This window comes from Magnolia sinica, chromosome 7 (assembly GCF_029962835.1).
Source record: "Magnolia sinica isolate HGM2019 chromosome 7, MsV1, whole genome shotgun sequence".
Taxonomy (NCBI): domain Eukaryota; kingdom Viridiplantae; phylum Streptophyta; class Magnoliopsida; order Magnoliales; family Magnoliaceae; genus Magnolia; species Magnolia sinica.
In genome coordinates, this window is record NC_080579.1 from 44,449,202 (window position 1) to 44,510,326 (window position 61,125).

Here is a 61,125-nt window from a genome sequence, read left to right on the forward strand (position 1 = left end):
TGAGGTTCACAATTGACTATCCAAGGGCTCCTTTATACTCGGTGAGTAGAGATATGCATACTCTCCTGTTCTTGCTCAAGGTGTGACGAAATCACCACCTGGTATGTCTCATCTTGACCTAAATAGACATATTTAAGATCGGAGGGCAAAGGCTTTAGGTCGAGCTTCGGTGCTTTGAGGCTAGACGGTAAAGGCACTACATTAGTTTGGGGTAATTCTTCAAATTATGGCCTCCACCGGTTAACTTTAAGTACCAGCGTAGCATCAAGCATGACATCCATCTCCCTAATCGTGTCATCATCCAAATCAGGGGAGTGGGCCAAGCATGTCTCTAGAGTGTTAGAGTATAGAGTCAAAAGTGCTCTATCTTCCACGAAAGAATCGATCATGTTAATGTTGTGGGTATCATCATCATCCTTTGACTATTTGCTGATATTGAAAAAGATGTTGAGCTCCAATGTCATATTTTTGAAAGATAGATTCATAATCCCATTCCTATAATTAATGATATCGTTTAATGTAGCAAGGAATGGGCGACCAAGAATGACTGATATCTGAGTGTTCACATCCACAATGGGTTGAGTATCCAGAACTATAAAATCTACTAAGTAGTAGAATTTATCAACCTGGACCAACACATCCTTGATCATCCCTCTTGGTACATGAAATGATCGATTAGCAAGTTGTAACGTGATCCGAGTGGGTTTTAATTCACCAAGACCCAGTTGTTTGAGACCGAGTAAGGAATTAGATTTACACTCGCCCTCAAGTCAAGAAGTGCATGCTCAATCCGGTAATTCTCAATTACACAAGTGATGGTTGGGCTACCGGGATCTTTGTATTTTTGTGGCACATCTTGCTTGAGAACGACACTCACTTTTTCTGTCAAAAAGATTTTCTTTTGTATGTTTTTCCATCTTTTGGTAGTGCATAGATCTTTTAGAAATTTGGTATATGAAGGGATTTGTTTAACGACATCCAGTAGAGAGATGTTGACCTTCACTTGTTTAAGCACCTTTAGAATATCCTGAGAATTAGATAAAGGTTTTGGTGCAATCAATCGTTGAGGGAATGGTGCAATCGGCTTACTTCGAGATTTCGGTTCTGACTCATGTGGAGTAATTCTAGGTCTATCATTCTTATCTTCTTTGGGGTCCTTAGGCTTTTTAGCCCTTATCGGAATAGATTTGTCAATTGTCTCTCCACTCCTAAGAGTGGTGATAGACTTGGCTTGCTCCATTTAATTTGAAGAGCTTAGGTTACTAATTTCACATTGTGGCTTTGGATTGGGGAGAGGTTGGGTAGAAAGCATCCCTTTCTCCCCACCCGCTAAGTGTGACTCAATCCTTAGAATGGATGATGCAAATATTCTTATTGTTGTTTTGATATCCTGAAATGCTTGTACCATATTCTGTTTTGTATGAATTTTTGAACCTTATCCTCTTGAGGCCTCTTCTGATTTAAAAATTGAGTAAGGGCCTCTTGTGGGTTAGCCGTTTGTCCATTCCTCCAACTGAAATTTGGATGGTTTCTCTAGATGAAATTGTATGTATTTGAGGTGGGTACTCTGAAAGGTCTTTGGTAGTTGTTCATGGCATTCGATTGCTCAATCAATATCTCTTAAAAAATAGGAATTGTTGGGCAATTCTCAGTTCTATACATGTTACAAGCACAAATACCATAAACAACTTCCATAGCCTTATCAGATTTGATAGGTTCTGCCTTTTTAAGTTCAATGGCCTCGACTTTTCTTATAAGATTAGCTACTCTTGCACTCATATCATCTTCCTCTTTTAGAACATAAATTCCTCCCATTTCCTTTAAGTGAGTAAGCTTAGAAGTGGGGAGTCTTGGAGAGGTGTCCCATGATTGTGCATTTTCTACCAATTGATCAAGGTAATCCCACGCATCATCGGGCTCTTTGTTCATGAATTCACCATTACACATCATCTCTATGAACTGGCGCACTAGTGAAGTCAATCCGTTACAGAAAAAGCTTATTGTTCGCCATACTTCATAGCCATGATGTGGACAAGAATTCATGAGATCTTTGAACCTTTCCCAGCATTGGAAGAAGGTCTCTTCCTCTTTTTGGGTAAAGTTCATGATTGCCTTCCTTAAAGCGTTAGTTTTATGAAACAGAAATTTTTTTTTTGAGAAATTCCCAGGTCATCTCGGCCCATGTGTCGATATATCTTGGCTTTTAGGAGTGCATCCATGTCTTAGCCTTTTCTTTTAATGAAAAAGGAAACAATTTAAGTCATACTGTGTCCTTAGACACGTTTGAAAAGTGTAATGTAGCTATTATCTCATCAAACTCGTTGATGTGCAAATATGGACTTTAAGAATCTTAGGAAGGAGTTGTATCACTCTAGGTTTGATGTCCACATTTCCTGCATTAAGTGGAAAGACTATGCAGGAAGGTGTACTCACCCCCGCCGGTTGTAAATAATCGTGTAAAGTACGAGGTGGGGGTACATTATCCACCTCGTTTTCATCTTGAACTTCCTTAACTGGTGGTTGAAGTTGATTTGCATCCATCACTTCAATTAACTAAGAGTATCTCAAGTGGTGTCTAATCCTTTGATGGATAGGCAACCCTTCGACTAATCCTCCACTCAAGAGATGTTGAGTGTTCTCACGAACCCACTTGGGCATAACTAAACAATTAAACCTAAAAAGAAAACTAAAAAAACTAAAACAAATAAGAGATCTAAAAAAAAAAAAGAGGAAAGGTTGGAACAAAATTACCAAATAAGAGTTACTATGTTAGGAATCCTACAAAATAGAAAACAATGTTAGTTCCTAAAAATAATTGTAGAAAAAATCCTAACCTAAAAACATAGCAGAAAAATAAATCCTAATCTTAACCTAATTCTAATACCAATTAATTCTAAAAAAACATAGCTGTAGTCCCTGGCAATGGCGCCACAAACTCGTTCACAACCCTAAGTGTAGGGTTGAGATGTAGTAACAACTCGTGAGAACGAAGTCGAATCCACAAGGACTAAACTTGTACGTATTCTGAAAAGAACTAGAATTAGAACTAGAAGAAGATCTAAATTTGAATTCTGGAATAAAAGAGAGTAATTAGGAATAATGTTTAAGCTATTAATTGAAGGTGGGAACTAGGGTGCTAAGGATCCACTTGTAGCTATTAAGATGCTACCTTGCTTGATTCAATAAACATAATTGGAATTGGAGTCTTATGCTATCCAATTGGAAGATAAAGTAATTTAAATCAAATTTGAACTTTTGATCGACCTAATTCTCAATGGAGGAGAATTGTGAAGATTGGAAGGGATTCCATCACCCTACCATGCCTAGGAGACGATTGTGAACAATGAGATTTACCAATCTCACTATCTCAAAAAAGGAAAAGAAGATATCCAAAGCTATCACAACATCTATTATAATTTGAGTCACAATAAATCATAGAAAACTAAAAATATTCCTTTAATATCAAACTAGAAATCAATGAAGTTCAATAAGAATAAGAATCAAAGCAAAATAAATATCCTAACATGATACAAGCTTTACTTCTTAGCCCTAGCTAAGAGGTTTAGCCAACCATAGACATGATTGAAACCAAATCTCTTAAATAAAGCATGAAAAATAAACTAGGGAAGAAGAAAACTCTTTGGCGGCTACTCTACCCTTGTGCTATGCTCCTTGAGACCTTTCCAAACCCTAGAAGATGCTTTGGAGCATTTTAAGGAGTCCTATTTATAGTTGTGGAACTCCAACTTTCGCATCTAGTTGAAAACATCTAGAAATTGCCTCAAATTTATGCACTCTCCATAGTTTGCTAAATTAAACTTCACTCTGCATAGTTTCCTAAAATATACTTTACTCTGCATAGCTAAAATAGACTCCGAGTTTCAGAATATGCTTTTTCAGGAAGATTTCAGGGATATGTTTGTTTTGAGGACAATTTCAGGATTCCTTTTTCTTCACTTCAAATCTTTGATTCTCTTCGTTCCTCATTTGGTTTTCTTCGATCTTTGGCATGTGAATTCTTCATTAATGACTTCTAAATTCTAAATCTTCATTTAGTAATCTTTTGAGCATAAATCTTCTTTTTGACATCAATTTCACATTAAGCTCTTAAAATCACCTCGCACATGAAAACCTTCATACTTAAATCGATTTAAGCACTATCATGTTTATAAAACCAAGGTATAAATAGGGAGAAATATGTAATATTTCACACTTAAGAGGCCTCCTTGGTTGACCCGTAATTCCTTGAATTTTGGATAGTGGTGCACAAATCGATGTAAGTAATTCACAATGCGTGTTACATCACTTCTGGGATTGGATGTTGCAAATAGTCACTCCATGAACAAATCGTGTCACGTAATTCATCCAAGTCATGTGTTGTGCCGCCTTGGGATAACTGCATAAATCCACGTTAACATGGGACATGTTGACGAATCTTCATAGAATGGGACGCTGGGTGAGCCAGATAACTTTAAATCATTTTTCACATTGTGGCGATCGCTAAGTGTGATGAGCCACATGTACTTTGCTAAGCATGCATTTCATGTAAGTTGTTTGTGGATATTGATATCTCTCGTAGTAGTGGAGTACAGGACGTATCAGAACTATTATATTACTTTTATGAATATCTTAAATTATTGTTAATCTTAAAGGATAACCATCACTATAAGTAGGGCGTTGACCCTTTCCAATCGTACAAATGATGTAGGTGATGCACAAATTGAAGATCTAGAGGACCATCTCCCTATGGAAGATTATACTGAAAGAATAAGAAGATAGTTTTATAATTTAGTTCTATATTTTTGCTGCAAACTTAATAATATAATAAGCTCCTATTGAGAGCGCATTTAATAATTTGTCGAATTCTTTTACTCTAATGAAATAATAAATACAGTTAATTTTATTCTCGTGAATGGTTACCTTCATGAATATTATATGGATGTGATCTAAATGAAAAAAACGGTGCGATTTTTAAAGCATCCAATTTATTCAATTATTAACACCCAATTTCTTGGGCATGAGTATAAACTCTGGCCATGAAAATTCAGGATGTTACATATATTATGAACAATCGTCATCCACAACAGGCATACAAATGATGCGTATCGGCATATAATTGGGCATGATATCCATTACACTAAGCATTTCATTTAGACATATCATGATATAATTGGCCTTAATTGGCACATCATACATAGAGAGAGAGAGAGAGAGAGAGGGAACCGAACAACATGCCCCATTAGAAATATAGACGTTTATGTGGTGTGGCCTACGTTAGACTAACATCAGCTTCTCATGTAACTTGTACATAAAAATCTAGTAACTAGATATTAGGCATGGCCCACTGATGATATCCCAAAATGATCAGATTATCATCGGCATTAGTATAATTACTCTAATAGGATGATCTGCATCGTTTGAACATTGCCGATGTAATCACTGGTTATAAACCGTTGGTTAATCACTAGGATGTGATCCCGTGCTTGTGGCCCATCAAGTCTTAGGATCTCATCATTCCAGGCAAAATATATGCCTCAATGGATTTATTGCAACCATAGTGTCAACATTACATAAGTACACTAATTAGGGATTTTAAATTGATTTACTAATTAATTCCAAATCATGTAGATACACATTGTTGATGTAGAAATTGGGACGTCCTCCTTAGACCACTTGAGACCTGCAAACGAAGACAAAGATGGAGACCCTAGCTGCAGCAGGGGAACCTCCAATGCCAAAGTCAGAAAAGCAAGCTAGGTCTAGTAGAACGTAATGGTCTTGGGTGTGTTATCTGAGTTGAATTGTGCGTACCTTTCACCATTAGTGATGCTCTTTTTATAGCTGAGAAAGGGCAGTGGCATAAAGGATGATCTCCCTATTTAGCAGGAGCGTGTCATAGAGGGATTCAAATCTCGAACATGTCACAGATATATCTCGAGATCTTTGGCTGAGATCTCGGGTGGATCCGTGTTGCAATTGTGTCACGCCCTGAAATTCGAGGGTCGAGCATAACTCAGCTCCCGAGTTTCAAAACATCACTTATGCAATATATTTAATGATGGATGTATGTTGTCTGTATGAGTACATAAAACATGGAATAGATTAAGCCAAACTGCAAGCATAATTCAGGGATATGTGAAGGAACGCAAACGGAAGACTTAAAGAAACATGTGTACTTGTGCAATTCTTGAAATACGTATACATGCCAGGTCATACTTACAAGTGTTACTATCAAAAGTACAAGTATTAAATGACATCATCTATTACAATAACCCAGAATTCCCCACACATCAGGACATGGCTCACAAGAACCCACTTGAAAACTGCATAAAAGAAAATGCAGCCTCATCATCCTCAAACTCCTGCTCTGCCTCAGGGGTCACATCAACATCTGCATCTAAGACAGAGTCTGGTTAGTGTTTAAACACCGATCCAGAATGTGGGAGTGAGTGATCAACTCAGTGGAACAATATAGCAAAGGTTAACATGTTATCAATTCAATCAAGCAGTACTGATAAAACAGAACAATCAAACATGTCCTAATTACTCTTGTTAGTGCAAGGATGTATGTAGAATGATGCATGCCCTCGCCTTACTCCCTCTGCGTCTTCATCTCATGTTATGCATGACATCCTCCCGCAGTGCCAACGACTACCACGCACATGCAAATGCGGTGCATGAATATGATTACAAGTTGTTATTAGTCATTTTCATACAGCAGGATTGGGAAGCCAAGGTACCTTCCTCATATCAACTCCCAACGCTGATCCATTCTGGGGTCGTCAGTCCTAGGCATCTCATACGATCAAATGGTTTTAGGTCGCTGCAAAGGGCTCGTCATCAACCAATGCACGCCTATCATACCTTCGTTACTACTCTAAGGTTCGTTGCCCTAATGCAGTATCTAGGCATGCTCAAGGTCGCTACAAAGGGCTCGTCACCAGTCAATGTAGGCCGACAGCACGAATATAGCGTCCCATACCACCATAATCGGCTCACGAGTTTGGTTGCTCACTGGTCACTACGGGAAGGCTCATCACCCCAGCGTAGGCCGACACATGTGGTGAAGCAAGTGGAAGTCGTCCGTCATGTTGGTAGCTAGAAGGCTTCTATTAGGCTGCCATTCGACTAGAAGACCACACAAGAGCCTTGTGCGAGGATCCCTCTCACGCGCACTGCTCAAATTCTTCTCACTGGCATGCACCTCGCCAAGCGGTACATTCAAGAGTCAGGATATCAAAGTGACGTTGACTATGGCCTCCCAACCGCTTTCACAAGGAATCTTGAACTGCAGAGGCTCCAGCGAAGGATCACGAATGTTGGCATAAAAAGCTCGAACAGTGCTTGCATTGGCGCGATATTCGCCTTCAAACAAGGGACACCAACCGGCCTCTTCCAGGCGCTCCAACAACAGAAACTTGCCAAATAACCGCGGATCAACATGAGCCTCAAAAAGGACCCTATAGCCTTCATAGACTCCATGAGATAGTTCGCCAATAGGGTTCTTCCAATGGGAGCCTGAGGATCAAGGTCCCGCTTAGTCTGAAACTCATAGGTGGCGGTCGTGCTTGCGGCGACACCTCTCAGCTTCCGTGCACGGGTTGGGCAGCTAGGCCCGGCTTCATCCACGGGCGCTCTCTTCTTCCCCATCAAAGAGAGAAAGGTGGAGATGAAAAATATGGCTGTGATAAACTCAAAGAGGGCCATGGAAAATGAGAGAAAAAGGAGAAATTGGTAGAATGGTGAAGCTTTCACACACTTGAGATCCCAAAGAAGGATTTGAGAGCTCAAATGAGAAGAAAAGGGAGTGAAAATAGCAATGGGGATGGATTTTTGAGATGGGTTGAATGGGTGTGCACGAAAATGGAAGAAGAAGGAAATTGGGGAGAGATTTTGGGGGAGTTTTAAGAGAAACTTGAAGGAAAGGGGTTTTAGAAGATGTTTTAATCGACCAATCTTGGAGGAGTGGGCCACACTAGGCCCCAAAGGCGTCGACCCAAGCCGGCCCGCTGGGCGGCGAGGTCATCTCCAGTCTCTGGACTATCCGGCGATGACTCGCCATTTGGGCGAGGTCCTCCTGGCCCCCTAAGTGAAAAATGATGTGGGTCCCCCCCTGGGTCCCCCTGAAAATGCCCCGATCGGCTCCTTAGTCTGATTCGACGCTTATCGGGCCACTCGGGTTAAAATCTGAAACAAACACTAGTTTACTGACAATTTAAGGGCTGAGATGGGAAGATAAACCACCTAAATTTATTAATAGACGGTCTAAAAGAGATTTTAGGTCACTGTGTGTGGTCAGGAGTGCATACAGACGTGATCGTTTTCAGTAAACTTTCGCCGATAGAAACAACGGAAACACATACACAAATTTTACGATAAACTCGTACCCTCCTATACTAAGGTGGCGATAGCGTGCGGTGTGTGACCATAACCTAGGTCTGGTTTAATCCAATTCATGCTCTGATACCAACTTGTCACGCCCTAAAATTCGGGGGTCGAGCATAACTAAGCTCCCGAGTTTCAAAACATCACTTATGCAACATATTTAATGATGGATGTATATTGTCTGTAAGAGTACATAAAACATGAATAGATTAAGCCAAACTTTAAGCATAATTCAGGGATATGTGAAGGAACACAAGCGGAAGACTTAAAGAAACATGTGTACATGTGCAATTCCCTGAAATACGTATACATGTCAGGTCATACTTACAAGTGTTACTATCAAAAGTACAAGTATTAAATGACATCATCTATTACAATAACCCAGAATTCCCCCACATCAGGACATGGCTCACAAGAACCCGTTTGAAAACTGCATAAAAGAAAATGCGGCCTCATCATCCTCAAACTCCTGCTATGCCTCAGGGGTCGCATCAACATTTGCATCTAAGACAGAGTCTGGTTGGTGTTTAAACACCGACCTAGAACGTGGGAGTGAGTGATCAACTCAGTGGAACAATATAGCAAAGGTTAACATGTTATCAATTCAATCAAGCAGTAATGATAAAACAGAACAATCAAACATGTCCTAATTACTCTTGTTAGTGCAAGGATGTATGTAGAATAATGCATGCCCTCGCCTTACTCCCTCTGCATCTTCATCTCACGTTATGCATGACATCCTCCTACAATGCTAACGACTACCACGCACATGCAAATGCGGTGCATGAATATGATTACAAGTTATTATTAGTCCTTTTCATACAGCAGGATTGGGAAGCCAAGGTACCTTCCTCATATCAATTCCCAACGGTGATCTATTCTAGGGTCGTCAGTCCTAGGCATCTCATACGATCATATGGTTTTAGGTCATTGTAAAGGGCTCATCAACAATCAATGCACACCTATCATACCTTCGTTACTACTCTAAGGCTCGTCACCCTAATGCAGTATCTAGATATGCTCGAGGTCACTACAAAGGGCTCGTCACCAATCAATGTAGGCCGACAGCACAAATATAACGTCCCATACTACCATAATCGGCTCACGAGTTTAGTTGCTCACTGGTCACTCCGAGGAGGCTCGTTACCCCAGCGTAGGCCGACAGCTCGACCACGGTGTCTCATACCACCATGTCTGACTCATGAGTCTTAGCGGATCAAGGTATAATGGTTAATGGGATTTGCACTGGTAAGTTTGGTACGCTAGATTCAAACAATAACGTCCATATATGGTGAACATACATCGAACAATCGGGTTACTTGATGAACTCGATTAGCATGAGTGCACGTTGGGTTGAACGACATAGAGTGCGCAAACACTCCGTGTGGCCAAACCACTGCCGACAACTCTAATACGACTCGGGTTCGTCAAATCTCATCCTTCGTGGCGAAAGCAACCTCAGCCACGAACTCAAGGCTGATTACCGATTTCCTGGACTATTCCATAGTCCCAAACATATTCCACTACAACAGATATTCATATCAACAATTTAGGATCAATTTAGAATCGTAATGGAGCAATAATTCAAATCACACAGTATGTGAGCATTTGAAGAATATCACTTAACATGGATTTCAACAAAAGTAGTGCTTGAACTTAAAGAACAAGGAATGTAAATTGAATGTAAGAAATCATACACACCAAATAGGAGAGTTGAGAATCTCTTCTCAACGCCCGCAACTAGGATAATATATTGCACTTTAAACCATTCAGACATTTCTACAAACACTTAGAATACATAGTTCAACATACATGACGTATGTCGAAATACATGCATTTGGATAATTCCTTTTGCCAAGGAGTTGACACACATACAATTAGCACAAGTACACGATGAATAATCATGGCGAACACAAGTTCATATTTTATACGTATGCGGTACTTCCTACATACACATAGAATACACAAATCTCAATATAACACATGTATATCAGGAACGCAAAATAAACATAGCATTTGACATGTGAAATTTCTTCCATAACAAGAATAAACCATTATCTGACATTGAAAGCCTTGAAAACCATAACCTATACGAATATAGTCCGCACCTTAAACTAGAAAAAACACATCGAATTGATTCAGACGACATGTCTTTGTCAACGGCGACAAGATAACCTAAGGCAAGAATAGAAATGAGCTACAACAACACATAGACTATTCTAAGCTCTAAAACAGATTAGGGTTAGGTTAACTTACCCAAGAGGGAACTTAGAATCACCGGAATAACGATTCAGAAGTGATGGTTTAAGGATGTAGAGTAACAGGAAAGAAGCTTAAGATGATTCACCAACTTCTCACTTACTTTCTCTCTCTCTTTTCCTCTCTCTATCTTAGCTAGGGTTAGGAAATTCATATGGCACAGAGAGTGAGGGTTTTAAGGTCTATATATAGGCCTAACATTGATGAAAATAGCCCCAGGGCCAAGGTATAACCAAATCAGGCTTCTCTCGATCCAACGGAATACTTCCGGTGGTCCTTTTTCTACATGCGGTCAGACTTAAGCTCACTGACCAAGGATCTAGGTCAGGCTGAGTTTTCGTACCGATCGGATTTACAGATCAGCCTTGGCGGACCACACTCAATTCAATGGTCACCGAAACTCGATTAGGTCCACAAGCATCATGACATGCCTGGGCCACCTTCACTGATCCGAGGGTGAAATTGGGTCAGAATCCAATGGTCAGATTGCTTAAAATTGTCACGCAAGTGACACGACTCAGATTTCATAAAATCATATTTAATTTCTCACCGTTCTCACACTCTTCACTCCGGACTCAATCAAATCGACCCAGGACATCGTCTGGACTTGATTTTTGAGGTGATGGTCAAGTCCAACATGGTGACCATAATTGTCTAAGATCATCGCTATCGGACTTTCGACGCGCGGTCCAGGTCTGATCCAGAGTTTTTAAAAATTCCCAAGAGCAACTGGATTTAGCGTTAAATCCCAGATTTCAGAGTAACATAGCACTAACATGCTAATTTCACAAGCAATCGAGTTTAACGCTAATTAACCCACAAATAATTTCTAAAGAAAATAGAGGTAGTACACGGGTCTTCGCACAAAATTTTCCAAGTCATTACAAATTGTCTCTTGAGATCCTCGGCTAGAATCTCGAGTAAGGTCGATTGGAGCCAGCAGAAGTGCGTGGTCAGAGGTATAGCTTGCGAGTTCAGCGTAGCCTATAAGGTTGATCCGAACGGTTTCTTGCTAATCTGGATCTTCTAATGAGTCGTGGTCGAGTTTTCCTTTAGCATCGAGCAGATTACCAACCTATTGACCTGCCCTTGGGAGTCGCATTAGAGGGTCAAATCGAGCTCCTTTCCTTAGTAGAATATGGAGAATGACCATCCTCTTCATTTTTTTGTGTGGCGTGGGGTCATACTTTGGAGTCCTTTTCTAGGAGATGTTCCGAGCATCAACTCAAAAATGTATGTGTCCATGGAAGGGCTAGGCGTCTGACAGAAATGAAGAGACTCCATCTCCTGATGGCGGAACTTGAGGTCGTTCAACGAAGTACAACAGAGTGTTCTTCCTTGGCCATTAAGGAGCTCCTTGGTCATGACTAGTGTTGGCCGACCTCCTCGCATTGTGCATATATGTTCGAGCTGGGTTTTCCTTAGTGGCTAGTCCATTTTTATGCATAAAAGTAAGCCCTCTACTTTTGAGCTCACGCAACAGGCTCGGAAAGTAAGTTGAATTTGATGAGGTTGGATATTCTTACACATGGGACGTTGGGCTTACTAGTCATTAATGCGAAGTAAGGCAGTGGGCATAGGAATCAGGATATGACATGCTCGAGTTAGTGTGTCTCGGCTCGAGATAATATGCGTTATCAGAGCGCCTGTTATGTCCCCAGCATATGGGGTGCTGACACATGGCATATTCTGGAGAGTTGAGTCGACCAGCGAGTGGGAGAGCTCCACGTGTCCGAGCACGGGCATTAAGGAGCCATTTTGGTTGCTGCGTTAAGTGCGAGCATTCAATGCTCATATAGTTAGATTCTCTATAAAAGGGGAGAACCCTAATCATGCTAAGGTTACTTGCCTTGCTACCTCTTTGCCTCTCTACTTCTCTCTCTGACTTAGGCGATTTGTAGGCGATTTCTGGTGATCCTAATGTTCTTCTCTGGTGAACTCCATCTTCCTCACCCCTTCCCTGTTTTTCATTTTTCTTTTGGGTCCCTACCTTTCGGCAGTCATTCCATCCAAAAAATGTCAAATTAGTCAAATCAGTGGGGGGAGCATCCCAGCGTGATGGAGGGCTAGAGGACTTAGATCTTCCAGAGAATCCACCATGTCCTTTGGTGATGATGAGTGACAAGGACTTCTAAGCATCCCACGAGTCAAGGATGACTGCTTAATCCTTGGCCGAGCAACCAATTGACACTGAGGGGTCTGTCCCAGCCATGGAGGAGGCCGACCAGTCTTCGATAGAATCAGAAGAAATCGGGCCGATTGGGTTGACACTGATGGAATCTGCCCTGGGGCGGATCAGGTTGGAGTGCCACATTCCAAACTCAGTGGTGCTCCGAGCTTCGTGAAATTCCAAGCGAGCCCCAGGATGATGAGGTGGGTATATTTATGGTCACCCTTCAATGCAGCTTGAGGCTCCCTCTCTATAGCATGGTCAGGGAAGTCCTCTTACACCTAGAGTTAACACCTGGGCAAATAATCCCAAATGTCTAAAGGGCCTTGGTGGGGTCAATCATTCTTTGGGCTGAGCTCGAATAACTTGAGCTAACCATGGATGAATTTCTCCACCTATACCAGGTGAAGTCCAACCCATACCATGAGGGTTGGTATTATTTTTCAGCCTGGTCACCATGGGTAAGGCCATTATCAAAGACGCGGCCTCGAACAAAAATTGGAAAAGTAAGCGGGTCTGGATGTCAGGAGATTAGGAGGCTCTAGCGGCTTCTGACCCATTTTTCTCAACCAGTTCGGTATATTCGAACTGACCTTTTCCTTAGTTTATTTTTTCTTTTCTTATTTCTAACTTGTAGTTTTCTTCGGTATCTTTGCCCAAGTATCATGCATGAGTGAGCAAGTCAGAGCATAACCAAATAGTTGAGGTGAGTTTGGTGGACGCCAAGCTAAGGTCTTAGAGGTAGTTGATCATGCCCGAGCTGCTCTATAAATCAGGTCTTGCCTCATCCATATCATGTATACCCTGATAGATAGACGCAAATTATTTCATCTCTGTCCGTTTATTGATCATTCCTTTATGTTGTGTAGGGATGCCTAAGTAGACTCGTTCCAAGCGTCGTGCTCCTTTTGAGGCCGAAGTGGACCAAAAAGAATAGAAGATATCTTTGAAGATGAAGAGGAGGGGAACCCTCCCTCGTCCCCGACAAGTCGGTCAAGCGTGGCTGCCGACCCTGCCACCACTTCTGCCACCACTTCTTCAGACCTGCTAGTGGTCTTGGAGGTGGTCGAGGTCACCTCACTAAGGGAGGCGGCCCCCGTTGTCGAAGCTCAACCTTCCGAGGTCTGGGCAGTTCCTGTTTATGTGGCTCAGCCCAGGCTCAGGTGAGCAGTTAGGCTGACTGCCAATGAGGTGAGGCCCGGGGGGCCCTCAAGTCTGCTTCTGCCATGACTAGGGGCTTCTTGCCATGGATAGCTTGGCACGTTCCTGATGCTAAGTTCCCCAAGGTGATGGAAACATCCCGTCAGCCACCATAGGTCAGGTGGCTGTGCTTTTTTATAAGGTAGGACTATTCCCTCATAGTAGTCATCTCTTTGCACTTAGAGATTTTTTTTTGGTTTTTAACAAGGGTCCATTTTTCAGTTTAGCCCTGCTATTTTATTTTCTCATCACGAGATGTTGCGCATTGAGGAGGAGTGCAAGGAAGCATAGGCACGTCTTATGAGGAAGATTGACGGGTCTGAGCAGCTTTGATCTAAGGTTGACTCCCTAAAGATCTAAATGGGGGCTCAGGTGGAAGAGGCTCGGAAGGAGTCCCAGGTGTTGAGACATAAAAAATGAGTTAGTAAATAAAGTAAAGATGATAAACAAAAGAATCAAGTCAGAAGAAAAATGATGGAATAGTTGTGTTGCACATACCCGTGCAAAGGATGTTGGTTGTGTGGGACCACGCAACATCGATAATAGTTACGCAGGTTCGCGCAACATCGGTTAGGTCACGAATGCTCGAAAGGGTGAGATATTGTTTAAGGTCGGCCCCATGGCATGAAGATCGAGGGTTCACACATGTGGAGGCCTATAAATACCCCACTCTCCCTCTCATTTGGACACAACGAAGATGACGAAGAAGATCAGAGCTCCAAAGAAGATAAAAATTTTAAAGGTATTTTGAAGAGAAGGAAGAAGAAGAAGAAATAGGCATTCTGCCATTGAGCTGAACTGCGCAACAACATGTTGTTGCACGGACTTGCCCAACAACATGTTGTTGTGCATGGATCATTATCAAAGAGCCTAAATGCTGCCAGAATCATCAGAGCAGACGTACTTTTCTTCAATTCTAAGTCATGTTTTGATGAGCTATAGAAGAAGATGCGAGATGTTTATATCCACTCAATATTCCTCTCATTAAGATGAACAAATCATAAGCTGAAATGCTGCCAGATTTACTAGATTTGATATTCGAACTTATTTATATTTGTATTGTAAATACTTTATCTTAGAATCAAGGGAAACAAAAGGATGTAAATGAATTCAGAATAAATGAATTTGATGATCATTCTCTATATTCTTTCTTTGTTATAATTGAATAAGATAATTCTCGAATTAAATGCATTTCATTTCTTGTTGAAATAAAATGGCAACTTTGCTGGGGAATTCATTTATTTAAGATAATAAATGTCATTTGTCATGTCATCAATGCAGTGATGACATATAATCTCCTCTTAGGTAGGCCATGGATGCATCAATATGGCATTATTTTATCCATTAAATACTATAAAGATGGGATCCAATACAAGATAATGGCCGATACTAGACCATATACAGAAGCAGAGTCCTTCACCGATGCTAGTTATTATGATGAATTTATAGTAGAAAATAGGGAGAATGATGAAAATGAAACTTTAGGAAAGAGTCACATGGAAGCAGTGGAAAAATGAAATCATGAAGATAGAACTATCTGGGAAAGTGAACACAAAAAAGAAGTTTTATTTCATACCAAAATACTTAAGACAATCAGGGCAGCCTCCATTAACATTGTTATCACCTGAGCAGTTAGAAATTTCACGGTCAAATTATAAAGTACCTCTACCATATACTGAAAGGAACTAGCCATTCCCTGCTATCCCAAAAAGATTTCATGTCAAATCTAACCCAAGATATCCTGAGCCCATCGAATTCTATGTACCTTTAGAAGTAAAAATGGAAGAAAGAGCCGATAATAGAATGAGTTGTGAAAAAATGACATCTGAAGATCTGAAAAGATAAAGTCTATACTAGCAGAAAAATCATGAAGAACATGTGTTTTGACTATGAAGAACCTATTGGCTTGAATCATGGAAAGGGAATCCAAATTCCAATCGGAGTAAATGAAAAAAACTGAGAAAAATTCCAAAGACTGGGGGTAGAATCTTCGGTAAACATGATCACAGCGGACCTAGTAATCAGAGAAGAAATGGATTCTGAAATGATCAAGCATGCTGAGTCAGCTCTGAAACAGATAGAAGATGGGGGACAACCAACGATTGACAGTTTGCGAGAAATAAATTTAGGCATAGAAGAAGAGCTGCGGAATACATTTATAAGTGCCAGTTTTTCCAAACAAGAAGCTAGTCAATATATCAAGCTCCTGAAAGAAAACAAAGATATATTCGCTTGGACATATGCAAAAATGCTAGGACTAGAACCATCAATTGCAATGCACCAACTGAATATCTCCAGAGATAAAAGGCTAATCAAACAAACACAAAGGTGATTTCACGTAGATCTAGTCCCCTTGATAGAAGAAGAAGTAAATAAACTGATAAATGACAGATTCATTAGAGAAGTCAAATATCCTAAATGGATATCAAATATTGTCTCGATGAAAAAGAAAAGCAGACAAATCAGGGTATGTGTTGACTTCAGAGATTTAAATGAGGCTTGCCCGAAAGATGACTTCCCATTGCCAATAACAGAACTACTAATTGACAACACGATGAAATGCGCTGTTATGACCTTTATGGATGGTTATGCCGAGTATAATTAGTAAAAATGACCTCAGAAGATGAGGAAGCTACAACATTCAGAACTTCTTTAGGGATTTATTGATATAAAGTTATGCCGTTTGGTCTTAACAATGCTAACACAACATATCAGAGAGCAATGCAAAATATCTTCCAAGACATGATGCATAAACATGTCAAGTGTTATGTTAATGATTTGGTAGTTAGATAGAATGATCATGAAGAACATCATGATCATCTGATTTCAGTCTTCCGTAAGTTCAGAAAGAAACAATTGAAGATGAATCCGGCTAAATGTGCTTTTGGTGTTTCGTTAGGAAAATTCCTTAGCTTTGTTATCAGACACCGAGGAATTGAAATTGACCTAGGGAAAGTTAGAGCTATCCAGGGCATGCCACCTCCGAAAACATTGAAAGAGTTAAAAATTTTACAAGGAAAGCTAGCATATATTCGCCATTTCATCTTTAATTTAGCAGGAAGATGCTAGCCATTTTCTCATCTTATGAAGAAAGGAACATAATTTGTATGGGATCAGTCGTGTCAAAATGCATTCGATTCAATTAAAGAATTGTTAAAATAGCCTCCAGTATTGGCAACCCCTGTGAAAGGTAAACCACTTATTCTATATATATCTATAGCTGAGAATTCATTGTGGGCTCTACTGGCACAGGTAAATGAGCATGGAAAGAAAATCTCACTTTATTATTTTAGTCGGACTCTGATAGGCGCAGAATGGAATTATTTGCAATATTGAAACTAAGACATTATTGCCTTTCTCATGATATAATTTTAATTTCCTGAACGGATCCCATAAATTTTTTGATGATAAGGCCGATGTTGTTAGGAAGACTGGCTAAATGGATGCTATTGCTTTTAGAATATATAATTATTTATGAACTAGCAAAAGCAGTAAAGGGACAGGTAGTAGCAGATTTCTTGGTGGCTCATCCTGTAACAACAGTGAAATGATCAGTGATGATCTTCCAGATGAACAAGTAATGATGATTAAATCACCTAATTGCTGGGAAATGTACTTTGATGGTACTTCTAGATCTTCAGGATCAGGTGCTAGAATAACATTCATTAGTCCCGAAGGCGATCTATTGCCATATTCCTTCACGTTAGGCATGTCATGCACCAATAATGAAGCTGAGTATGGAGCTCTCATTATAGGAATGGAAATAGCACAAGAGATGAAAATAAAAATGCTGTAGATTTTTGGGGACTCTAAGTTGGTCATAAACCAGTTGATAATTGAATTCAAAATAAGAAAGAAAGAACCCTTATCATACTATCAGCGAGCACAACAATTATTAGAGCAATTTCATAATGTTGAAATCAAGCATATACTGCGATGCGAGAATGCAAAGACAGACACTTTAGCTAGCTTGGCCACTGCTTTATCCTGTCTTGATTGGAGTCCTCTTCAGGTTAAGATTGAAGAAATGAGGTTTTTACCACCACCCAAAATTATTAATGAAGTTGATGAAGCACTTTCTGTATCATGTTTAGAGATCACCACAGATGATTGACGCCGGCCTTTCGTAGATTATCTCAAATAAATATTTTGCCAGAGGATCCAACAAAGAGATTACAGATTAAGCAGAGATCAAAGAAATTTATTGTATGTAGCGAGGTGTTATATAGAAGATCAAATTCTGTTACGGTGTCTGAATACAGAAGAAGCTAACCAAATATTACAAGAAGCCCATTTTGGAGAATGCGAGGCACATCAAGCGAGTCAAAATTTATTCCATCGGTGCATCGAATAGGATATTACTGGCCTATAATGTTCAAGGACGCTATCAATTATGTAAAATGATGTCATGAGTGCCAAATACATGGTGATGTTATACATGTTCCCCCTGAAGACCTTTCATTAATCAGTAGCTTCTAGGCTTTTGCCACCTGGCGACTTGATGTCATTGGTCCCACAAATCCACCTTCATCCAAAGGACGACAAAATGTTCTGGCAGCAACAAACTATTTCTCCAAGTGGACCGAAGTGATTGCATTACGAAATGTCAAAGAGAAAGACGTCGTGAATTTTATCCGACACCCAATAGTATATCGCCACAACATTCCAAAAAGAATAATCACCGATAATGGTACTCTTTTCAAGAACAGAGGCATGGAGAAATTATGCCAAAAATTGACCATTCAACAGTCATTTTCAACACCCTACTACCCATCGGCCAATGGGTTAGTAGTTGCCTTCAACGAGACAGTTGTGAAAATATTGAAGAAAACTATCACAGGAAATAAGTGTGATTGGGATGAGAAGCTTCAAGAGGCTTTATGGGCTTACAAAACCACTCATCACACCGTAACGAAAGCCACACCGTATTTATTCGTTTATGGTGTTGAAGCTTTTATCCCAATTGAAATGCAAGTCGCATCACTCAGAATGGTAGTACATTAATCAATGATAGATGATGAAAATGCAAGAATAAGGCTGACCGAGTTGGAAATGCTCAATGAGAAACGCTTAACAGCCCAACAACGATTGGAACTATATCTGGCAGGAATTTCTGTTGCCTTCGATAAGAAAGTTAAACATCGCTCGTTCAAGAAAGGGGACATAGTGTTAATGTTGAAAAGACCTATAGTAGTCACTCAAAGAATTTGGAGTAAATTTGATCCTAAATGGTACGGTCCATATGTAATAACAAAAGTATATTCAAACGGAGCCAACCGAGTTGTGGATTAAGATGGACGAGGTATTGGTATACCCGTTAATGCTCACTTCATCAAGATATATTATCTCTGATGATAACTGCAATTTTAATTCCAAAGATTATTGAATATAATACTTCCTAATCAAAAGGGGGCAAGACAAGCAGAATGATGAAACAACCTTAAAAGGCAAATGCCATGTATTCTTCTCCATAAATGAAAGAATAAAAGGCAAATTCTAAAAAATATCAAGCAAAGTGTAAGCATATCAATCTTATCGCCGATTATCGCCATTGTCAAACGCTGATTATGATTATTGTCGAATGGATATTATCGCCATCGCTAATTGTTACTAATCATTATTACAAAACCATTATCATTAAATAGATATTATCGCTAAAATTGATACACTGTTTTAAACATTATCAAGAATACTATTATCAGTAATGGCGATATATCATTTATTAATTTATCAGCTACAATAGTGGAATAAGCCTATATGGCCAGCCACACAAGTCTTATTATAGCGATGCCGATTTATCATTCATGGCAGTGGAGTAAGCCTATACGACCAACTACGATAAGACCTACCATAATCAGTGATGCATCAAAATTATGCAGGCAACAATGAGAAGTCAGCGACCCTAAAAAGCTTACGAAGGCCATCGCATGCTTAGACCCATGCGGGCAGCGAAGAGAGCCAACGATGAAAAGCCCTAAGCGGCCAAAAGTCCAGGTAGGCCAATCACACGTAAGACCAATGCCATCTGTATAGCTTCCAACAGCGCCATGGGGGAAGGTGAGATAAAATGCCCTCCCATGGATGGGTCCGACCTTACAGATGAAGAAAAAGCGTGTTGTAGTGTGTGCTTTTTGGCTCGTCCATAAATAGGCCAACCATGCATAAGACCCCCCAGATTCCTGACTTGATTTCAATAAAAACCCATGGGGATGGGTCCTCTAAACGAGCTACCCCCTCATCGATGGACTGGTGACCTTGAATTTGGTACCCCTAAGGTAGCCTTGCGAGTCCCGTGAACTCTAGAGAGTTACTGTGGCCAACCCTGTGCGTAAAACCTACCAAGTTTACTGCCCTGGTAGCTTCACTGGACCCCTCTGATAGATCGTGGTTTGTGAACTCCCTGGTTGTGATAAGTCCAGTGAACTCATAAGAGTTACAGAGACCATTCACGTAAGACCTGACTCCAACTACTTAAGAGTCTAAAAACTGTGCTACCTCCACTACTCACGAGCTTAAGTTACGTGAAAAGCTAACTAAGAATTAAAATTAGCTCCACTCATCAAGAAGGACACACCACGTAGGTGATATCATACTAATAATCAAGAATGAGTTGTCCCTAATTATATGTTGAAAATCACATATATTGTCAAAGAATACTCGTAAATATCGATAAAGTAAACACCATGTAAATATATGCTTAGTCATTCCCCACACATCACAAAAATTTTGAATTATTATCAAAATTCATTCATAATATGTCAAAACATAAACGAGAAATTATATTGAATACAAATGAGGATTTTATAAATCTCCTGACATGCCCAATGCCATTAAATATTTTTACAAATCTTCCTTCAATTGAACTTGAGCTATAATATGCTTTGATTTAGCCTTAAGAATAATTTTAGCATGGTCAGGGGCATCAACTAATTTCTTTTCTAGAGAAGCAATGATTTCTTCATTCTTAATCATTTCAGACTTTTTGAGGTCAACAAAGTGAGCATTAACTTCTATCTCTTCTTGGATCTTGTTTATGTTCGATTCTTCCTCTCGATCTCTGATCTCAAGCCGAGAAATTTGTTCTTTTAAAAGAGCAATTTGACCTTGGATGGCTATTTAGTTATCACTCGAAGCTTTCAGTCTCTCTAAAAGAGATTGACGTTCATTGCCGTAGCTTGAAATGATGCAAACACTGTGGGAAATTTTCTCCTTAGAAGATGCTAATTGTTGCTCACATTCCAAAATCTCTGGAGCGATGACTATACTCTCTGTAGATTTTAGATTATTCACTAAGTCATGGAATTGCAATAGGGAATCACGCAGAAGGGAGATATTTATCTTTGACATCTTTGCAGCACTGTCCAAAACTTCTATTACGACATTTAGATCTGACCACTGATCAGGATCTTTGAATATATGTACTACCGCTGATAAAGAATTTCTCATCAAGGCCAATTTACAGGCAGGAACTTTCTCCAAAGATAATAAGTTAGAAACAGTGGTGATTGAGTTTGAACTTGCAGAGCCAGTCAAAATAGGATTAGCTACAAAGCAATAAGGAAATGAAGATCAAAATGAAATCTATAAGAATGAATATATGTACATACAAGGACAAAATAAATATACCTGCAATAGGAATAGGAGCAACTAGAAGTTGTGTCTCATCAACAAAATAAGAATCAGGTAAAATTTTCATCATGTCAGCAAAAGATGGAGCTCTAGCATCAGTACTAGAGTCGAAGGTAGAGGGAGTCAGTCATCACATCAACCGGCTTCGTTGAAAACATAATCTCACGAGCTACAACCCTTGGTTGAACGAGGGGAGCTAAAGGATTTCTTATTGGAGAGGATTACACTTCTATGAGAGGATCTACGACAGGAATCTCATTTATTTTATCATTTATAATAGTGACACCTAAAAAAAAGGGAAAAAGAGAGTACTAACTCCCAAAATTCTGTAAGATGAAAGAACAATCAGAATTAAAAAGATATGTGAGATTTCTCACACGGTGAATAGCCATATTCTACTAGCTCTTCTTCATCTTCCACTGTCACCGAAGCTATTGGAAGAATTTGGATATTGGGATGAGTATCGGGTTGAACATTCGACGAAATTGTCGGTTGAAGTTCTTTATCAGTTGAAACACCCTCAATAATAGCATCATCATCATCACCAATGTCAACTTTGCCCTCCTCTATAGCGTCATCATCGCTAATCTCTTCACTGGTACTTACTTCATTCTCTTCAATATGATTTGGAGGGGAGATATGTGTTTCTACTTCTTTAATTATTATTTGCTTTCCCTTTGAAGGGGAAACTATCTCGTCTGTCATCTGTTGACCTTCACCTTCTGAAGTAAGAAGGGTTGAAGAAATAGGTCTTTCTTTTTGGGCAGAGGGAGGAGTCTGAGAGCGTGTTCGTGATCTAGTCATTGGAGGAAATGGGCTAGAATGGACAGGCTGGGGAGTAGGAGATGGAGCTAAGGGAATAGTATCATCTTGAACATTATCTTCTGGCTTTTGAATAGGAGAAGATGTCTTTGCAATGTCATCAGCAATTTTATCAGGACGACCCTTAGACACGTTTTCGAACTCCATAAGGATTCTGTGAGCAATCCACCCCTCTAAAGTGTTAGCAGGTTTCACTTCATGAATTGGTTCTTCAAGTGATATCTTTCTACAGAGTTGACATGGAAATGGTGCGTGACTTTTCTTAATCATAAATCCAACTCCTTTTTAAAATTTTCATCCTTTGAGTTTTGGAGGAGGGATCTATATTGGATGATCTACTGGTAAGCATTTGAGGACTAAATGGGACTGATGAGCCCACCATCTTGTCCGACCATAAGACGTGCGAACAAAACAATTACTGCTTGGAATTATGAAAGTAGACTCGACACGGCCACCTAATAATTGCTTCCAGATCATGGACCAATTATATGGACTTACGCCATAGCTAGGCATTATTCTTGTGACTATTCTGTAGTCTTCAGGTATTGCTTGATCAAAACTAAATTGTCAAGCGAATCAGCTTAGATAATACGGGTCTCTCCAAAATTTCATCCCCTCTGTAAGTGGAAGACTGAAAGATTAAATTGAAAGATAAAATGGTCGTTCCCTGGTGAAAGCGATTTGGTGTCCACCATAGCCGTATCTTCTGTGTATCTGTGAAGACAGAATTGAAAGAAGTTGATGGTGTCGGTTGCTAGAATTTTATTGACTATTCACTAATATGTTCTCTTAGCCATTGCTCTTTCTAGAAGAACCACAGAGGAAAGTGCAAAGGACTGATGTATGCTTTTTCAGGTGCATCGAAAGTTTAAGGAAAATAAATGCCTAACCATCCAGTTAGATAATGCCAGGGGGCATAGGTAGAAGATGCTCTGACAGAAGGACTCTTCACATGAGTCGCTACTTCTCTAAAAGCTTTGTAGATAGAAAATAAGGCTAGAGGAGCAAGAGAATATTTTTCACCCTCTATCATAACTCTACGACGATAAATAATGTTGGACAGATGGTGTCAGCCCATTTTGAGCTAGGAAGAACAACTATGCTCAACCAGTAGACTAAGAAGGTAGCAAGTTCTTCGAAAAGACTATATTCAGGACAACCTTTGATTCTCTCATGCAAATCTGCTAGTTCCCTAGATTGGTAGTTGTAGAATCTGTGGAATATATGATAAGAGTGATAAGAACATGAGAAATGTGAGTATAATAAAAGGGTTCGTGCCATGGGGCTCACCTTGAATAACATCTCACCCTTTCAAGCATTCGTGACCTAACCGGTGTTGCGTGAACCTGCGCAACTATTATCAATGTTGCGTGGTCTCACGCAACCAACACCCTTTGCACGGGTACGTGCAACACAACTATTCCATCATTTTTCTTCTGACTTGGTTCTTTTGTTTATCATCTTTACTTTATTTACTCACTCATTTTTTATGTCTTAACAAATGCCTCCTTGATCCTTTATTTGTCCTCTTCTCTTAGAATCAATCTTTAGGACAAAGAAATGGGATCAACTTCCTCTCCTTCCCATGTCTGCATATCGTTGTACGAGACCGCGCAACAACTAATCGGGTCTAGCACTCGGGTCTGATTCTCCTATAAATACTGGAGGCACCCTTTCCTTTTATTATACTCACATTTCTCATGTTCTTATCACTCTTATCATATATTCCGCAAATTCTACAACTGTCAATCTAGGGAACTAGCAGTTTGCGTGAGAGGATCAAAGGTTGTCCTGAATATAGTCTTTTCGAAGAAATTGCTACCTTCTTAGACTACTGGTTGAGCATAGTTGTTCTTCCTAGCTCAAAATGGGCTAACACCATCTGTCCAACATTATTTATCGTCACTAGAGCTATGGCAGAGGGTGAAAAATATTCTCTTGTTCCTCCAGTCTTATGTTCTACCTATAAAGCTTTTAGGGAAGTAGCGACTCATGTGAAGAGTCCTTCTATCAGAGCATCTTCTACCTATGCCCCCTGGCATTATCTAACTGGATGGTTAGGCATTTATTTTCCTTAGACTTTCGATGCACCTGAAAAAGCATATATCAGTCCTTCACACTTTCCTCTGTGGTTCTTCCAGAAAGAGCAATGGTTAAGAGAACGTATTAGTGAATAGTCAATAAAATTCTAGCGACCGACACCATCAACTTCTTTCAATTATGTCTTCATAGATATACAGAAGATACGGATATGGTGGACACCAAATCGCTTTCACCAGGGGAACGTGTGTTTTATCATTCAATTTGATCTTGTAGTCTTCCACTTAGAGAGGGGACAAAATTTTGAAGAGAACCCTATTATCCGAGCCGATTCGCTCGATAATTCGGTTTCAATCAAGAAATACTTGATGACTGCGAAATAGTCACAAGAAGAATGAGAAGCTATGGTGTAGGTCCATATAATTGGGCCATGATCTGGAAGCAATTATTAGGTGGCTGTGTCTTACTTTCGTAATTCCAAGCAGTAATTATTTTGGTATGTTCGGACAAGATGGTGGGTCATCAATCCCTTTTGGTCCTCAAATGCTTACCAGTAGATCATCTAACATGGATCCCTCCAAAACTGATAGGGCAAAATTTTGAAAAAAGAGTTGGATTCATGATTGAGAAAAGTCGCACGCCATTTCCAGGTCAACTCTGTAGAAAGATATCACTGGAAAAACCAATTCACGAAGTGAAACCTGTTAACCTTTAAAGGGGTGGATTACTCATGGAATCCTTATGGAGTTCGAAAAAGTGTCTCGAGATCGTCCTGAAAAAATTACTGATGACATTGTAAAGACATCTTCTCTTATTCAAAAGCTAAAAGATAATGTTCGAGATGATACTGTTCCGTTAGCTCTGTCTCCTACTCCTTAGCCTGTCTGTTCTAGCCCGTTTCCTCCAATGACTAGATCACAAACACGCTCTCAGACTGCTCCCTCCACCCAAAAAGAAAGAACTATTTCTTCAACCCTTCCTACTTCAAAAGGCGAAGGTCAACAAATGACAGACAAGATAGTTTCCCCTTCGAAGGGAAAGCAAATAATAATTGAAGAAGTAGAAACACATATCTCCCCTTCAAAAGAAGGAGAATTAGAAGAAGACACTTCATCAACATCATCCATTGGTAGTAGTTCTTCCACTGAAGTGATACTAAAGAGAATGAAGCGAGTACCAGTGAAGAGACTAGCGATGATGATGCTATAGAGGAGGGCGCAGTCGACATTGGTGATGACGATGATGTTATTATTGAGGGAGTTTCAACTGATAAAGAACTTTAATTGACAATTCCATCAGATGTTCAACCAGATACTCATCCCAATATCCAAATTCTTCTAACAGCTTCGGTGATAGTGGAAGATGAAGAAGAGCTCGTAAATTATGAGGAATATGGCTATTCACCATGTGAGAAATCTCACATATCTTTTTAATTCTGATTGTTCTTTCATCTTACAGAATTTTGGGAGTTAATACTCTCTTTTTTCCTTTTTTAGGGTGTCCCTGTTGTAGATGATAAAATAAATGAGATTCCAGTCGCAGATCCTCTCATAGAAGCACAATCCGCTCTAACAAGAAATCCTTTAGCTCCCCTCGTTCAACCGAGGGTTGTAGCTCGTGAGATTATTTTTTCAATGGAGTTGGTTGATGTGATGACTCCCTCTACCTTCGACTCTAATATTGATGCTAGAGCTCCATCTTTTGCTGACATGATGAAAATTTTACCTGATTCTTATTTAGTTGATGAGACACAACTTCCAGTTACTCCTATTCCTATTATAGGTATATTTATTTTATTCTTGTATGTGCATATATTCATTCTTATAGATTTCATTCTGATCTTCATTTCCTTATTACTTTGCAACTAATCCTACTTTGAGTGGCTCTGCAAGTTCAAACTCAGTCGCCACTATTTCTGACTTATTATCTTTGGAGAAAGTTCCTGCCTACAAACTGGTCTTGATGAGAAATTCTTTATCAGCGGTGGTACATTTATTCAAAGATCCTGATCAGTGGTCAGATCTAAATGTCGCAATAAAAGTTTTAGATAGTGCTGTAAAGATGTCGAAGATAAATATCTCCCTTCTGCGTGACTCCCTGTTGTGGTTCCATGACTCAGTGAATAATCTAAAATCTGCAGAGAGTATAGTCATTGCTCCAAAGATTTTAGAATGTGAGCAACAATTAGCATCTTCTAAGGAGAAAATTTCTCGCATTGTTTGTCACGTCGCAAACTCTGAAAACGGGCTCACAAAATTCTCGATCACCGAATTTGGTGCCGATAGCCTCCTAGTACCCTGTTCTCGACTCCCGGCATCATATGGCAGATTTCGATTTTAGGATCCTATAAGGAGGATTTTTTTCAACGTACATTTATCTTGTAAGGAGCATAACCACAACTTTACCCAAATTACAAAGGTAACATCATCATCTGTAACGTCTCAGAAAAATCCGTATTAAGACTCGAGTACCACCTCAGGCAGAAATACCTAAAGACCATATATTGTGGAAATTAGACAAAAATTAATTAAGTACTAAACTAAATTAATCAGTGGATTAGCTTGGACCACTATCTATATAAATTGTAAGATCGAAAACCATGAAAATTGCTAGCTCAACGTTACTTGAAAACCTCGGGGAAATCCCAAAACCCAGTTGCTCTTGGGAGCACATTGAAACTCTGTATCGGACCTAGACCGCGTGTTGAAAGTCCGATGACTGTGAAACTATAGGGTTACGACTGTCATATGGGGCTTGACAACTTTTGTGGGAATCGAGCTCAAATAATATCCAGAAACGCACAACTTGAGCCTTGAGCGAAGTGTGTGAGAAACGCGAATATCTTTAGAAAATGAACTCAAACTTAAGTGAATTGGACCATTCGCTTATAGGCAAAATTGAAGACTTCAAACCATTAGTTTCTGACCCAACTACAACCATGGATCAGGGAAATTTCCCTGCACCAATCGATATACTTGTGGCCCTGATCGAGGGACGATGACCGTTGATCTGATACGGGTCCTTCATGGCCGATCATCTTGTCAGATCACACCATAAACATAGTCCTGGCATAGATCTACTATTAGGGAACTTGTTTCATGATGTAGGTGAGAAATGGACCTTCCTAAGGGCCCTATTTGTCAAAAATAGGCACCATTTGGCTATAACCTAAGTACACCATGGCCCTGGGGCCATTTACATCACTTTTGAGCCTATATAAGGCCCTTAAACCACCCCTCTCTCATTTCATACGAATTTCTTAAACCCTAAGTGAGAGAAGAGAGAAAAGAGGAGAAAAAAGTGAGGAGTAAAGAGAGAGATAGGGAGATCGTTGCTGGGATTCACTCCCACTACTCCACGGGCTGAATCACTCCTCCCGTTTCGCTACACCATCGTTTCCAACTATGATTTGAGCAAGGAATCGTAACCCTAATATTGTTTTAGAAATCCAAATAGAGGAATTGATGAAATGCCTAACCTATCTCGATGTTTAGGTACCGTTGTTCTATATTCGGGAATGTAGGATTCAAACCGAGTTCGAAATGAGCAAACCGATGAAAGGTGCGGATTATAAATATTTAGGTTATGGTTTTCAAGGCTTTGAATGTCAACAATGATTTATGTCTAACTTGATTACTACCATATGATCTTAGTTACAATGTATTCGATAAACTATACATGTGTGTGAACTATGTGAATATGTAATGCATTCCATGTGTTTGTTGAAAGGTTTGAATGAAAGTGCGATTCTGGTTTATGCTTGCCATTACTATTAATCTAGCATACATGTTTTTTATATGTACGACAACTCCTTTGTGAAAGGATTTGCCATAATATATGTCATAACTAATTAGTTCACGATGTAGTAATGTGTAGCCTAAGTGTTTAATAAAATGACTAAATGAGAAATTGTTTGATGAATCATTTTTAATAAGGGTATTGAGATAGGATTCTCAACTACCTTATCCATATCTATAATTTCCTTTATGTAATATAAATTGCCACTATATGATTTATGCATGAAATGCATATGTATATTAACATATTCAATGTGTTTGATAAAACGCTCAAATGAGAATTGTGTTTGAATTGTTTGTTAAATGCTATTATGATTAACATATGTGACTACCGATTGTATTTGAGTATGATTGGGACTACTGCATAGTCTAGGCAATCGGTAACGGTTTCTGATTAAGTGGCCGAACTGGTTTCACCACAATGGATACGTTTGATGAATCTGAGCCGTACGGTGATTGTCGACAATGGTTAGGCCACGTGGAGTGCTTATGCGTACCAGGTCGATTAATTCAGTGTATGACCATACCAATCGAACTTGTCAAATAACACGATCAGCCTATTATGTGTTCATCATGTATGGACGCCACTGCTTGAATCTAAGGTACCACTTACAAATGTAAAGCCTGTTTCAACCATGGTACCATGATCTGCTAAGACTCATGAGTCGGGCATGGCAGTGTATGAGACATCGTGGTTGAACTGTTAGCCTACGCTGGGGTGACAAGCCTCCCCGTAGTGACCGGTGAGCAACCCAAACTCGTGAGCTAAATATGGTGGTGTATGGGACACCGTATTCAAGCTATCGCCATACGCTAAGGTGACGAGCCTTCCGTAGTGACCTCGAGTATAAAAACTTGAATTTACCTATCCAATGTTTTCATTAGGGGTGACGCCCTATAACTTGCCTATCGTATGTGACTAACTAGGATTGACGAAACTAGATATATCCCTGCTTGGGTTAATGATATAAAGGGAGGTACCTTAGCTTCCTGAATCTGCTGTATGAATCAACCTAATTAATTACTTGGTTAATATGACCATACACCGCATTGCACGTGCTTTGGTGATGAAGCACACGTTTAGGGAGTTTGCCATGCACGATCGTTAGATGAAGTCATTGAGGGAGTGCAGGCGAGGGCATGCATCATTACTGCATATCATTCCTGCATTAACAAGAGTAACTAGGAAGTGATTGCTGTATTGCTTTATCATTACTGCTTGATCGAATTGATAACATGTTAACTTTTGCCTTATAGTACCACTAATTTGATCACTCACTCCCACTCTGGGATGGTGTTTTAAAACACTAACCAAACTCTGATTTAGATGCAGGTTCCGATGAGGCTTACGTAATAGAGCTAGATTTCTTGGATGAGAGGAGGAGCTCTCCTATGTGCAACTCTCAGGCGGGTCTATGTAGACCTAGAGCTGCATCTCTGGGATTACAGGGTTACATAGATTAGTTGAATAGTTACATCTTGATATTTTGTAAATTTTGGTTCAACACTCGTATATATTCAGCCTGGAACAGATTTATACTTCGAATGGTGAAATACTTTCATGTTATAATACTAATACCTAAGTCTTTCTCTTGCTTAATTTAATTGCACCTAGAGAATGATATGTTATTTTATTATAATCCCACTTAAATTTAATGCGCTAATATGGACAACATTTAAACATCATTATCTATGTTGCAAAAGTGATGCATCAGATCTCGGGAGTTGAGCTCTTGCTCGACCCTCGAAATTCGGGGTGTTACAAGTTGGTATCAGAGCATGATTTGGATTAAAATGGACCTGGGTTATGGTAACACGATGCACTCTGACGCACTTCGACTTAGGAGGGGGGGTGAAAAATGTAGAAATGACTGTAGGATCCCAAGGTTATGCCAACAGGCGAAATTGGCCATTGAAATGTGACCCGTACGCGTTCGAGAACCTATGAAATGATCTCGATTCCTTCTTAGGCTATCAATCGATGGGTTTAAACTATTAGTTAGCGAGTCCCAAACTTGAAACACGTCAAAAGGCATGAATATGTGTGAAATGGACCACAGAAATGCATTACACGAACGTAAGGGTCCATACCATAAATTTCAGTAGGACTCAGGGGGTCCCCCTCATCATTCCAGAACCCCGAGAGGGGGAGGCCACCAACCCCAGGTGGCGGCACCGCCACCAGTCCAAAGGACTGCGGCGGCACCGCTCGGTCGGCGGCCCGGTGCGCCCACCTACAGCGGGCCGCGGTGGGCTGGTGGTTTCGGTGGCCCACCGCCCTCACCCACATTTGTGGGGCCCTGTTTTCGTGTAGGGCCACTCTATTTCTCCCCCTTTGGGCCCTCCTATTCCATTTCACTCCCATTTCAAGCTCCAGACCCCTCCAAAATCCCATTTTCCCTCTCAAATCTCCATTCCATACACTCAAGCTTCTTCTTTTTCTACATTACACACCCATCCTCCACCATTCTCTCAAACCCATCTCCTACGACCTTCCATCTCTCCTATTTCTCCTCATTTGAGCACATAAACCCATCTTTGTGTCTCAAAATCCCTAAACTTTCCCATTCACTTCAATATCCAAGCTTTCTCACTTCCATGACGCTCTTCGAGCTAGTTGTTGCCATATTCTCGCTCTCAATGCTCCTTTCCCTTATGGGAAAGAAGAGGGCATCCGTGGATGAAGCCGGGCCTAGCTGCCTAACCCGTTTAAGGAAGAAAATGGGCGCCAAAGCAAGCACGAGTGCCGAACGAGAGAGAAGTTGAAAACAGGATCTTGACCAGCAAATCCCTATTGAAAGATCACTACCGGCGGGCATCGAATTAGGTAGGTTCCATAACCGAAAAGTTATATTCGAGGCTCATGTGGATGAAAGGCTTTTCAAGTTGTACCTAATGATGGACATGCTCTTGGAAAATGGATGGGGTCCCATATTTGAGGGAAATACCTATGTGAGTGAAGGAGTAATGCATGCCTTCTATGCTCATATACGGGACCCACTATTAGAGCCTTTTCAGTTTACTATTCATTTGGGATGAGAGGAGGCCATAGTCAATGTAGACAAGATAGCTCGCATCATGGGTATGGAGCGTGGACTTGTACATGCTGGCGAGACAAACCTCATTAGTGACGAGAAAGGAATCGCCGCACCCATTTTCTTTGCGGCCAGCATGAGCGTTGGAGGTAAGGAAATAACCTTGCATCGACCAAAATAACAAATGCTTCTTGCCTGCTCCACCACATATTTACGTATAACGTATATCACAGGTAGAGTAATCGCACGGAGTGTACTCGGCTCATGGTGGATTTCTTATACAGAGCTGGTCAGGGAGACAAGCTATGCTTGCCTACATTTATCTTGTCTCAGATTATGGGTACTTCATGATCTACATGGGGAGATGCCTCACTTCCCCTTGGTCGACTTATTTGTAACATCACTCAAAATTTCAGCTTCCGACTTCATATGGAGAACCACGCCCTGATTCATATCATCAGTGACACTACACTCAACAATAGGGGCATAGGCCCTAGGTAGCAACAAGCAAGGCTCGATGAGTATGAGGCTCAGATAGAAGAAGAAGAAGAAAGTAATGAAGAAGAGGAAGAAAATGAAATAGAGGAAGGAAGTGAGAAGGAAGGAAGTGTGGGGGAAGGTAGTGATGAAGGGGGAAGTAATAAGGAAGGGTAGGAAGAGGAAGAAGAGGAGGCCTAAGATCTACATAGGGAGCCTCCTACTGCTACATTTGACGACCTCCATGCTCGGGCTGCCCTAAAAGCCCACATGGCCAGGATTGAGGAGAATCAGACGTATCTGAAATAGAAATTTAAGAAGATGTCACATACCTTGAAGACTCTCCTGTGCTGTATACAGGACAAGGGTGCACCTCCGCCTTCTCCAGAGTCAGATGACTAGTCATATGTTGTAATCATCTTTAGGTTCTCCTTGTTTCTTGTTTTCCTTTGTAGTAGCCTTGGTAGGCTTAGTTGGATATTGGTGTGCTTAGTGTTTAAAGCTTTTGTTAGATTAGCTCACATGCATCTTCTGTCATGATCCATGTAAGACTACATCTCATGTATTGTGACAATTTTGGTTAAATGAAATGCAAGAGGTTTCTTTTGATTTGGAATGTGTAAAATGCTTAAAATTGAGTGTTGTTATTCAAAATCTTACACATGTTGCACCCTATGTTGTATATAGGGAAGCCTCCGAAAACCACTCAGAGTACGACACGTTTTGCACTTGACGGATCGATTGACAGGGCATCTCCCCTGAACGATAGCCAGTCGGACCTTATCCTGAGCCTTAATTTTGAGACAATACCGAATTCTCAGCCAGTCACTGGCCCCACTAATGGGCCAACACCTTGTGCACCACCAGTTCTAGAACAAAAATGTGCGTCTACATCGATGCCACATGTACCTCAGTCGGCTCCTCCTCCTGATAGGTTGGAGCAAATGATATTTTTGATGTAGCAGCAGCAACAGCTTTTGGCCACTATTATGGGGGCCATTGTCCAGAACATGAATGTGGTCCTGCCTGCACCATCTATTCAGCCTATTAGAAATATGAATACTAGCAGCCTTTTTAAGTGTTTCCAACATTTTTGTCCTCCCAACTTTATGGGCACTCACCGACCCGAGGAAGCCAAATACTGGCTAGATCGCATCTCTAAGATGTTGAACCCACTACAATGCACTGAGGCAGAGCAAGTTAAGTTGGTTACCTATATGTTTGAGAAGGAGGCTAGTCTATGATGGGACAGTATCCTACGAACAATTCCCATAGGACACGTGTGGACGTCGGATGCATTTGAGACTCCCTTCAATGGAAAGTATTTCCCCCTCACTGTAATGAAAAGGAGGGTGAGTTCCTTCGCCTCTGATAGGGAGGAATGACTGTGTCAGAATAAGAGAACAGATTTACAGAGCTAGCTAGATATGCTCCTCTGATCTTAGCAGATGAGCCGATGAAAATGTAACATTTTCAGATAGTCGGCGGCCTGATATCCACATGAAGATGTGTTGAACTAGCATTCCCAACTATGCCGAGCAAGTGAACATGTCCCTACGAGCTGAGTAGGATGGAGACAGGCTGTCTCACACATGTTTACCAATGGGCCCGAGGCCTCAACCTGATTTGCTGAATCGACTGTTCCTCGGTAAGAGGCCACGTGCAGATTCGCCTCCCAGGCTTATCGCTCCACCGACCCAGCCGAGGCAATCAGATCTGTGGTGCACCTATTGTAAGAGGATGAGCCATACAGACACCTACTATTTTACCAAGATGAGGGACAATGGTTTTACACCACCTTAGAAGATCAACCGTCAGCTACGATAAGCAATATTAGCTCCACCTTTGCGATTGGCACTACCAGCACAGCCATTTTTCAGACCACCTTTACCTCGAAATAGGTCACCTCAATGACCTATGGCAGTGTAACCCAATCATTCTCAACAGGCATGTGTACATGCACTGGCAGCTGAAGCATCCGAGTCAGCAACTGCAGCACCATTGGCCTTTAAAGTCACCGCCCATATTCAAGGTACACATGTATTCCTGTTGGTGGACACCAGGTCCACTATATCGATAGTATCATGCTCTACGGTCAAGCGTTTGGGGTTGAACACTACCCTTATGGTTGGGGTGAGAGTCCTTACCACAACAGAGACTTTCTCCGACGCTACTAAGTTTTATAAAGATTGGCCAATAGACTTTGGGAGCAGAACAGTGTGCATTGACCTGATTGTCACCCCGCTGCATCATTGTGACGTCATCCTTGGTAGAGATTGGTGACAACCCATGGACCTGAGGGCATAACCTTTACTTTCCCAGTTCAGGTCAATTGGCCCTACCGTATAAGTTGTTACTCTTCCTTATTAGAGAATGTTGATGACCCAACACTTGGGGACACGCCTGTAGTCCAAGATTTCACATACGTATTCAGGACGATACCTGGACTACCTCCTTGACGCAAGATCAACTTTGTGATCCACCTTGTGCCTAGTGCGACACCCATTTCTTTACCAAGGTATCGCATACCTCCATGTGAAATGGAGGAATTGAGGAGACAGATTGATGATTTGTTGGATGCAGGTTTTATACGACCTAGCATATCTCTTTAGGGAGCACCTATTTTATTTGTAAAGAAGAAGGATGGATCGCTGCGATTGTATATTGATTTTCGTAGGTTGAACCATGTGACAGTGAAGAACAAGTATCCTTTACCCAGGATAGATGATCTGTTCGACCAGTTGAAAGGGACATGATATTTCTCTAAGATCGACATGCAGTCAGGGTATCATCAGCTGCATGTTAGTGATGAAGACGTGTAGAAAATAACATTCAGAACCAGTTTTGGGCATTATGAGTTTCTCGTGATGTCCTTCGAACTTACGAATGCACCGGCTGTATTCATGGACCTCATGAACAGGGTGTTTTGGCCGTATTTATATCGGTTCATCATCGTATTTATAGATGATATTTTGATATACTCTAAGAGCTGAAAGGATCATGAAGAACACCTCCGAATAGTTTCGATACTCTCAAGAAGAATTAGTTATTTGCTCAGTACTGAAAATGCGACTTCTAGAAGGAAGAAGTCAAGTTTCTGGGACATGTAGTGTCCAAGGAAGGTATTGCCATGGACCTTGCCAAGATGACCATGGTACAGGACTGGGAACAACCTGGTTCGGTTACAGAAGTGAGGAGTTTCCTCGGCCTTGTAGGCTACTATCGCAGGTTCATTAAAGACTTTTCCAAGATAGCCAGGCCGTTGTTTCAACTCACTCGGAAGGATCTTAAGTTTGCTTTGAACGAGAAAGCCGAAGCAGCTTTTCAGGAATTAAAGGACAGGCTGACGTCCACACCTGTGCTAGTATTGCCAGAGCAAGGGGTCAGATATACTATATACATTGACGCGTCTCATGTTGGTTTGAGTTGTGTCCTTATGCAAAAAGGATAGAGTGATTGTCCATGCATCATGACAGTTGAGGAAACATGAAGAAAACTACTCTATGCACAACCTAGAATTAGTAGCAGTTATCTTCGCATTAAAGATCGATATTATCAGGCGTCGACTTGTTGCAGCCTAGAGCAGACAGAAGAGTTACGCCAATACCCGACGATGACAGTTGAAATTCGAAGTTAGGGACCATGTGTTTCTTAAGGTTTTCCCCATGAAGGGAGTCCTTCAATTTGGCAAGAAAGGAAAACTCACACCGTGATTTATTGGGCCATTCCAGATTCTAGATCGAGTGGGTGTGGTAGTATACCGCCTTGCTTTGCCCACACCACTCACTGACGTAAACAACGTATTTCACGTGTCCATGTTGAAGAAATACGTTCCTGATCCCACTCACATTATCAAGTGGGAGCAAGTGCAGCTAAGTGAGGATGCTACTTATGTATTGCGACCAACACGTATTCTGGATAGGAAGGAATAGGTGCTACGCAGCAAAGTTATCCCACTTATGAAAATATTATGGACTCACCACACTGAGGAAGAGGCTACTTAGGAAACAGAAGCCGAAGTCTGTAAGAACTACCCTTAGATCCTCGAGGAGCACGAGAAAGTACTAATTTCAGGGATGAAATTTTTCTTTAAAGGGGGTAGATTGTAACGTCTCGAAAAAATCCGTATTAAGACCCGAGTACCACCTTAGGCAGAAATCCTTAAAGACCGCATATTGTGGAAATTAGATGAAAATTAACTAAGTACTAAACTAAATTAATCAGTGGATTAGCTTGGACCACTATCTATACAAATTGTAAGACGTAAAACCATGAAAATTGTTAGCTCAACGTTACTTGGAAACCTCGGGGAAATCCCAAAACCCAGTTGCTCTCGGGAGCACATTGAAACTCTGTATTGGACCTGGATTGCACGTTGAAAGTTCGATGACCGTGAAACTATAAGGTTACGACCGTCTATGGGGCTTGACAACCTTCGCGAGAATCGAGCTCAAATAGTATCCAGAAACGCACAACTTGAGCCTTGAGCGAAGTGTGTGAGAAACGCGAATATCTTTAGAAAATGAACTCAAACTTAAGTGAATTGGACCATTCGCTTACGGGCGAAATTGAAGACTTCAGACCGTCAGTTTCTGATCCAACTACACCCATGGATTAGGAAAATTTCCTTGCACTAATCGATATACTTGTGGCCCTGATCGAGGGATGACGACCGTTGATCTGATACAGGTCCTTCGTGACCGATCAGTTTGTCAGATCGCACCATAAACATAGTCCTGGTGTAGATCCATTGTTAAGGAACTTACTTCATGACGTAGGTGAGAAATGGACCTTTCTAAGGGCCCTGTTCGTCAAAAACAGGCACCTTTTGGCTATAACCTAAGTATACCATGGCCCTGGGGCCATTTACATCACTTTTGAGCCTATATAAGGCCCTTAAACCACCCTTCTCACATTCCATACGAATTTCTTAAACCCTAGGTGAGAGAAGAGAGAAAAGAGGAGAAAAAAGTGAGGAGTAAAGAGAGAGATAGGGAGATCGTTGCTGGGATTCACTCCCACTACTCCATGGGCTGAATCACTCCTCCCATTTTGCTACACCATCGTTTCCAACTATGATTTGAGTAAGGAATACTAACCTTAATCTTGTTTTAGAAATCCAAATAGATGAATCAATGAAATAGCTAACCTATCTCGATGTTTAGGTACCGTTGTTCTATATTCGGGAATGTAGGATTCGAACCGAGATCGAAATAAGCAAACCAATGAAAGGTGCGGACTATAAACATTTAAGTTATAGTTTTCAAGGCTTTGAATATCAGCAATGACTTATGTCTGACTTGATTGCTGCCATATGATCTTAGTTATGATGTATCCGATAAACTATACATGTGTGTGAACTATATGAATATGTAATGCATTCCACGTGTTTGTTGAAAGGTTTGAATGAAAGTGCAATTCTGATTTATGCTTTCCTTGACTATTAATCTAGCATACATGTTTGTTGTATGTACGACAACTCCTTTGTGAAAGGATTTTCCATAATATATGCCATAACTAATTTAGTTCACATAGTAATGTGTAGCCTAAGTGTTTGATAAAATGACTAAATGAGAAATTGTTTGATGAATTGTTTTTAATAAGGGTGTTGAGATAGGATTCTCAACTACCTTATGCATATCTATAATTTTCTTCATGTAATATAAATTGCCACTATGTGATTTATACATGAAATGTATACGTATATTAACATGTTCAATGTGTTTGATAAAATGCTCAAATGAGAATTATGTTTGAATTGTTTGTTAAATGATGTTGTGATTAACTTATGTGACTACCTATTGCATTTGAGCATGATTGGGACTACTGCGTAGTCCAGAAATTCAGCAGTGGTTCCTAATTGAGTGGCTAAACTGGTTTCGCCACAATAGATATGTTCGATGAATCTGAGCTGTACGGTGATTGTCGACAGTGGTTAGGCCACGTGGAGTGCTTATGCACTCCATGTCGATTAATTCAGTATACGCTCGTACCAATCGAACTTGTCAAATAATCCGATTGACTTATTGTGTGTTCACCATGTACAGATGCCACCGCTTGAATTTAAGGTTGCGCTTACCAATGTAAAGCCTGTTTCTACCATGGTACCATGATCCACTAAGACTCATGACCAGAGCATGGTGGTGTATGAGACACCGTGGTCAAGCTGTCGGCCTACGCTAGGGTGACGAGCCTCCCCGTAGTGACTAGTGAACAACCCAAACTCGTGGGCCGAATATGGTAGTGTATGGGACACCGTATTCGAGTTGTCGCCCTATACTAAGGTGATGAGCGTAGTGACCTCCATTATAAATACTTGAATTTACCTATCTACTATTTTCATTAGAGGTGATGCCATGCAACTTACCTATCGTATGTGATTAACTAGGATTAACGACCCTAGATGGATCCCTGCTTGGGTTAATGATATAAAGGGAGGTACCTTAGCTTCTTGAATCTGCTGTATGAATAAGCCTAATCAATTACTTGGTTAACACGACCATGCACCGCATTGCATGTGCTTTGGCGAGGAAGTACACATTTAGGGAGTTTTTCATGCGCGATCGTTAGATGAAGTCGCTGAGGGAGTGCAGGTGAGGGCATGCATCATTACTGCATATCATTCCTGCATTAACAAGAGTAACTAGGAAGTGATTGCTGTATTGCTTTATCATTACTACTTGATTGAATTGATAACATGTTAACCTTTGCCTTATAGTACCACTGAGTTGATCACTCACTCCCATTCTAGGAGTGTGTTTTAAAATACCAACTTTAGATTCAGGTTCCAAAGAGGCTTATGTGACAGAGCCGGATTTCTTGGACGAGGAGGAGGAGTTCTCCTACGTGCAGCTCTCAGGCGGGTCTGTGTAGACCTAGAGCTCCGTCTCTACGATTACAAGGTTACATAGATTAGTTGAATAATTACATCTTGATATCTTGTAAAATTTAGATCAACACTTGTGTATATTCACCCCGGAACAGATTCATACTCCGAATGGTGAAATACTTTCGTGTTATAATACTAGTACCTAAGTCTTCCGCTTGCTTAATTTAATTGCACCTAGAGTATGATATGTTATTTTAGTATAATCCCACTCATGTTTAATGCACTAATATGGACAACATTTAGACATCATTATCTATGTTGCATAAGTGATGCATCGGATCTCAGGAGTTGAGCTCTTGCTCGACCCTCGAAATTTGGGGCGTTACAAGTTAGTACCAGAGCATGATTTGGATTAAACTGGACCTGGGTTATGGTAACACGATACACTCTGACGCACTTCGACTTAGGAAGGGGGGTGAAAAATGTAGAAATGACCGTAGGATCCCAAGGTTATGCCAACGGGCGAAATTATCCGTTGAAATGTGACCCGTATACATCCGAGATCCTGTAAAATGATCTTGATTCCTTCTTAGGCCGTCAATTGGCTGGTTTAAACTATTAGTCGGTGAATCCTAAACTTGAAACATGTCAAAAGATGTGAATATGTGCGAAATGGACCGAGGAAATGCATTACACGGACGTAGGGGCCCATACCGTAAATTCCAGTGGGACCCAGGGGTCCCCCACATCATTCCGGAGCCCCGGGAGGGGGAGACCACCGACCCCAGGCGGCGGCACTGCCACCAGTCCAGAGGACCGCGACAACACCACCCGGTCGGCGGCGCGCCGTTCCCACCTCCAGCGGGCCCGTGGTTCTGGCGGCCCACCGCCCTCACCCACATGTGTGGGGGTTTTCATGTGGGGCCACTCTATTTCTCCCCCTTTGGGCCCTCCCATTCCATTTCACTCCCATTTCAAGCTCCAAACCCCTCCAAAATCCCATTTTCCCTCTCAAATCTCCATTCAATACACTCAAGCTTCTTCTTCTTCTACATTACACACCCATCCTACACCATTCTCTCAAACCCATCTCATACAACCTTCCATCTCCCCTATTTCTCCTCATTTGAGCACACAAACCCATCTTTGTGTCTAAAAATTCCTAAACTTTCCCATTCACTTCAATATCTAAGCTTTCTCACTTCCATGGCGCTCTTCGAGCTAGTTGCTACCATATTCTCGCTCTCAATGCTCCTTTCCCTTATGGGAAAGAAGAGGGCATCCGCAGATGAAGCCGGGCCTAGCCGCCCAACTCGTTCAAGGAAGAAGACGGGCATTGAAGAAAGTACGAGCACCGAACGAGAGAGAAGATCAAAACGGGATCTTGACCAGCAAATCCCTATCGAAAAATCACTACCAGCGAGCGTCAAATTAGGTAGGTTCTGTAACCGAAAAGTTGTATTTGAGGCTCATGTGGATGAAAGGCTATGGACATGCTCCTGGAAAATGGATGGGGTCCCATATATGAGGGAAATACCCATGTGAGTGAAGGAGTAGTGTGTGCCTTCTATGCTCATATACGGGACCCACTATTGGAGCCTCTTCAGTTTACCATCCCTTTGGGAAGAGAGGAGGCCATAGTCAATGTAGACATGATAGCTCGCATCATGGGTATGGAGCGTGGACTTGTACATGCTAGCGAGACAAACTTCGCTAGTGAACGAGAAAGGAATTGCAGCACCCATTTTCTTTGCAGCCAGCTTAAGCGGTGGAGGCGAGGAAATAGCCTTGCATCGACCAAAATGACAAATGATTTTCGCTTGCTCCACCACATATTTACGTATAACGTATATCACAGGTGGAGTAACCACAAGGAATGTACTCGGCTCATGGTGGATTTCTTATACAGAGTTGGTTAGGGAGACAAGCTATACCTGCCTACATTTGTCTTGTCTCAGATTGTGGGTACTGCACGATCTACAGGGGGAGATGCCTCACTTCCCTTCGGTCGACTTATTTGTAAGATTGCCCGAAATTTTGGCTTCCAATTCCATATGGAGAACCACGCCCCGATTCATATCATCAATGATGCTACGCTCAACAATATGGGCATAGACCCTAGGCAGTGACAAGCAAGGCTCGATGAGTTGGGGAAGAGATAGAAGAAGAAGAAGAAAGTAGTGAAGAAGAGGAGGAAAATGAAATAGAGGAAGGAAGTGAGAAGGAAGGTAGTGTGGGGGAAGGCAGTGATGAAGAGGGAAGTAATGAGGAAGGGTAAGAAGAGGAAGAAGAGGAGGCCTAAGATCTGTATAAGGTGTAACACCTCGTACCTCTAGTACACGGGTGTTACCTCCTAAAAACCCCCCTAGGGAAAAACCAAGATTTAGTTTACTAGGCGACTTGAACTTCGATGTGTGCAGGATGGGACTTCCAGCTAACATCGAGACCATCCACCGGAGTCAATAGGAGCAAGTTTAACCCGATTCCAGACAATGAGGTAAGACCCAACAAACACCGGAAGTTAATAGAGCTTATAGATAAGTTAATTGAGTCATATTGGAACAATGCACCCACTAGCGGCTCTTGAGAATAAATGAATGTCGACAGAACAATCAGTATACTCTAGAACCCCATTTAACCATTGAAACCAAATATCGAGCCAATCCAACCATTGGGTCGACATGCACCAGCCAAATAAAACCCCAGATGTGTGATACGGCCCACTTGGGCCTCACCTTCACCCTAAACTGGGCTGGGACCCTTGGGTAGGACTCCTGAAGTGAATGAATGGAGTGGATCTATCACAGACATCACAGTGGGCCTCACACGAAATGCGAGTGCACAGTGACGGCAGCGGCTGGTTTGACCAGCGATGACCCACGCCCCATGAAAGAAAAATTAGGAATTTTCTTGCTCGTTTCCCGTTTAAAAACTGTGGGCCTTTCAACCCTAAAGTGACCCACCATGGCCACTTTCTGAGCCATCCAAACTGTCCATTTTATTCGTGGGCCCTGACTGACCAAAACAGTATAGGCTTTCGAGCCCATGCATAGGAATGAGAAGGATCAAGTGAGACCGTTCAAAATCCTTCGTGCGGCAGGGATCTAAGATGGTGGGCCCATCTGCACTACCTGAGTGGCCCAAGATCATAATGATCAGTCAATCCAATCCATCCGTCCATTGAAAGCATATTTTGTCCTTTTCCAAAAATGGCCGGACAACCATCTGTAGCAAGAAAAGGAGAGAGAGAACATTTCCCTTTTTGGTGAATGAATTTTTGACCGTCCGATGGGCCACATAGGATAATCTCAGCCACCCCTTGAGGCAGTGCGAGATGGCAGAGGAGAAATAGCCATTTCGTGAGAAAGTGCCGAGAATCGGACTTTCTCATGTGTGAGAATGAAACACACGTTTACAGCCCAATAAATGGGCCCTGCACTGATTTAGGGCCTCATCTGGACTAATAAGACAGACCGGATCATGGCCATACACATCTGATGGTAATCTGCCATTAGAGGCCAGATCACCTTCTCCGCTAATCCACTCAAACCCAACCGCGAGAAGGGCCCCACCAGACCTGACAAGTTGCTTTTCTGGTGGGCTTGGATGTCATCTATCCATGCTAGCATGTGGATAGGCCCCATGCAAGCCACCCTTCATTCATGACCGTGTAAGGTGGGGTCAGTTTGATCCAACCGACGGGATCTCCCTCCCACGGCTATAAAAGGAAGCCCTGTAGCTCTCAGGGTTCGCATAAGAAGGTGAGAAAGGAGAGAAAGAGAGAAGAAAGAGAGAGAGAAAGAGAAAGAAAACAGAGGAGAAGGTGAGGGCCGTGGGTGCGTTGATTCAGGTAAACCATTTCTTTTTTATTTTGTTTCTGTTAGGCTAGGATGAAACACCTGTGCGAACTAGAGTTAAGCCAACTGATGGCTATGTTTTCAGTTCAAAACAGAGGTCGAAACCATGCCAAGCAATGAGTAGTTTTCGGGCCAAACGCTAGTGAAAACAGGGACCTGTTTTGGGCTGGGACCAAGCCAAACAATGGCTTTGGTTTGAACCTAAAGCTCGGTCTGGACCGAAGCTCTATCTCGGGCTGAGACCGGGCCTAGTGGTGGCTCTATTAAGGCAGGAACCGATCCAAACCATGGACATGTTTTGAGCCGGAAATGGGCTGCAAATCGGGTCTCAAGCTCGACTGCATCAGACCGTGAGTTAGCCTTCCACCTAGTTAAAAACAGTCTTTTAGTGAGACTGTTGCTTGGGCTAAAATGAGCCATGATGATGGACTGTTACCAGCCTCAGACGGGGCCGGGGTCTGGCGTCTATCAGACCATATGGAAGGTTGGAACCTGGCCATGTATCAATCAAAATATGAGTGAAAAATAAGCCCCAACTAGGCCCTGATCTGCACTAGAATCGGGCTTCCAACTCTGCTGCCACAGACCCAAGACAGACCCTCAGCAGGGCTCTGAAATGGACTGGAATCAGGCCCTTCAACAGGCTGTAATAGGGACTAGGAAGGGGCCTTCAATCGGGCCTTGGATTGATGAGAGCAGGATCCTTGCTGGGCCATGTTTGGAGCTGAAAATGTAAACCAATTGGGCCATGAAACAGTGAGAGAACCTGTCCAACGGCTGAGCGTTTTCTGGACAGGGAGAGGCGTAAGTTGCAGGGAAACAGCTCTCACTTGAGCTGAGAGTTGGGCTCCACCAAAATGCAGGTGGGCCGCACCCTGCAACAGCAAGTGGGCTGCACCTTGCATCAGCCCAGGGGCTACACACTGGGGTTTTTCTCAGACCAGGTGGGCCACTCCCATGTAAATCACAGTGGGCCACACCCTACCAACGTAGGCCCTGGAAACCGCAGGTGGGCCTCACTCAAACATCAAGTGGGCTGCATATGTTGGGCCCTCCCAGACGGGCAGCAAAGTCCCTGGACTCAGCATATAATTGCTATTTTAATAAAATCATACATGTACGTGGTGGGCCCCATGTGGGACCCACGTTGATGTATATACCATATAAAGGTGATGGCCCTACGTGGGACCCACGTATGGACGAAACCCACCTTGTACGTGTGTTGAGTGTGGACCATCCAAGGTCTAGACATTGTCCACCTGGACGCATATCCACTCCGTCCACCTATGTTTGCCAGCTGGGTGGGACCTACCTTGCACGTTGTATACGTATGGGGTGTGGGGCCTACCATGATAAATGTATTATGTGCCCACCGTCCAGGAATTGGACTGCGGGAGGCAGCTTGGCTAGAAACTTTGGCAGGTGTACCTCACATCCTACCTGGGACCCACTAGGTGCTCATCTTTGTATATATATAATGTATGTGATTTATAGATATATACTATGTAATATATATAATGTATACATATATACTATGTGATACACATATAATGTATATAATGTATACATATATACTATGTGACGAGCTCATCCATATGGCGGTGGACCACGTATGTGGACCTCACCATGATATAAATGTTTATCTGCATGGTCTGTGCAGTGGATCCCACCAATTAGATAACTATATATTAACGTCGGGAGGCCACCTTTGGGCCCACTTTGATAGGTCAGGTCAGGCCCGAGTTGAGCCCACTCATTGGGACAAGTGTTGTTGGGCTTAGACTCCTCTCAAATGAGAGCCAGACCATCATGATTTGGGCCATTCAACCAACCATTGGTGTTCTAGAACTTTAGAACTTATCAGCTAATGCAAGGGATTTCTCTAGGGATCTGTTCAAGTGACATGGTGGCGCTAGCTTCTCAAGAGAACTCATACCAAGGGATGTCCTATAACATATCTGGTGATGATTTCCTCCCCTTAAGCTTTCCCTTCCTAACTAGACTAAGAATGGTAGTTTTATAAATTTTAAACAGCTAGCTAGACTCATGATAAATTCGGTGTGGAAATGGACCACATTTACTTGACTTGTCTCAATTAACAAAATGATTCACATGCTTACTATTGTTTAGACTCTTGGTTATGTACATTGAACTGCTTAGGTGGATAATCTAACCATTCATGCCATGTATCTTATGATTAACCCAATTATTGTGACTTAATGAAGCATATGTACTGTTTCCTCATTTCCTATTCATGATAAGATCTATTTTGCTATTATGATGATGTGACACACCTATTGTTGGAATCTCTCCATGGGAAGTCCTAGAAAAGGAGAGTCCGTGCTTGGGGTGTAACTCGACTAGTTGTGACGTAAGTAGACCCCCAACGTGGAGGTTGTCTGATTGACCACGTGTTGGTAGGTTCCACACACACACACACACACACACACACACACACACACTAAGGCAACAACCTCATGGGCAAGGGATGGTGGTCATGGGACACTATGCTCGAGTCGTCAGCCTACGTTGGGCCATGTACTCCCCATAGTAACCGTGAGCATACTTAATTTGGCTAGTCGCAATTGGACTAATGACAGTTTGGTTAATCATGCATACATTGCATTCGGGCGATGACGGATGACTGATTCTAGATGTTGTAGCACATGCCCAATAGGATTTAGTTGGGGTATTGTTTCGCTAGCTCCCAGACTATCGAATCGACCCACTTTTAGTGAGTTTGGCACTACGCATGTACTATGTACTTACGCTTGTTACCAGCCACATTGCATGGGTTTTCCCCAAAAGCCAACTGGATGAGCATCCCCAGTTGATGTGCACTCATACATCCATGCATTTAATAAGATCACATTCCTGTATTGTTTTGCATGCTATGTTGTTTTATGCTACCTCTTGCTTAGGGTGACGGTGTATAATCTTGAGGGGAGATCACACTGAGTTGGTCACTCATTCATCAATATTCAACCGTACAGAGGACGCAGGTATAGAAGTTAATGGGTACGCGACAGACTTGGAGGTGGTGGCTGTTGATGAGGAGCTATACAACGAAGAGCTGCATCAGGAGATGGCCACCTATTTTGGGTTGAATTAGTAGATTAGCCCCTTATCTTTATTTCAGTACATTTAAAATGCGACAAACTTGAGGCTTTGTAATTGGCCCCCCAGCTGAGTGGGCCAAAATATTGTTCCCATTTTAAATCACATCTATACTATGCTTTATTCCTGTAATGCACTTTGATTTATTGATTACCGCTATTTGCAGTTAACTCCTGAGTTTTTGGAACGTGAGACATGTACTTGGGTTCTGAAAATTAGGGCGTTACATAAGGAGCCTCCTACTACTACACATGATGACTGCCATGATCAGGTCACCCTGGAAGCCTGCATGGCCAGTATTGAGGAGAATCAGGCATATCTGAAATGGAAATTCAAGAAGATGTTGCGTACCTTGAAGACTCGCTTGTGCTGTATGCAGGACAAGGGTGCGCCTCCGCCTTCTCCAAAATCGGACGACTAGTCATATGTTGTAATTGTCTTTGGGTTCTCCTTGTTTCTTATTTTCCTTTGTAGTAGCCTTAGTAGGCTTAGTTGGATGTTAGTGTGCTCAGTGTTTAAAGCTTTTGTTAGATTAGTTCACATGCATCTTCTGTCATGATCCATGTAAGACTACATCTCATGTATTGTGACAATTTTGGTTAAATGAAATGCATGAGGCTTCTTTTGATTTGGAATATGTAGAATGCTTGGAAAATTGAGTGTTGTTATTCAAAATCTTACACATGTTGCACCCTATGTTGTATATAAGGATTGCTTCCGAAAACCACTCAGAGTACGACATGTCTTGCACTTGATGGATTGATTGACGGGGCACCTCCCCTGAATGATAGCCAGTCGAACCCTAGCCTGGGCCCAAATTTTGAGATAATGTTGAATTCTCAGCCACCACTGGCCCTACTAATGGGCCAACACCTTGTGCACCACACATACCTCAGTCGGCTTCTCCTCCTGATAGGTTGGAGAAAATGATATTTTTGATGCAGCAGCAATAATATTTTTTGGCCATTATTGCATGGGCCGTTGCCCAGAACATGAATGTGGTCCCGCCTGCTGGAAATATGGATACTAGCGGCCTTTTTGAGTGCTTCCAGCGTTTCCATCCTCCCACCTTTGCGGACACTCACAGACCCGAGGAAGCCTAATACTGGCTAGATCGCATCTCTAAGATGTTGAAGCTGCTACACTGCACTGACGCAGAGCAAGTTAAGCTGGTCACCTATATGTTCGAGAATGAGGCTAGTCTATGGTGGGACAGTATCCAACGGACAATTCCTTTAGGACACGTGTGGACATGGGATGCATTTGAGACTTGCTGCCATGGAAAGTATTTCCCCCTTACTTACTGTAATGAAAAGGAGGGTGAGTTCCTTGGCCTCCGACGGGGAGGAATGATCGTGCTAGAATATGAGAACAAATTTACGGAGCTAGCCAGGTATGCTCCTTTAATCCTAGCAGATGAGTTGATGAAAATGCAGCATTTTTCAGATGGTCTGCGGCCCGATATCGCACGAAGATGTATTGCGCTAGTATTCCCAACTATGCTGAGCTAGTGAACATGTCCCTGTGAGCTGAGCAGGATGGAGATAGGCTATCTCATGCATGTTTACCAATGGGCCCGAGGCCTCGACTTGATTTGCCGAATCGACCGTTCCTCGACAAGAGGCCACGTGCAGATTCACCTCTCAGGCTTATGGCTCTACTGACCCAGCCAAGGTGATCAGATCTGTGGTGCACCCCCTGTAAGAGGATGTGCCATATAGACACCTACTGTTTTACTAAGATGAGGGACAATGGTTTTACACCACCTCAGAAGATCAACCGTTAGCTATCACAAGCTATATTAGCTCCACCTTTGTGATCGGCACTGCCAGCATAGCCATTTTTCAGACCACCTATACCCAAAATAGGCTGCCTCAACGACCTATGACAGTGCAACTCAATCGTTCTCAACAGGCACGTGTACATGCACTGGCAGCTGAAGCATTCGAGTCAGCAGCTGCAACACCTTTGGCCTTTGAAGTCACTGCCCATATTCAAGGTACACCTACATTCCTGTTTGTGGATACCAGGTCCACTATATCGATAGTATCATGCTCTACGGTCAAGCATTTAGGGTTGAACACTACCCCTATGGTTGGGGTGAGAGTCCTTACCACGAGAGGGACTTTCTCCAATGCCACTAAGTTTTGTAAAGATTATCCGATAAACTTAGGGAGCAGAACGGTGCGCATTGACCTGATTGTCACCCCGATGCATCATTATGATGTCATCCTCGACATGGATTGACTCACCAAAATGAAGGCAGAGATCGACTGTGATACCAGATTGGTGATAGCCCATGGACTTGAGGGTATGACCTTTACTTTCCCAGTTCAGGTCAGTTAGCCCTACCACATAAGTTGTTACTCTTCCTTATTAGAGAATGTTGATGGCCCGACACTTGGGGACACCCCTGTAGTCTAAGATTTCATGGACGTATTCAGGACGATACTTGGACCACCTCCTCGACGTGAGCTCGACTCTGCGATCGACCTTGTGCCTAGTGCGACACCCATTTCTTTACCGACGTATTGCATGCCTCCATGTGAAATGGAGGAATTGAGGAGACAGATTAATGATCTGTTGGATGCAGGTTTTATATGGCCTAACATATCTCCTTGGGGAGCACCTTTTTGCTTGTAAAGAAGAAGGACAGATTGCTACGATTGTGTATTAATTATTGCTGGTTGAACCAAGTGACAGTGAAGAACAAGTATCCTTTGCCTATGATAGATGATCTGTTCGACCAGTTGAAAGGGGCATGAAATTTCTCTAAGATCGACTTGTAGTCAAGGTATCATCAGTTGTGCATCAGGGATGAAGATGTGCAAAAAACAGCATTCAGAACCAGTTTTGGGCATTATGAGTTTCTCGATAATGCAATGCAATATACAAATCCTGACGAGTCCACGAATACCGTCAGCCTCATCAAGGCCATATAAATGCAGAAACATAACAACCAAAAATACCATATGCCACGGATGTAATGCAATATGTGGTACGAATGAAATGACCAAGCTGGAGTGTGAAGTCGGGAAGATAGTACGTAGTATCAAAGACTATGGGGTCCATCACAAGGTACTTCTATCCAAACCAGCCCCATACCTAAATTTGGATAGCCAGACTCAATGTGGTGGACTCCTGATCTTAGGTTGGTCATGCGCCTCAACCGAAATCCTAGCCATTGTGAAGGTACATAATAATTAGTTCTGCACCACCAACTCGAGTGGATAATGAATGAATAAATGAATGAGTAAAATGTTGAGTATGCAACTCCTGCTCAATAAGTCCACACATCAATACCATACTTCTCTGGGATCATCACTGGGGTCTAATACACTCTACGCTACTTGCTGCCCCATCAAGCGCACAACTGGGTAAGTGGAAGAGACCTCACCATCCGCATGCCAATGTCAGCCCAGCTCATCGATGGCGGACCCATTCCTCAAGCTGGTCAGACTCATCCTAACATTGCCTACTCTCTCAGGCAGGTAAGGCCACACCCCCTCCCAATCGACCACAAAACAGTGGGTAGCATGACCTCTTAGTATTCGGCACTCCATGCTCATGTCTTCCACTCGGTCTAGACGTCGCAGCATATCCTGACCACGAGAGTTTAGGGACTTTCACCCACGGACATCCAAAGTTCCCATATGCTCAAACCAAACATTTTCGGTGTCCCATCTAGCCATCCACGATATGCCTGTGGAGGGCATAACCCTGATGTCGCTAGGGTGCCAAATGATCATGTCACAAAATGCGAGACGCATGAGCCATAACATCCAGTCATGCATCAAACCTGCACGTACCGCGCGCTCATGTGGGGTAACTCTGTCTCTTAGGGAGTCCCATAAACAATCAGCCCAACGACACATGCTATGCTCAATCACTCCTTATAATAAGCATGCGAATGATGCGTATGGGTATGTATCATGAAGTATACTAAGCATGATTATAATTACATACATCATGGTGGGCTTGTATAAGGTGGCCCATGGCCTGTAATAATGAATGAGTGGCGTGCACACAATCACATACACATGGTGGGTCTCACACATAACAATTGGGCCTCGCACATGCAAGGGGCTTCACATAATCACAATGGGCCACATATAATCACAATGGGACTCATACAATCACAATGGGCCTCATATAATCACAATGAGCCTCATATAATTGCAATGGGCCTCATACAATCACACAATAGGCCTCATACAATCATGATAGGTGTCACATAGTCACAATAGGCCTCATACAATCACAATGTTATGCTAACACATACTCAATGCATATACCAATCATAGTTGTAATCAATAGTAGGCCTATATATATAGCGGGGTTCATAGAAGGACAACAGATCTAATCCATAACATGAGGATTGGTCCTCAACATTGGATATACCAAATCTGATACCACCGATCTTTCCACCTATAGTGATGATGTATTCTCCTCATATCAAGGATGGGCCTAGATGGCCTACTCATATCAAGAATGGGCCTAAGAACAAGGAATGGGCTTCCTTGCCCGTTCCATCATGTAGTAATCTGGGCTTCTTAAGGGCTCAATAAGCACAAGGTGGGCCACATTCCCTATGGAAGGCTCGGTATGAACACAAGATGGGCTCCAAGGCTTGGGTGATCCTATAAGGTATGGTGGAAAGCATCATTATCAAATGGGGGCCCAACAGATTGGGATAGCCTAATCAAGGGAAAGATGGGTAATGTAATTATCAATGGGGGCCCAACAGTTTGGGTTAACCCATTAAGGGGAGATGAGAATGGGCCTAACAATGGGCACTAGGGAGAGTTACAATGTGGATATCTAACCATCATTGCTCATACAATGTAGATATTAAACCATCATTGCTCCCAAAGCATGGCCCATTTAATATCAACTAGGAACATGAATGGGCATCATAAACATCATTACATATATCCTGGTGGAATCATACATCACAATGGGCCTCATATACATCACCTTGGGCCTCACACAAGGGCTTTATATACATTGCATTGGGCCTCACTCATGGGCCTCATATAGATCACATTGGGCCTTATACTTGGGCCTTAAATACATCACAATGGGCCACATCACATGTGCCCAATACACATTACAGTGGGCTGCATCACATGGGCTTAATGGGACAATCACAATGAGCCACATACAATCGCAATGGGTCTCATACAATCACAATGGGCCTCATCACGTAGGCCTCACATACATCACACTGGGCCTCATCATATGAGCCTCACATATCTTAATGGCCACATACAATCTCAATGGGCCTCATACAATCATGATAGGCCTTATACAATCACAATGGGCCTTACACAAGGGTCTCAAACATCATAATGGGCCTTACACAAGGGTCTCATACATTAAGTGGGCCTCATCACATGGGCCGCAACAATGGGCCCACCGACCTAGCTGGTCCATCTACACCATTCATCTATTTTAGAGATCATTTTAGAGCATTTCCCAAAAATGAATCATATCAAAAGATCATTTGGACCATACCATAAATAGTAGCGGAGATAATGATATCCACTAATTAAAACCCACTGGGCCCACCATAACATTTATTTTCCATCCAATTTGTTTATAAGGTCACAAAGACCTAAATTCAGAGGAAAATAAATTTCATATTAATCCAAAGCTTCTATGGCCCCAAAACAGTTTCAATGGTGGACGTTTAATCTTCCACCGAATTTTGCAGTGTGGTCCACCTGATAGGCAGATCTGCCTTATCCTCATCTCAGGCCTTAAGACAATTTGTAAAGTGGATGGACGGTTAGATATAAAACACATATCAATGGTAGGCCCCACGTGGCACCATCCAAAATGGACGGTGTAAATATACAATGCATACATCTAGTGGGCCCCACCTCCACATGTGCAACACGTGTGGAGTGGGTCTCACATGGACGGTTAGGATATAATACATACCTCATGTCAGACCACAGAACTTGCTGACATCAAAACAACAGCAATTTGCTGCTGGCAGCAGATGGATGGTTTGGATATACAATATATACATTCAAGGTGGGTCCCACGTTGACGGACGGAGTGGATTAAAACTCATACATCACGGTGGTCCCCCGTCCCTGGAGGGCGTGGATGAAATCATACATTAAGGTGGGCCCCACTTGTCCAGCAAAAGGATGGCATGTACATCACGGTCAGCCCCACATAGCACCATCCAGAGATGGATGGTGCAGAAACAGAATACATATATCAAGGTGGGCCCCACCCCCACACGTGTAGCACGTGTGGGGTGAGTCCCACATGCTACCAAAAGGATGTCGTGGATATAAACCACATATATCAAGTGGAATCCCACCTTGGATGAACGATGTTTATACAAAATACATACATTAGGTGGGGTCCACGTCAGCTTGGATGGACGGTTGGATATGAACATACCTCATGTTTAGACCCACGTGCTGAATCATGTGGGTCCCATCATCCCATGTGGACGGTGGATGCATAACACATCCATCAAGGGGACCTTACCGTCCAGGAATGGACGATGTGGATACAATATCACATCAAGGTGGGTCTCACCGTCTGGACAGACAGTATGAATATACAATACATATATCTAGTGGGTCCACACATGTGGGACCCACCAACTTTTGAATAAGTTGATATTTGTGTTTTCACCTTCACCCCATGCAGGCGTCCTAGACGTCCAGCGGATAGACGGCCTAGATGGAAATCAAATGGCCTCATGTCCCTTGTGTGGATGGACGGCTTGAATGTAATCAAGGTGGGTCTCACGTACACATGGCCCCCTAATTTGGATCAACCTGATATTTGCTTTTCCTTCAAATGGATAGCCAGTAGGTGGACGGTCCTTCTGTTGCTACTGAGGTGCATCCCACTAGATGGCTGGATCTGGATCATTAGATCTGGACGGCTAGGATATAGAACACATACATCAAGGTGTGGTCCACAAATAGGGGGAGGGGTGGGGGGAGGGGTCCATATGGCTGGAAATCCATCATATATTAGTGTGTTCCCCACCATCCAAGTCTGTCCAAAAATGGGCAGTAAGATCGCCTTGGATGGTGGCAGCAAGGCTGTCCCACTTGTGGACAGCTTGGATATCACATACACATCGATGGTGGGCCATCACACACAAAAGGAGAGAGAAAGAAGGCGAGAGAGAAAAATCGTGTGATGGAGGGCTCTGCCACTATGAGCCCTACTAGGATTACCATGCCTTGTTGGTAAGAGAGGGATGGGTGTTGTACTTGATTGATTGATGGGATTGATTTGATAGATTGTAGAGATTCTCTTCTCAGGATTTGCAACGCATGACGTTTTCTCGAAATAAACGCGGGCCCACAACTCCTGGCTTGGGTATCCCATTGGCGTGAGAGATACGGCGTTGGAACTGCGGAGACGACACGGTCGCAAGGGTACAAGTCTCGAGTCAAGCCAACTCAGATCTACGGGATACGACTTAGGGTCACCGCAAATGCCGATTATAGGTCGCGAGTTGCCGAAATTCGATAGGGAGTATCGTGAGAGTCTACGGAATGGTACGGACTAGGATACGGGCCTTATATTGTTTCTGTCATTTCAGGCTATGACAATGAACATCAATCTCTTTTAGAGAGACTGAAAGCTTTGAGTGATAACAGAATAGCCATCCGAGGTCAGATTGCTCTCTCAAAAGAATGAATTTCTCGACTTGAGATCAAAGATTGGGAGGAAGAATCAAACATAAACAAGATCCAAGAAGAGATAGATGTTAATGCTTGCTTTGTTGACCTCGAAAAGTATGAAATATTAAGAATGAAGAAATCATTGCTTCTCTGGAAAAGAAATTAGCTGATGCCCCTGACCATGCTAAAATCATTCTTGAGGCTAAATCAAAGCATATTGCAGCTCAAGTTCAATTGAAGGAAGATTTACAAAAATATTTAATGGCATTGGGCATGTCAGGAGATTTATAGAATCCCCATTTGTATTCAATATAATTTCTCACTTATGTTTTGACATATTATGAATGAATTTTGATAATTCAAAAATTTTGTGAATGTGTAGGTTATGACTAAGCATATATTTACATGGTGTTTACTTTATCGATATTTATAGGTATGCTTTAACAATCTATGCGATTTTCAACATAGAATAAAGGACAACTCATTCTTGATTGTTAGTATGATATCACCTACGTGGTGTGTCCTTCTTGATGAGGGGAGCTAATTTTAATTCTTAATTAGATTTTCACGCTGTTTAAGCTCTTAAGCAGTGGAGCTAGCACAGTTTTTAAACTCAAGTAGTTGGAGTTGGGTCTTATGTGAATAGTCTCTATAACTCTTATGAGTTCACTGGACTTATCGCGGATAGGGAGTTCACAAACCGCGATCCATCAGAGGGGCCCAGTGAAGCTACCGGGGCAGTAAACTCGGTAGGTTTTATGCACAGTGTTGGCCACAGTAACTCTCTAAAGTTCATGGGGCTCGCAAGGATACCTTAGGGGTACCAAATCTAAGGCCACCAGTCCAATGAGGGGGTAACTCGTTTAAAGGACTCATCCCCATGAGTTTTTACTGAAATCATGCCAGGAATCTGGGGGGTCTTATGCATGGTTGGCCTATCTATGGACGAGCTAAAGAGCGCACACTGCAGCCCACTTTTTCTTCATTTGTAAGGTCATACCCATCCATGGGAGGGTATTTTCTCTCACCTTCCCTCATGGCGCTGTCAGAAGCTATACAAACAGCATTGGTCTTACCCGTGATTGGCCTTTCTGGACTTTTGGCCGCTTAGGGCTTTTAATCGTTGGCTCGCTCCGCTGCCCACATGGGTCTTGGCTTGTGATGGCCTTCATGAGCTTTTTAGGGCCACTAGCTTCTCATTGCTACCCACATAATTTTGATGCATGACCGATTATGGTAGGTCTTATACGTAGTTGGTCGTATAGGCTCACTATGCTGCCGTGAATGATAAATTGACATCACTATCATAAGACTTGTGTAGGTGGCCATATAGGTTTATTCCACTATTGTAGCTAATAAATCAATAAATAATATATTGCCATTGCTGATAATAGTATTCTTGATAATGTTTAAAATAGTGTATCAATTTTGGCAATAATATCCATTTAATGATAATGGTGATTAGTAGTGATTAGCGATGGCAATAATATTCATTTGACAATAATCATAATTGGCGATAAGTGTCAGGGCTATATCCTAAACCGTACCACTCTGTAGGCTTTCGCAGTCCTCTCGGTTGAATTTTGGTGACCCGGATGCGTAGATAGCAGTTGCGCGCGACCCTGAGTTGTATCCTATATTCCAGAGTCGACTCGACCTGATACTTGTACCCCAGCGACCGCGCTGTCGCCGTGGTTCCGACGCTACATCCCGCGCGCTGAGGCGATTCCTAAGCCAGGAGATGTGGGCTGATGTTCAATTTGAGAGAAACTCCCCTCTTTACAAAATCCAAGAGAACATATCCCATCAATCCCATCAATCAAGTACAAAGCAACCCCTAAAGTCAACTCTCTCTCTCTCCACCTATACATGTCAAGTACACACCCATCACTCACCCATCACCCATCTCTCTCTCTTACAACCTCTCTCTCTCTCTCTCTCTCTCTCTCTCTCTCTCTCTCTTCTCTACCCATTCTCCCAAGCAAGAGAGAGCAAACCGTCCATGGCTTTCCAAAGAGAGGAGAAGCTTGGTGTGGCCCATCTTCTTACCCCCTCATCTCCCATCTCCACCATCCAATTTCCATCATCCTCCATCAAAGTGGTAGCCGAGGAGCTTAGCTTGTCATTGATCTAAGAAGAAGCAATAATGGTGGGTGTTCATAGTACCTTTTCTTTTGATTTAGGGCCCACATATGGTGGGACCCATCCTGATGTATGATTTATATCAAAGAGGCATGGCAGGGTCCCTCCTGTTGAGACATAAAAAAAGAGAAAGAAGGAAATCACCTTTTGTGTAAAAATCAGGTGTTGTGCGGAAATCACCTTTTGTGCAAAAATCAGGTGCTGTGCGGAAATTAGGTGTTGTGAAGAAATCAAGTGCTGTGCAGAAATAGTTGGTTTGCACTCAAAGCAATCCGCATGAAGAGATCCGCATAAAGAGAAGTGCGCACGAAGGAGTCACCGCATAGAAAGGTCCGCACAAGGAGGAGCGCACAACAAGGTCCACGCAAAGCAGGACTGCGCAGTGCTTACGTGGCATATTCACACTGTGAAAGGGCTATAAATACCCCTTAACCCCTCTAAAGGGGTCATTAGTAATTGATTGGAAAGGAGTGGATCAAGGAGAGAGAACGTAGAGCTCGTTGTCCGTCGTGCAGAACAGCCGTTGTGCGGTGCATAAGGCTTACTGCACACAAAGGCTTGTAGCGCATAAAGCCCGTCAGAGCATAAAGCCCGTTAGCGCACAAAGGCTCCAGCGAACAATGGCTTTAGCGCACAATAGACCCCTTTAATTCACAGTGGCTTTCAGCATGATATTCGATATAATCAAATATTTGCTTCCTACTACTATTTGTAAATATTCTATTTTGGAATCAAAAGAGTATGGGATGTAAAAGAACTTGGAATAAATGAATGAATAAAATAAAGTTATTATCCTTCTTGCTTTCTTCTGTTAATTATAAAGTGAGTAAATCTCCCCAAATATAACCCCTTTGTTTCTTGTCGAAATAAAATAGCGACGCTGCTGGGGAACTTTTTCACTTGAATATTAACTTAAGAATTGTATGGGAAATAATCGAGACTGTTTGGTGCCTTCAAGGCGCTAAAATGGCGACTCTCAATGGGAACATCCTACCTTTCATCTCCAAAGTAGAATATGACTTAATATAAGTATTAATTTGCTTCTTTTTGTTGTTGTGGAAGGAAGAGAGAAAAAATACCGCAACCAATCAAGTAATGGTAATCATTCAAGGAAAAGTAGTTTTCTACTTCACTACGATGGGGTTTGTCGTGGAGTATACCGATAAACAAACTGGGGGTAGCGAAGATAAAGTGATAATGAGCCAGCAAACAGAATCACGAGCAGCTGTTACAGTCATAACTACTTCACCAGTAGCATAGGAAGAAAGAGATGAATGGGCCGTTGTCACTCACAGGAGGACAAGGACCCATGATGTATCTGTGGTGAGAACAAACTCAACACTGACAAAAGTCAGGGGACTGGTAACGCATAATGTTGCCAGGAAGAATCCTAAACTCTCTCCCCCTGCGATATATCCTGGGTGAACAGGTCTGCAGTTAACGTCGCGCAATTTCCCGGCTTTGCTTGCCCCAAGGATCAGATGGACGAGAGAACAAAAAGGTAAGGCATTTCAAGCAAATCCACCAATGTTTGTATCACCCCAATCAATCAATGGTAGTGGTAGCATAGAGAAGTCAAATGAAACCCCACCCTCTCCTCTCTTTGTAAGTCCTATTACATCAACATATTCCCACCCCACTCTAACTATAGCTTCATCAAAGAGTGGAGAAGCTGTAGTACATATGGCCAGGATAAATCAGGATAATATGCAAACTATAGAAGATTGTATGAATGCAATGGCAGAAGCACAAAGAACGCTAATGGAAGAGTGCAGAAATCTCAGAGAGGCTTTAGCGACCCTTGCACACAATATAGGCTAGATAGTGGCTCCCCCAATGATGGGCATGATGAACGGACAAGAAAACCAGCTCGAAGGCTTTCAACCACAGCGGGCAGGATCACGAGGGTCTGTCCTAGCCGCGAGATCCATGACACAAGATGAAGTGAGATAAGTTGTTGAAGAAGTTTTCAGAGTAGAAAGAGAACGTGAAAATACTAGCAGTTTCAGATACCGAATGCTGTATCCAAGAGAGGTAGAAGATATCCTGTTTCCAGCCAACTTTAAGCATCCAGATTTTCAGAAGTTAAATGGGGAGGGATTGCCAGAAGAACACGTAATGCACTTCATTACTAGCATGGGAAAATTTTCTACGATACTGCAGTATTGGTTACGATTATTCGGGTCATCACTAACTCACAAAGCATTTCGATGGTATTCCACCCTGGCTCCAGGGTCGATATGTACTTGGAAGCAAATGCAGGATGCCTTTATGTCAAACTTCTTCTCTTCGGAGCGTGATGTTAGTATTACGGAATTGGCCTCCGTGCGGCAAAGGGAAGGAGAGCAGGTAGAAAAGTTTATAGATAGATGGAAGACATTGGGAGCTTCATGTAGACAGCTGCCAGAAGAAAAAGAACAGGTCAAAATGTGTCTAAATTCTATGGAGACAGGAATCGCGTTTGGACTCACCAGCGCCAACATTAGAACTTTCCGTGACCTGGCCACTAAGGCTCATGCTTTGGAATTGATGACTCGTAAGATGCCAGAGTTTCATCATGAGATAGCCAGGAGAGTGCCCAGTAGAATGGCCGTAAATACTGTCGATCGTGACAAGAGAAGCAACGATGCAAAGGACTCAAGGGAAAAGAGGTTAGAATGAAGAGAAGAATGGAACCAATTAAGAAATAGATACAGTGGAAAGAGGCCCAGAATGCTCAATTCTCATGAGGGGTTCACATTCGACAAGGAAGATGTCATTCCTATGATGAACCAACCGTTACAAGTCGATACGATTGAATTACCAAAACCCAAGCACCCTGAAGATGTGACAAGAACCAGAGAGAAATTTTTGCCGCCATCATCGCCTGGTGGGACATCCGACGGAGAATTGTTATACATTGAAATATATAATACAATGAATGATAGACAAAGGTGAAATAGTAATTAGAAAAGAGAAGGAAAATGGCTGAGAAAGGGCTCGCGATACGAGAGAGAAAGAGAACTATAAGACGACAAAGAAGGTATCGATGATTACGCTACAATCAGGAAAGAAGATAATAAGTCCTGTGAAGCAGAAAGCAAGGATTATAAGAAAGGAAGTCATTAAAAGGCAGAACAATGATGATGGGAAAGAAAAGAAGAGTGAGCCAGCGAAAGTGACTTATGATGTAGTGAGTCATTTGAAGGGCATACCAGCTTGATTAAGCATCTATGATGCGCTTAAGTTGTTAGAGGAATTTCGGTAGAGCTTAGACTCCTACCAGTTGTTTCCTTCTCTGATGATGATTTGATCTATGAGGCAAAGCATAACAGGCCGTTAATGATAGAAGGCCATATCCGTGGAAGAAGGTCAAGCAGATTATGATAGATAATGGGTCGGCAGTGAACCTCTTTCCACTCTTGATGTTGAGTAAATTGGGTTATCATCATTCAGATCTATGCCCTAGTGGAATGATAATATAGGGCTTTAATCAAGATGGGCAACGTGCACTTGGTAAGATTATGGTGATGCTAGAAATAGGAGAACTGATTACTGATGTCGTGTGCCACGTCATAAATGTAGTGACGACATCAAATCTTCTCCAAGGAAGGCCATGGATACATCAGTTCAGCATTGTACCCTCTACTTTGCATTAATGCTTCAAATACTGTAAAGATGGAATACAATATAAAGTAATGGCTGATGCGAAGCCATATATAGAGGCCATGTCCTTCTTTGCGGATGTCAATTACTATAAAGGGTTCGCTAAAGAAGAAAGAAAGAATGATGAAAGAAAAGTCCTAAAGGACATTCAAGTAAATGTGATTAAAGAAGGAGCAAAAATGGCAGAATCATCCAGGATTGCAGAAGGAAAAAAGAAATTCTATTTTGTGCCAAAACATCTGAGACAACCAGGGCAGCCACCACTAACCATGCTATCACCTGAATAGTTAAAATTTTTACAGTCTAATTATATGGTGTCATTGCCATATGTTGAAAGAAACAAGCCATTTTCGGCAGCTCGAGGAAGATTTCAGGTCAAGGCTAGCGCAAAATACCCAAAATCAATAGAATTTTACACCCAGTGGAAGCAAAGGTAGTAGAAGAGACCGAGAATAATGTGTATTGCAGTAGGCTGACGCCGTAAGATATTAGAAAATATAGTCCGACAAGTAAGAAAATCATGAGAAACATGGGTTTTGATTACGAAGAACCCACCGGCCTGAATCATGGGAGAGGAATTCAAATCCCTATTGGGGAAGGTTAGGACTAGCGAAGAAAATTTCAAGGAGTGGGGGCAGAGTCATCAGTGAACATGGTTACAGCCGCGTGGTTATCAGAAGAGGATCCTAAGACAATCGAACATCCTGAAATGACTCTGAAATAGATGGAAGATAGGGGGCAACCAACGATAGACAGTTTACGAGAGATAAATTTGGGTTCAGAGGAAGAACCAAGAAACACATTCATCAGCGTTGGTCTTTCTGAACAAGAGTCTGAGGAATACATCCAACTTCTCAAAGAAAATAAAGATGTCTTCTCCTAGACATATGCGGAGATGCCGGGTTTGGAGCCTTCTGTAGTAATGCATCGATTAAATATTTCTAAAGAGAAAAGGCCAGTTAAGCAAGCACAAAGACGATTTTATCCGGACTTGGTTCCCCTGATAAAAGAAGAGGTCAATAAGTTGATAAAAGTTGGGTTTATCAAGGAGGTTAAGTATCCCAAGTGGATATTGAACATTGTTCCCGTGAAAAAGAAGAATGGACAATTCAGGGTGTGCGTTGACTTCAGAGATCTGAACGAAGCCTATCTGAAAGATGATTTTCCTCTCCCATCACTGAATTACTGATTGACAGTATGACTCAGTTTACTATCATGTCTTTCATGGATGGCTATGCGGGGTATAATTAGATTCGAATGGCACCTGAAGATAAAGAAGCAACAACATTCAGAACGTCACTGAGAATTTATTGTTATAAAGTTATGCCGTTCGGTCTCAAAAATGTCGGGGCAACATATTAGAGGGAAATATAGAATATCTTCCAGGACATAATGCACAATCATGTTGAGTGTTATGTCGATGACTTGGTGGTTAGGTTAGGAGATCATCAAGAGCATCGCGAACACTTGGCATCAGTTTTTCGATGACACAGAAAGAAGCAACTGAAGATGAATCCAGGTAAATGTACATTCGGAGTATCTTCGGGTAAATTTCTCAGTTTTATCATCCGACATAGGGGCATTGAGATAGACCCAGGGAAAGTCAGAGCATTCAAGATATGCCGCCATCGAAAACATTAAAAGAATTGAAAAGTTTGCAAGGAAAGCTGGCGTATATTCGCCGTTTCATTTCAAATCTAGCAGGAAGATGTCAACCATTCTCCCACTTGATGAAGAAAGGTACAGAATTTGTGTGGGATCAAGCCTGTCAGAATACGTTTGACTCAATAAAGGAATTGCTGAAACAGTCGCCAGTATTGATGGCTCCGATAAAAGGGAAGCCATTAAGTTTGTACATATCTGCAGTTGAAAATTCTTTAGGAGCTTTATTGGCTCAGGTGAATGAATCTAGGAAGGAAACTGCCCTTTACTATTTAAGCCAAACTTTGATGGGCACGGAATGCAACTACTCTCTAATCGAGAAAGAATTTCTGGCGCTAATATTTGTGGTTCAGAAATTGAGACATTGTTGTCTCTCCCATGACATA

At 42.0% G+C, this 61,125-nt stretch overlaps 1 protein-coding gene and 1 pseudogene across 1 annotated transcript; both read left to right on the forward strand.

The window, feature by feature from the left end:
* Window positions 1-2,017: 2,017 nt before the first annotated feature.
* On the forward strand, window positions 2,018-2,161 carry LOC131252442 (small nucleolar RNA R71; annotated as a pseudogene).
* A 32,783-nt stretch (window positions 2,162-34,944) lies between these two features.
* Window positions 34,945-46,038, forward strand: LOC131250622 (uncharacterized). The gene is made up of 2 exons (XM_058250909.1): window positions 34,945-35,178; window positions 45,784-46,038. The coding sequence occupies exons 1-2, from the start codon at window positions 34,945-34,947 to the stop codon at window positions 46,036-46,038; spliced, it is 489 nt and encodes a 162-aa protein (XP_058106892.1).
* Window positions 46,039-61,125: the final 15,087 nt, after the last annotated feature.

Coding starts and splice junctions, on each gene's coding strand:
- LOC131250622 (XM_058250909.1), top strand. CDS start 34,945: ATGGACCTTGCCAAGATGACCATGGTACAGGACTGGGAACAACCTGGT. Junction 35,179..45,783: donor TGACGTCCACACCTGTGCTA/GTATTGCCAGAG, acceptor CGCTATTTGCAG/TTAACTCCTGAGTTTTTGGA.